Source organism: Ceratotherium simum, chromosome 1 (genome assembly GCF_057802395.1).
Source record: "Ceratotherium simum simum isolate JZ-2026a chromosome 1, ASM5780239v1, whole genome shotgun sequence".
NCBI classification, from domain to species: Eukaryota; Metazoa; Chordata; class Mammalia; order Perissodactyla; family Rhinocerotidae; genus Ceratotherium; species Ceratotherium simum.
The window spans coordinates 92119402-92191490 of NC_141900.1; positions in this window are offsets into that span (position 1 = coordinate 92119402).

Sequence of the window (72089 nt, forward strand, 5' to 3'; positions counted from 1 at the left end):
CTTGTGTTAGAATCCTTTCTACACAGGGTCTTTGAACTTGTATCTGAACTTGCTTTGAACTTGTCCAAGCTCCCATATAATCACTCAAGTGCAAGTGGCACCCAGAAGTGGATGATAAGTAGCCCCCGTTGCCCTGGTCACTAAGATAGTATTTCAGAAAAAAGGAAGAGATGAGCAACCGCAAAAGTAATTGTCGTCTCAAGGAATACTTTGGTTCAAGCAAGGTAGGGATGAAATCAATTAGAAGGTACTTGAGCAGGAGAAATAGGTTTCAATGGGATGAGTATTGATGACAGAGTTCAGCCAAGACAAGCAATCAGACACTACTATATTTAGGTCTAGCTCAGACTTCTTTTCTTCAGAATAACAATTTGTAAGACAGCCAGCAAAATTGAGCCTAAAAGTTGCTGAGGTGGTTATGGTTAGTGGACAGGAAAGGCTGGTGGCCATTTTATTAATATGATGCAGGCAGGAGCAGTAAAGATGTTTTCATCACCAGGTAGAAGTCTCAGCCAGACTAGGAGACTTTTAGCCTATGAGTTCCTCCACCAAATAATGTGTTCTTCTCTATTTTATGCATCTCTTCTTTGTTTTATTTATTTATCATTTTTATTAAAGAATTACATGAACTTCTTTGATGAGTAATTTACCATTAATTAAGTTAGGTAATTTTTTCTTCACAGGCTTCTCTGTAAATGATATTGTCTAGTCTTTCTAAGTATGACTTCAAATGAAAAATCCATAAACTAAAAGGGAGAGAGAGAGTAAGAGAGAGAAGGAGAGGGAGTAGGAGAAAGTTTGGTGGTTAAAACAAAAAAGAGCAAACAAAATCCTTTGGTAAGAGCGTTGCACATAAAATTAAAAGATAAATGGTGGAGACTATACATACATATATTCTTGCTAATAATCAAAGAGCCACACTGAAAACAGTGAGATACTATTTTTTATCTGTCAAATTGACAAAGAATAAAAAGAATGTTAATACCTAGTACTAGTAATGAGGTGGAAAAATGAGCACTCTCATGGTGAAATATAAGTGTCTGGTTGGCAATTTAGCAATATGACAAAGTGGAATAATATGCATAATCTCTGATCAAGCAGAAATGGGATTGTTAGAAATACATCCTAACGAGAGAAAGAGATAGATGCACAAAAATCCATGCATAAATATTTTTTAATTACATACTTGTTTTTAATAGCATAAAATTGAAAAAAATTGAGATGTCCACTAATATTGCTAAGTACACCATGGTGGTTCCATACAAAGAAATACTCTGTTACCATTATGGAAGATGTAATAGATATACAAATATACTTATTTAGAAGTAAAGATGTCCACACTGGTTTTAAGTAAAAATTCTGGTTCCAAACAGTATATGCAGTGGGATCCCTGAAAGGAGATGAATCAGTGTTAACAATGATTATTTCCCAGTAGTGATTGTTTCCCAATGGGTGATTGTTTTTGACTAATTTAATATTTCTTTTTTAAATTAAAAATAACACTTTAAAACATTTGCCTTTTTTATGTATAGTAATGGCAATCATTCTTAACTTCTAGTTTTCATCAAGTTTGGTGTAGTCCTTTCTAATTCCTCAAACAATTATGATTTTTCACCCATGTGTTGGTCCTTTAGATATTTGAAACGGTTGTTATGTAGTTAGAGACACTAATGTTTGCTATTCCCAATTCTCCCTCTTTTTTCATGCTAACAGTCTTGTTTTGTTTAGTTACCTAGTGTCACTTTTAGATCATCACACTGACGCCAATAAAGGCCTCTAACTCATTTATTGACGTGGAATAACTGTTCCCTCATCCTTTGTTTATTTAATCCTTTTGGGAAGTAGTAAGGAGGACCCAAAGTGTAGAACCTTATACATAATTTACTTCTACAGAAAGATAATTTTTCTATAGGTCTCTTTCAATTTAGTGATTAGACTAGACTTAGAGCATTTAAAATTAAGTTATAGGGTTATTTTCTATGCTAAACACTGTCTCTTTATTCCCAGAAATGTCTTCAAATTGGATTTTGTGTAATTACTCTGGAAGAGACTTGAAAGTGCAGTTGATGTGAAAAGTCAGATAAATTCAGAAATACAGAAGGCTTCCTATCTTTCAATTTCAAACCCTAGACCAAGTGAGTGGCATTAGGAAAGATTATACACCTCAAAGAATTATGACTTTAACATACTCTTCTAGGATGTTTTTTGCTTCTTCTATTCTGTTTTTTGCATAATAAAAGAAAAATGTTTTTTCTGTTCTTTCTTTTAAATTCTTACCATTTTAATAATGGAGAATGATTGAATCTTATATGTAATTAAGTGCTACTAAAAACATAACTTACACTAAGTAAATAGGAAATAAATATTGATCAAATTATTAAAATCACAAACTTCTGTTAAAAACTAAAATAGTTTACTAAATTGAAGTCTTTTTAGTTGTTGCAGCCTTCTTTTCTTTCAGTTAGTAAAAGATATTGGTACTTGAATTTCATAAGTGAGAGCCTTTCAAGCGTGATATATTTCCGAGAATGAATATTCTTTAAGTAAGGCTTGGGGAGTTACTTACCTTCATATATCACTACCTTTAACAAATAAGACTGTTCTTGAATTTGGTAATAGCTATCCATTGCTTATAGCCATGACATGTATTATAGTTGATATACACCATCATTGGTTGTATAACTCACCTGGCTAAGCATCCAGCAACCTAGGAAGGAGATGGTTGTCTTCAAAAGATGAATTGTTGACATCATTAAATATATTCAGTAAAAATAATACCAGGCAAAGATCATTTTCTATGCACTCCTTCTGGGGACAGAAAAGGGGATCTGTATGTTCTACATTACAAAAAATGATGTGTTTCTTTCTTTTTTAGATCTTGAATTACGCACAGTGTTTGAGAAGGTCAGAACTTCAAAAAGTAATTGGTAATGAGAAAAAGGGCAATTTAACATGTGATCAAGGAAAGGAATCTAACTCCATGTCTATTACTGATATAAAGATTTTAAAAATTGAATCACTTTTTAGGATACATATTCTCAGATACAGAAATACATGAGGACACATGTAAATTTGTGTTATCAGAAGTTTAATCACTTGAGAGTGGATAGGTAGCTATTTTGGTAGGTGTGGGAGACTAAATGAGTGGGCGAGAGAAGACGGAATGAAGGAGAGAGAAGTGAGATTTAGAAAAGGACAGACAACATGGTTAGGTAGCCCTATGGGTTATTTTTTATTGTTGACATGTGAGAAGGATGACCAACTGTAAATGATTCACAGGGGGCCAGATAGAGCCTATGGGGAGTGCAATGGAAAGATACTGTGTTGGAAGATGAAGTACTCCTTTTAGTACTTGAGCATTACTCTTAGCCTTAGGGGAAAAAAGCAGCAAACCAATAAAATAAGTAAATGTTACTTCTCTCTTCCTCATTAGTGTCTAGAAGTGCAACTCTGCTGTTTCCTTGAAGTAGCTAGGGTCTTCACCTCAAAGAATAATTCATGGGCTAGTTTGAAATGTAAGCAAGTCTTATGAGGGGGAGAAAAGAGAAGGTGAGAATATATAACAGAATTGGAGGCATATGGTTGCCCATGATTTAACAAAGCCTCTCATTTTATTTTATTTGTGTTCATCTAAACGCACCACCAAGTATATCTGAAAGGCACTCATCATTTTCCACTTATGGTATAGGTTCAAGTTTCTAATAGTATTCTCTACTGCATGCTCTATCTTGAATCTCAGTTCAAAAACATGCAGACATCAAAGACATTGCAAAAATTTAAATAGTGCAAAAGAACAAATAGTGAGTGGACAAATAAGCATAATTTATTAGGTGTCAGGCACTGTGATAGCTGTTATTTATATAATATCTAGTTTCACAACAACTTATGAGATTTAGTTACAACTTTTCCTTTTCTTATGAAAAAAATGATGAGATAGTTTAAGCAACTTCTCCAATATTACATAGTTTTTAAACAGGAGAACCAGATTTCAAATCAAGCTCTCAAATGTTTGTGTTCTTTCTAATAACCAAAAAACTTATGACCAAATTTACCTCATTTTTATCATCTTGAAAGCTTGTGTAAGTTTTCATTCTTCTGTCTCTTAACCACCACATTTGAGAACGAAGTCCTGTCTAATCCACCTCCTAGGTCCATCTGAATTATTTTTCCTCTTCTCCATTTTTACTAACCTTCTTTAGGCCTCTGATATTCCTTGCATATACTACTTCATTTGTCTTTTAATTGGTTTCCCTTCTTTTGGCTTATCCCTTTTCCAATAGACAATCAAATACTCCTCGTTGAAGTGCTTCCTACTTCCCTTCTCAATATCTTTTACAACTTAACCCTTTTACCCAATGCTGATTCCAATCTGACATACTCCCATGTAACATTTATCGACAAACATTTAGCAAGCATTTATCAACAAATATTTGTCAACTGCCTCTTACTTCCCACCTATAGAGGTGGGTTGGCACATAAGAGGATAAAAACTCAACTAAGCCACATGTCTGGCCTCAAAGCACTGAAGAGTGGAGGGGGAAAAATAAACAAGCAAATTGATGATTAGGGTAAAAAGTTCCCCATGCTTTGAAAGAAGCATGCACAGGGTACTAATAGAGTCTCTGAGATGTGGATGGCAGGGGAGAACACTGAGATAAGTCAAACTGGAAATCTGGGGGTTTAGGGATGACATCTAAGCAGTAATGATGGAGTGATTTTACTAGGAGCAGAGGTATAATTAAATCAGAAAATGTAATGTGTTGATTAGGGGTCATGAACTGGAAGAGGCCTATGGAATTACAGTTGGTGCAAGAGGCCTCGATACAAGCTTTTGTGTTTTTGGAAGTATGTCAGGCTCCCAGGTCTACGCATATTCCTGCTCCAGAAAGAGGGAGAAGAAAGGAGGAAGGACACATAATCCTACCCCCATGTGGAGTTATGGGGATTGAAGAGCCCAGTTCTAGTGGAAGTGGATCCAGGGGCATCCATCTCTATCTTCTGAACAAAGTGTTGGTAGGTTTTGAGCCAAGGGGGGTCTCCAGCTTAAAATGTAGTATAAAATTAACTAAATATGTGTTTTAATTTTTTCTCAGTTTCAACTTTGAATGCATTAAATATTAGTAGTTATAACCCACATAATCCAAAGCTCTTTGAAGTATTCCACAATTTTTTAGAGTGTGAGTGGTCCTGAGACCAAAAAGTTTGAGAACTGCTGAGCAGGTGAGATGGTTGGAGGCCAAAGCATGAATGGCTAGGTGTGTAAAGCTAAGAAGTTTTAATTTCATCTTAAAAATTACAGGGAGAAATTTAAAGATTTTAAATAGGGGAGTGACAAATCCAGTCTATTTCTTTTTCTTTTCTTTCTTTTTTTTTTTTGTGAGGAAGATTAGCCCTGAGCTCACATTTGTTGCCAATCCTCCTCTTTTTGATGAGGAAGATTGTCCCTGGGCTAACATCTGTGCCCATCTCCCTCTACTTTATATGTGGGACACAGCCACAGCATGGCTTGATAAGCAGTGCATAGGTCTGCACCCAGGATCTGAACCCGTGAACCCCGGGCCGCCAAAGTGGAGTGCACGAACTTAAGCACTATGCCACCAGGCCGGCCCCAAGTCTATTTCTTTATGAGTTTTAAAATATCTGTCTCTCTGTCCTTTGGAGACTAGTTTCATGGTTCAGTTTAGTGGAGGCTTTGAGAGGAGGCATGGTGATTAGGTAGGAGGCTGTCCTAGTTGTTCAAGCTAGAGGTGATGAGGGCTCAAAGTCCGAATTAATTTGAGAGGAATCCTGGATCTCTATAGGACTTAGTGACCGACACAATGCATAGGATGAATGAGAGTGAGGACTCCACAGGCTTTGGGCTGAGTATTTCAAAGGATGCTATCAACACTAACTGTCCTCACATCCTCACGGATCTCTGCGTCCCTCCCCAGACTTCTGTGTTCTTTTGCATCTCTGGAAGACAGCTCGACAGCTCCTGGAGCCACTTTGCTCACATGTGCAGAGAGCTGGAAGTGCCTGGGAATTTATGTTTCTCCAGCCCAACCCCAAGATGGCTTTTAGTCGAAGACTGACTGCATAGCAATATGAGAGCTCAGTTCCCTTGCCTTGAGGTGGCCCAAACTGAGAGATGTGATATACACTCGAGAGCTCCCCTGTGGCTCAGGCTGAGGCTAGAATTTTTGCTGAAATCACACTGTTGCTTGGTTTCCTCTTTTTCCCATTCTTCTTTCTCTTATTCCCTTAGAGCTTTCTCCTGGGAGTACTTCCCTGTCTCTACGACTGCATATGAATATTCATCTCACAGTCTGCTTCTGTGGAACCTGACCCAAGACTGGGATCATGTTGACCTAGCATTTCACTCACATAGATTATACCAAGTATGGAGCAGATTTTAGAGAAAGGATAGTAAGTGTAGTTTTGGACATGTTGATTTTAAGTGCACTTGGACAATTATGTGGAGATATCTAATAAGCAGTCAGAGCTGAGTTAAAAATATTGATTTGGGAGCCATCAGGATGTAGATGGTGGTTGACGCTGTGGGTATGAATGAGGTTTATTTAGGAGAGTGTATGGAGAGTCTAGAGGTGAGGACTGGGTCATGGGGAAATTTTGACAGATGCGTATTAACATGTTCTTCTTACAAACCCTTTTCACACAAGTAGCACTTTACATTTTCATATTCTGAAACATCATATCATTTGACCTTTATGATAACAAAAGAAGGTGGGAAGCTATGTATAATTGTTGTTATCATCTTTCAGATGATGAAATTGAGACTCTGAGAATTCATGTGAATTACTCAAAGTCATGAAAGTGACAGGACCAGCAAAAAAATCCAAGTCATTTAATTCCTAACACAAAGATTTTCCTGCCATCCAAACTGCCTTTGAAAAAAATGTCTTTTTTTCCCTACATATTCTTGCAACGCGTAGGCAATTGTCTTCTCTCTTGCAGACTCAGCGTCTTACAAACTCGTATTACATCTGCTCCAGCTTCTCTGGTGTCTTATCATGCTCTGCTGCAAGATAACTGTGTTCCCAGATCGCAGAAAGTCACTTCCTTCAGGAAGCCACCCTGAACCAACTGCAGCCCTTTGGTTGTTTCTTACTTAACATTTTTGAATTTATTTTATAGTCCATTCTTTTTCTCATGTTGAGATGTTAGTTTTGAATTTTTTTCTTGACTCATTTTGTGCATTTTTATTTTTCTCCCCCAGTCATATTGTAAGACCATCTTTAAGATATTATCTTTTGCACAGAATCAATAAATTCTCATTATAGATTTTTTTGGAAAATAAAGAAAAAGTTAACCTATAATTCTAGATTATAACAAAAATTAATAATAGTTAATTTTTTGTATATTTAATTTCAGTTTATTAATTTTTCCATATGCTTATGCATTTTGTTTTACATAGTGGCATTCTTGATGTTTGCAGTTATTCACCAGGTGTACAAATGTGCCTTGTAATGAATTTTCATTCTTCCTTAGTATATATATTGCAGTGCATTGAACAGGGATTCAGCATCTGCTTGGGAATTCATTAAGTGGGAGATAGATTTGCAAAAGATGACTCAGATATTTGAGTCAGGTTGTAGAAGCAAAGATGGTCGGAGAAGAGATTTACTGGGGAGAAATGACTTTTTGCTTACAGGGAGATTTTGACTTTAGTGGAATGAAATGCTTAACAGAACTAATTGGTCCGATTGTGTTCATTTGTTGGGATGACCCTGTTTGGTGAGCTGGCATTTTTACTTTCCCGTGCCTATTGGGGTTATTTAGACAGCTGAGAGAGTATTAGAGCTAGTAAACAATTTGGTTTTTTTGATTCTTATTCAGCTGTCAAAACATGATTGTGACCTCCTTTCAGAGTTTGGTGTAAAATGCTTTTCTGGACTTTGATTAGTTTTTTAAAGAGAGTCCTAATAGGTTATACATTCCACTCTTAGCCAAGAAACTCTCCAACCAAGTTTTCCATGCTATTCTGCAAGTTCATCTGGCTAGCATCCTTTCTTGGCATAATAGCATTGTTGTACATAACTACGGCTCACCATTAATCTGGGTGTATTAGACTTTCAAACATTTGTTCCTCCAAACTATATGCTGGATTTGCACTTTGCTAGATGACATTTAAGCAGTTTGACTGGACATAACATATTCCCAGCACAGCATGAAAATGAATTACTAAGGGCCTTGTGTCTGGGGTTTTAGATGAAAAAGGAGTAAACCTTCCTCTCTCTTGAGATGTTTAGATTAAGTTTAATTGATTTTTGAAATACATTAGCATGATCACAACACTTCAAAACAAATGAACTTTTTTTTTTCAATAAAGCAGGTTACTTTGGGGGTTTGACTTTAAAAGCTTTGAAACACTGAAATACCAAGGAGCTAAGGTTTTTTTTTTTTTTTTTTCAACTTAGAGAAAGAACGGCATATTTGAAAAATATTCATAATTTATGCTTACGCTTCCAAAGTTTGAATAGACATAAACTTGACTCTGGAAAGAAGACTTTTCATTTTGAGGGACTTGAAGTTACAAGCCTTTTCACAGGATAGTGTTGGAAACATACGTCCTTGTTGTCAGACTAATGCAACTTTATTGACTTAGATCTTAGAAAGAAATCAACATATTTTTGGAGCCACATGGAAGATGGTAGGGCTCCATTTATGAATACTTATGGTAGACACTTATTGCCCAGGCCATGTCTCTCAAGGCATGGTCCGTGGACCAGTTGCATTAGCGTTGCCACCTGCCAATGTGGTATTGAACATACGGCCCTCCTATAACAAATCATCCTACTTCCCTAGACTCTTGCTGGAGTGCTTGACCTCAAACCATCTGCCAACCAACTCCTGTTCAAAACCCTACTAGGTAAAATAGTCTAAGAAACATGGTATCCACTCACTTGTCTAGGTAACCCTCATCTCTATCCTTGAATCAGGGCAGAGCAGTAGAAAATTACATAACTGCTTCATATTAACTTATCCTCTGAACAACTACCTTCACTAAATTAAGTTTAAATATTATATCTTTGGTTTTGTTTGTATTTGGTACACAATTTTGGTCAAAGACACATTGCTTATTATTCTCTGCATACAGTCTCATTTGATAAGTCCATTTAGAATATATAACCAGGGAAGAAACGTATGTGTCCATTTTCTCTATATCTCTCTCCATGACTTTCTGTCTCAGACTCTTTCTCTCTTAAAATTGGTTTGCTTTTATCAAACAAGTGACTAGAAGTATTCAACATATTGGTTTTCTTGCCTCTGAGGAAACTCAGAGCAAAATTGAATAGGCAATCATAATAATTATTTGAAACCCCATGCTTGGCATTTTTGCTCTCTCCTTCTCCTTCTTACATCTTTGATATGTTATTTTTCTCCAGAACTTTGTTATATACATCCATTTTATTTTAAGCTGTCTCAAATCCCTTTTGAAAAGTAGAAAGTAGAAGCAAACTGTTAAGGGTAGGATAGGAAAGGGCTGTTCAGAGGGCCAGAGTATAATGATTCTTTAAACTATGGAAGCATCAAACAAAAGTGGTATTTTTGATGGTCATTTTACTGCCACAGTGACTTCAGCCAACAAATGGTCATTTATTCACTAGGGATACTTAACAAGTCATGGTCACACCATATACTTTCTTGTAGACTCTATTGATTGAAATAAATAATGCACATGGGCAATTATATGTGGATTAAAAAATCTTTATATAGGATTCTATTATAAAAGATTATAGAAGAATTAAGTAGGGCTAAATATTTCTACCAAAATGGAGATGCAATGAGGAATTTTTAAAAAATAGCTTTTCTAGTAAATTTCCAGTATTGGTTTTTATATGACTTAAATTTTTTTCAAACGATATAGAAACTTGGAATACTTTGGCCATCTAAAAAATATTAGACATGAAGCCAGATTAATTTTAATGGAAACTGAGGAAGAAATTATGATTTAATTAAAAAAGTGTTTCCATGCTACCTTTCAAAATTACATTTATTTCTTCTATAAAGTCCTATCTATATGCTTGAAATAATAGATACCAGTAAAAGATAAATTTAAAAATGAGAAACAGAACTGTAGGGTTGAAATTGGCTTGAAAAGTTATTTACTCCAACCTCTCATTTGAGTTTTAACCCTTAAACAATCATTGCTTTAAACAAGCAGAACCTATAGAAAGTAAACATAAAATGACTTTTTTTCTCTTTCTATTGAAATCGGTCTTTGGAGTTAGCTCTTCTCCTTCCTGGATGAAAAGTCTGGCAGGTTGTGGTCACTTTTATGGAATGCAGAGAGTTTTTCTGTCACTATCAATCACAAGATGTAGACTCAGTATTTAAATGTCCAGTCTCATATAATATTCAGAATTCCTTTTTGTCTTAATTGCTAAGGCTTCTTCTCTTTCTTCTCCTCATATAGTTTTTCTCCCTTATCTTGATGACTGCTTTCTACTTCTCAAAGATCAGAAAAGAAGAAGGAGAGGAGGAAAGGGGAGGACACTTTCTTCTGGTGCCGTTGTCATCTAGCTCCCGGGCTCTCTAGACATGGCAGGTGATGGAAGCTCACTTTTCCCCTTGTGGGATGCTTTTCTACGGGTTCTTCAGAGACTCTCTTCATCACTGGGGATCACATAGCTGAAGTTCTCTGGAAAAGGACAAATGCATCTCTATTTCTGTTGGTTACTTGATTCTTCCTTATACACTTTGCATCAAACAATACCTGATTCATTCTTTCTCTCTTTCTTTTCTATAGGATATTATAATTGTGTCTCAACAAACTCTGAGAATGCTAGCCAACACCAGCACCATCAACTCTCATTTGCTCCTCCACGAAAGCAGCCGGCAACCTCATCTTTCCCTCTTTAGAATTTCTAGGAAGAAGTCAGACAATAGCCCACCAGTTCTCCCTAAATACAGAGCACACATGTTAGCTAAGTGGTCCTGTTGAGATCACTTTCCGTAGTGAGAGAGGACTCACTACATCATTTTACTGAGCGAAAGCTATGGGTGAAACATTCCACTTGACTTTTTATCTGGGCAAGGGGAAGAACGCTTGGAACAGTCATAGTTACTGAGTCTTTTGGAAGCACACTATAAGCTAGTGAAAGTCTATGCATGTATGGCTGCAAAAAAAGAACACACATTTTATCAAACTAGGCAATGTAACATAATGTGCAGATGAAAGAAGTTGAGAAGTAGTGGCAGGGAAGATAGGTGATGAAATAGATAGGGACACTAAACCCTTTATTGTGTAAAGTAAGAAGTCCAGAGAAAATCTCTAGTTGTTAGAATGAGAAATAAACATTAAAATATATGATTCAAAGTTACAAAGGTAACAATGAGATGAATTGTAATAGTGGTTAAACTATAGTAGAAAGAATAGAGGTGGGATTTATAGAGCTATGTAGTTGAATCCTATCTTTTTAGTTGGAAGTAGAAAATGTTTGAAATATATAAATTTAAAAATATATTAGCATAAGTGTGTCATTTAGAGTCCTGGAGGTAATTACCAGATGAATTAAAAACAAAAAATGTTAGAAGAGTGAAACCTAATTTCTTGTGGTGACTGAGAACAGGGTTGGGAAGGGTGAATTAGGGGATAGTTGTGTATATTCCTTGTTTTCCTTTTTTTAAAAAAAGATATGCACCTGTATTCCTCTAATAAAAATTTTTACCTATATCACTAAAATATATTTTAAAATTATGTGCGAAAATATACAGATAAGAATATATTATTTAATGTGAAAAAGATTCACATAAGTTAATTTTCAAAATTTTTAGAAGTGAGTTAAATTTTTGCCGCAAGATATTAAATTAGTATAAAGCTATAACATATTACTCAATGTAATACAATCATAAGCATCTTCAGAAATATCAAAGAAACAGAATAATACCAAAAATGTCTTTAATACATATTTGAATTAAATATATAAAAATGATCTATTAAAAAATCTTTGGGGAAGGGAAGTTTTATTTAATAAGTGGGTTTAGTTTATTTATTTTTAAACAAAAATGTTGTCTTCAGCTCTTATCTCATATTAAAATAAATTCCAGGCCATTACTTACTTATGAATATTAAGCCATCAAATGCCTAGAAGGAAACTCCGAGAGTTTGTTTATCTGAGCTCTACACTGGGCAGGACCTTCTATATTTAAACCAAATGGAAGAATTTGCAAAAGAAAAGACAGAGATTCAACTACTTTAAAGAGTTTAAACTGTGCACATTAAATTAAAAGATGGCAAAGAAAAATCATTACAACAAATATGAAAATGCTTAATAATATTGATTTATAAAGAAATAATTCAATTAATTTTTCTTTGGTCCAATATGGTGCTAGCATTCTAGCACTCAGCAGAGCAAACATGGTCTTAAAAATCGACGAGAGAAACCCTGAGACTCCAATAAATGAATGCACAATGACCATGCATGCTTACTGTGGAGAGACAATACAAATAATTAGTAAACACTGGGAAAGTACTTGGCTTATTTCATAATCGAAGTTTACAAATAAAAATGAGATCTCAATTGTATTAGTTAAATATACAAGAATATTTTTAAAGGGAATACCCAAAGTTGGCAAGTGTCATGAAGTGGGCACTCCAGACACTGCTGAAAGTGCAAATGGTTTCAACCTTTCAAGGAGGTAATTTGGGAATATGAGCAAACAGTTTTAAAGACGTTCATATCCTAGGACCAGAAATTCAATTTTTGGTGTTTTTGTAAGATAATTTATAATAGCAAAAAAATTAAGACTTTCTAAATGCTCAACCATAAAGGACTGCAAAGTAAGAAATAGCATATCTGAAATAATGTGCAGACATTAAATACGACATTCATGGGTAATTGTTTAAGGATATGGAAAATGCTTATGATAAAATTTTAAAACAGAACACAAAATGGTATCAAGTAGGCCAAGCAATACATAGAAAAATCAAGAAATTATCATAACATTTTAACAATGTCTCTAGGAATTGGGGTTATGATTTTTAAATAGTTTGAATGTTTTCCCTACTTTATACTTACTCCAAAATGAACATGTATTATTTTCATATTGAGAACAAAACAGAGACAAACACTCAGCAGCTAGTCTGAGCTCCGTGATTTTTCAGTTGTGGGAACTTGGGCAAGTGACTCCTTTTCTAGGGCCAGCATCACAGTCCACACAGTTCTGTTGGCACTTTGTTAAACAGTAACGGGCCTGGCAAACGTAAATGGTTCTGAAAATGATGATTCTGGTTTTGGTAACTTCAGGTAACATGATCCAGTACACCTCCCCTTTTCTTGTCTTCATCTCAGCCTTTGGAGTGCATCAACTGCATTTTCTTTAATAGTTCCCTCGTTTTTGGAATAATTATGTCCAAAACAAGTGAAAAAGTTGATTACGTCCATCTGGATTTGTCCCCACCATCTCCAGACCTTGAGCTGTGAGCTGAGTTTACAAATTTGAATAGTTGTTTCTTATAGCCTTTACCCTTGGGTTGGTCCACATTCCTCACTTCTTCTTAAATGTGGCCTTTTGACTTCCACTGTGCACCAACAAACTTGAATCAGACAGAAAGGGGCACAATACCCCTTTATAAGAACCCCCAACCTTTCTATACTTGAAAAATAAACATTCTCTCCACCTGATTTCCTCTTTGGATGACCTTTGGCTTCCTTCTCTTGAAGGAACCCATGTTTGTACCAGGTGAGCTCCATACTATTGGTCATTCTTTGATACAGCACTCTTCAGAAACCTGGGGCCAAGAAAAAATGGAGGAATAAGGTTTAGGCTTGGGGTTGTAGAGGCTGTTGGGAAAAATGACATTAGCTTTTGAGTTTGAAGTTTGTTCTTGAGAGAATGTAGTTCAAACAGCTTGTTTTTCAACCTCAGGAACCCAATAAGTTTGTGACCATTTCCGGTTGGGAACATACTATAAGAGTGTTAGTCTGTTAAGTCAGAGCTCCAGCTTTTGCACAATTCATCTTGTAAACTTGAAAGAGGCTCACAACTGAGCTTTCACAAACAGTAGCTGTTTACTTTCTTTCCTCTAAAATAATCATCACCAATACCCCTGTGAGAACGTATATTTTCAGATGCCAGGTAATCAAAGCTTAGTTGTACTTAGAGGCTTTTTTTAGAACCAAATGGAAAATAATTGCTTTAAAGTACCCACTTGTGTGGATTTCTGCTCATCAGTATAATTGCCAGCAGCCACTGTCTACCACAATAAACTCACAATGATTCATTAGTTTCTATTGGAGGGACGAAATAGACCATCTTGTTAACATTAACTTTGATTTTTAAATGGTTTACTTGATTTCATGTTGGAATTACAGTCTGCACATAAGCTAAATAAATGCTCCCCACTCCACTTTAAAGAGCAGTGTAGGTAGCAGAAGAGAATAAGATTAGAACTTAGCCAGCCTTGCAGGATTTAGATATGAGTTCTCTAGGAGCATTTTTATTTCTTCCCTTTTGTCAAAGGAATTTAATTTCTTGACTGTAAGCCTTTGCACACAGAACTCAGCAGTTGGCAAATAATCCTTAGGATGTGGTCTCAAGTACCTTTGTCCAGACATCTCTCTGGTATCAAATGAACAGGATGATTGCTGCAAAAAACTGCTGGGTAAAAATGCTTGTCAAGAACTCCATAATCTTATTTAATAGATTCCCTAGGTTGATGGGATCGTAATTAATGTACCTCAGGACTACTCTGTATATGAGGATATTGGTCAAAGATGAGCACACCATTGTTGATTTGCTAGTTTTTAAACAGTTTAAGAAATATATCCTGTCTTATCTTTGCCGTAAAAGTAGTTTGGAATTATTGACTACTTGCATCAATTACCTTGTTGGGATTCCATCAATTCACTGAGGGGTCAACCCTAGCTTTCCAAAGTCAATACAAGTTGGCGTCGAATTCCCCTCCAAGTTGGTGCACGCCCTGAGTATGTGAATCACCAAGTGTGTGTCCAGTGACTGCCTCTCAGTCCACATTGCTGCCCTAATCTCAGCCCCCTTAGCCAATCAGAGATTCCATCCTCCAGTTTCTATGTCAACTACAGTTAAAATCAGAAGCCTAAAGAAATAAAAACCAGGGCTGGCCCTATAGCCTAGTGGTTAAGTTGAGCACACTCTTCTTTGGCAGCCAGGCTTCAGTTCTTGGGCAAGGACCTACACCACTCATTGGTGGCATGCTGTGGCAGTGACCTGCTTACAAAATAGAGGAAGATTGGCACAGATATTAGCTCAGGGCGACTCTTCCTCAGGGGCAAAAAAAAAAAAAAAGCAATAGAAACCAATGACTGCTCATGGGGTATTTTAAAATTTCAAATTTAAAGTGCAGCTAGAGCTTTACAAGATGGCTTCAAAGACAAATAAACAGACCAAGAGCCGATTTAAGTATTTTAGGTTGCCTCAATGTCACACAGCAAAACATAAAGGGCTTCAAGGAAACAAATGATTTTGCGAGAAGCTTAGTGGAGATGACTTCAAAGAGATAACCCAGGGTCTGAGAAGGGCCTATTTGTCAACCGCTAGTGAGCCAAGCAGGTAGTGAGTGGGAGAGTCTGGCCAGGACCAAAAAAAATAAAATGACATGAACATAGCCCTTAATAAGTTAACGTCAAGTGGCCAGAGTGCAGGAAAACAGAACAGACAAGTCTCAGGCTCTTAACTGGCGCTGTGAGCAAGGGGCTCACTTCACAGCAAACCCAGCACACCATATGCTGTGTCTAATCATTTGTTCAGTAGGCTATAGAGGTGGCCTACGTCCAGCACAGCACCAGGGACTTACACAACTACAGTGAAGGGAGGCAAGAAGCATTTCTTAAAAAAAAAAAAAAAAAAAATCAGTGGGTATTTCTGATTTGGAATTTGTGAAGCAATAACCTAGTTTCTGGGTTGGCAAAGGAAAAATAACAAAGTGCCTAATTTTTTCAATGCTGGGTCATTTCTAGAAGAAATAAATAAATAAAAAGATACCCATCAAAGTCTTTCAGAGTTAAATCAGGGCAATTTTCAGCTGTTCGGATGAATAACCTTAATTCTCGTTAATATAAGCTGCATTTCTCCTGTAGTGGAGGATCTTAAACGTATTGTGATGCAAATTTAATTTGGTGGAAAGCTTGCAGTGTCACTAAAATTCTCAAAATACTGATTTTAAAGAATTTTACAGCTAGAGCTGAATAAACATGAGTACACTGTGCATTCTGGTACAATGATTTGCCCTAAGAAATGTTTTGTTAATGTAGGTAAGGGATGGGAGAAAATATTTGATCATGTGCTATTTTAGCATTTTTACCCTTAAAACATTAAAAAATAAGATTTGGAAGAAAGAATAGTTATCCTGAAATTGTGGGGCAACCATCTGTGTCTTTGATGCAAGAAGGATGCGGGTCAAAATTGGAACAAGCACCAAAGCTTGCATTTTGCATTTATTAGAAGTTCTATAGATATTTGTTGTCTGATCGACCGGCTGAAGGAATAAATGAAGTAGACTTTGTCTTGCGTGCTGTCCAATTTCTCCCGTGTCTCCTTCCTCTGTGCCTACCACGGCGTTTGTTGTTCCCTGCACCTCCATTGAGCACCTCAGGCAAGTGCCTGATTCCTCGGGCGTCGGTGGGCTAAGATTAGATCACAATCCAAACTTATTCTGGCCATCTACTCACACTATCAAACTACACCCTCTTCTATACCTTACCACTTTCTGGAGAGAAATCTTAATACAGTTCTTCCTACCAGACTGTAAATTATCCACAGGTAGCTTAAGACTTACCCCAAATGAATGAATATCTTCTTAAAATTTCTGATGACAAACATGGGGATGGAAGCTTCCTGAGAAGAACTTAGAAAGAATTCGAGATGTCTGCAAGGAAACCAATATAGAAAAACACTGGGTTTCAATTCTTGGTTGAGGTGAAAATTGAGAAGAGAGAGTGTTCTCAATTTAGGAAATAAATTTCCAGCTCTGATAGTTCCGGGACCACATACTGTGTTTGATAGGTTCTAAGGTGCAAATTTTAATATCTCCATCTTAGGTTGTATTTTATAATCAATAGCATCAAGCAACTGATGGTAGCCAGGCCACAGTTGATGCATCTGTCATTGTTGAAGATGTTGTCTAGTGGTCAAGATTTGGTGCTTTCACTGCCACAGCCTGGATTCCTTTCCTGGTCAAGGAACCATGCCACCCATCTGTCAGTTGTCATACTGTGGCGGCTGTGTGTGGCTGTGATGCTGAAAGCTATGCCACCACTATTTCAAATACCAGCAGGGTCACCCATGATGGACAGGTTTTAGTGGAGCTTCCAGACTAAGATAGACTAGGAAGAAGGACCTGGCCACCCACTTCCAAAAAAATTGGCTCAGGAAACCCTATAAATAGCAGTAGAGCATTGTCTGCAACAGCACTGGAAGGTGAGAGGATGGCGCAAAAAGACCGGGCAGGGTTCCACTCTGCTGTACACAGGGTCACTAGAAGTTGGAATCCACATGATGACACTAACAACAACAAAACTATGAAAACAGCAAAAGCATCATCATCAAATGTTGCAGAATGACTGACAGCTGCTTAGAAGAAAATCCCAAATAAACAGTGGAGCACTCTTTTAACCCCTAGGAACCAAGCGGTTGCAGGGAAAGGGGGTCCTCTAGCTCTTTGTGGTTACTTAAGGTTCAGCACCAAAGGATTTTAGTTCTTTTGTAGATTCTTGCAAGAAATACTGTATCAGCAGCACTGTATGGAAATACATGGACATTAACAACTCTGAGTTCAAAAGTAATCACAAAAGAGTCAGACTCTGAACATGAAGAAGTTTTAGGAATATCCATTAATCAACGTATCTCATATATGCTTTATTCATATGTATGTACGACAGTAATATATGATAAAAATTTTTGTTAAATATCTAAAAGGGCTTCCTCATGATAAAATTCAGCGATTAGAACACATTTTGCCCCAGTTTAATCAGCAGGGTTTTTCTTTCTGGTTGCTACATAAAATAATGGTGCCTCTTAAAATAAATCTATGGTATCAGATTCAAGGACATCTGATATAGTCTTCTAAAAGTTCCATAAGAAATTGTGAAATCCTCTTTATTTTAAGGTTTACAAATTTTTCAAAGTAGAAAAATCAGTGGCTTCAAACACAAAGCCTAAAATCCACTCATAAAAAAATCACATTAAAACAAAATAATGCAGCTATCTTTCTATAGCTACTAATATCTTCGTGTCGGTAAATGGGTTGTATCAGAATTTTAGTTAACGGTTCTTTATTGCACCCACTCTGCATGCAGCACATACACTGGGCTGTTACGTTTTCCCTGAAAGTAATTTGAGATTTCTTCAGCTTTGGACAATCTGATGAGGGAAATTGGCCATTCCTCTGATTGTTTGCTAACCTCACAATCTTTTTTTTAAAGGAAGGACAAAGTTATTTATAGGCCCTATTAATTTAGCTTAAATGATTCTAGCTACTGGCTATGTGTAATCAGCTTTTTCCTCCTTTCTACTTAGACTTGGCTGGAAGTGCATTGGATAAAAGAATTAGAAAATGTTTTGTTTAAGAGCATCCGTAACTGCTTGCAATGTCATAATACAAGCGCAGTTTCCAGGCCACATGAAAAATAGGCAGATTCAGTCCTGTATGTAGGAGGCCTCTTGTTCGCTGGTGCTTATAAACACCTGGACCGAGAGAGGCTCTTAACTTGACAAGTACCCCCTAATGTCACATGGAATGGAATTTGAGTACATTCTTCTGTGTTTTTGAGCACACACAGATAATTCGCAGTAGGAAATTTTAAAAAAGATTTTGAGGGAGATTCCTGCTGGGAGATTAGAGAAGGGATTACTTGGTGGGCACCACTGGAGTGTTTTGTTTTCCCCTGGTAACTAGCCTTCTGGTTAATACAGTGTTCATCAATCAATTTAATGGGCCCAACCTGTGTTGTCATAATAGCAATGGCAGCCTGTTACCTATGAGGTCCTGGGAAGATGGGCAGACAGGGAGAGAATTTAGAGTCCTCTCTGATGTTGGGCCCAACTCTGAGTCACCATGCCATCAACTTGGTCAACCCACTGGGTGAGATGCTCAGGAAGTGCTTACCCTGGCTGACACTTACAAAGGACAGCAGCTTTCCCATTCATAGAGGGGCGCTCTACCCCATGAGGGAGGAGGTATGAGAGGGCTTGGACTGTTTTTGAAGTAATTTTAAATTTTGAGAAAAGTTGCCCAAATAGTACAAAAAATTTCTATTACTCTTTGGAAAATGTTAACATTTTCCCATATTTAATTAATTATTTCCCCTCTCAGACTCTATAATTATTTTTTTCCTGCCTATAACATAATCTATATCTATCTATAATATATATTTTTTTCTAAATGGTCTGAGGATTCTGACTTGGACCCCAAGACTGATCCCACCACTTCCAGTTCAGAGGCAAAATTCTCATCAGCCTGACCTGGCTCCAGGCTTGAGCATCCCTTCTCTCTTGCATAGCTAGAGCCCCTGTGAGCTCAGCCCTGCTCCTGGTTCCCATTGCACAGCCTCACCTGAATCCAGTTGGCTGCAGCACTACATCCTTCAGCTTAATTATCAGGCTATACCTGATTTCTCTCTCTTCCTGACATGCCACTCAAAATCGGGACTAGGCCTCCCATTGCTTTCCAGACTCATTGCCTGCTCATCCCTCCTGTCACCCATCCTTTGGCTCACATAATTAGGTCTGCCCTTGTAAGTGGTATGCACTGCTGCCTCTCCTGCTCCAGAGCCCTGCATCACTTTTTCCAGATGCTCTCCCAGAGCCTGTTCCTGAATCACAGACTGTGGACAGACTTCCCATCCCTACATGTTCTATCTCCCTGCACTGTAGACTGAGCATCACCCCCCATTTGGCCCGGTGTGGGGTTTTCATTACATGCTAAACACTTGACCATGAGCCTGTGTTTATTCATCCTTTCATTTAATGACTACATCATTTAAATTTACCTATCCAATTTGCTCGGATTTTGACCAATTATTTCTATACTATTTGGACACCGCTTGCATGTCCCCAAGGCAGCCGTTGTCAGCCCCAACATGTAGGCCTGTTTCCCTTATCCCTGCTCATCTTCCTGGTAGGTCTACACACTGGCCATGAATCTTTTCACCTTCTCTGATTCAAAAGTGCAAAAATGGTTATTATCCACCAAATCCTTCTTACCTCTGTACTTGGGACACATGTCACAGCAGGACTGACGTCTGGTTTGGATCTTTGTTCTGCTATTTTCTAGGTATGTGGCCTTGTATCTATTTCTTAACGCCTCTAACATTTGTTTTCCTCATTTGTAAAATGGGGATAATAATAACTACCTATATATTCTTATGCATGGACTAAATGAGATTATCTGAAGCCTTTAGCCAAGTGTCTCGCAAATAGTAAATGCCCAATTCGTGGTTGCTATTTTTATTATTCCAGTTCGCTGAAGTGATACACAACTATAAATACAATTAGAAATAACAATGGTATGTGGTAAATTTAGTACTAGAGATAGGTAAAATGTGTTTGGGAACAGAAGTCCCGGGTGATGAGGTGCTTAATTCTCTTCAGAGGTATGGAGGAGGGTAGTTCAGTTAAGCTCTAGATAAGAGGTAATAGCTGAGCTGGAGTATGAAGGATGGATAGAAGTTTGCCAGAAAGAGCGGAGGAGTCCATTCAGTTGGGCCAGGATTTCCAAAATCTGGCACTATTGACATATTGGCCTTGATAATTCTTTGCTGTGGGGCTGTCCTGTGCATTGTAGAATGCTTAGCAGCATCCTTGTCCTCTACCCACTAGATGCACCTCACCCCCCAGCCCCCAGTCATGACAATATCAAATGTCCCCTATGGCCTCATCCCCAGTTGAGAATTCTGACTTGGGCCATTGGGAGATTTAAAAACCCTAGGGTTACTTTCAATCCTTTCCCATTTTCACTGCTGGTCTATCAGCTTCCACTTTCAAGCAAATGAGACCTTATTCTGGTTTTTCAACTCTAAGTGACCCTATTTCTCATCAGTCATCCAAATGATCACATACTCATCCTGCTAGTACGCATTTCACCAAGATTATTGGATAGTTAGTATGTGTCAGAGGCTGTGCCAGGCACTAAGGACACAAAATCTTTCCTCGGTCATAGCTGTGGCTCAGAGCTTGAAATTTACTCCCTCTTTTTAGTTTTATACATGCCAGTTATTCTTTCAGAATTGTTTCAATTTTTGTATGATTTATTTATCACCATAAATCATTCTTGAACTTGTTACTACTAATCATTAACTCATAAAGATTATAATTGCTAGTATAATTATTAAACATAAAATATTAATTGCCTATACCTCCATTGATTTAATAACTATCATTAACTTTATGCCTTCTCACTTTGGCTGCTTTAGGCTCTGTCTCTTCATATTCAGACTTTCTGGACTCTCTGGTCTATGAGTCTAGGACAGGGTAAATAAACTGCAGTCCCAGGATTGTGCATCAAATCTTGATTAACCCAGAGCCCTCCTGCTTTCTTTTGCTCAACATCCACATTGTGTTTATACCCTACTGATTGATGTGTTTTCTTTAGTTAATACCTGGCTCTTTAGAGCGTTAACGTTCACAGTTCTCCCCTCATTAAACATGCATAGGATTAATATTTGTAGTTACAACAACAGTAACAAAATTGGAAGGTGCACACATTCTTAGACATTAGGGTAGGGCCAGTCATGACAAAGTGATGTCTGAAATGTGGGCCTGGGGACAATGCATATATATACTTTCAGCCATAATGATTGTAAATGGTTCAAGAGCATTTCCATTCTCTAAATGATATCAATTGAGAACTATGAAATGCCACCCACTCTGAACGTTAGGTATTTTACAAAAGGCAGAGAACATTTAGTCCTCTACAATTGCAAGGTAGAGAAGCCTAGATCACAAAGGGTGTGCATGCTGTGTGCACATGCGTGTAAATATACTTTGATCAGTTGTGATTCCTCAGAGGGCTGTGTATGCAAATCTTTATCTCATATCAACGTAGTGATGGGACCTGTGGCCTCAATGATAATGACATTATACGAAAGAACATCTCAGATTCGGACACTCACCAAGTTGGAAACCAACCTGTGCTTATGCAAAACAATAACTGCTACATTTATTAGCATAAATCCCACTTTAAATTCTTTCTGTAACTTAGAAATTTGTATCATGTCTAGACGGCAAAATTTAATTTATTTACAATGATTCCCTTTACTTCCCTTTTAGTACAGTTTTGCCATTTTTCCACACTGGAAATTGATATGGAACATAAAAATGTTTAGAGTTAGTTGTCTGACAACTCCCCAGGAAACTTGTAAAAGCCATTAATTTAGAATCAATTTTGCTTCTATATTTCATTTCTCAATTGTTTATGATGGAAGTAATTGTCATACCCAAAGGGAGAATCGTGACTTCAGGCAATACAGAAACAGCTAAATTCTTTGGAAACAAAGTCTTGTTTTCATGTAAATGCCCCCAGTTATAAAGAAAAATAGAGTTAAATCTGGGATGCATAATACCATGACAGAACTCTTTCTCATAATAATCAAAGTTGTCAGGTCTGTGAATCATACACTCTAATAAGAAAAAAGGACTTATTTTATGCATCAAGTCTTTATTGCTCCAAATGTTTGATTAAGTGAGGCTGCCCCTGTACACTATCCTCTCATTCTTTAAACACTCAACAAATAAATTCTTGATATTACCAAGCACCTGGGATTTCAGAGTCAAAAAAAATGTTACTTAACCTCTCTGAATTTTAATTTGTTATTTCAAGAATAAAGACAAAAGTACCTCCCTTGTAGAATTGTTGAGAGGCGTAGAAAATAACATATGTAAATCAGCTAGTGTATGCTTTGTGGATGCTTAATCAATGATAACTATTTCTGCCTATTTGTAAATATTGTCTGCATGTATTTATGTTGCAAATCATCAGAAGAAAAATAAATTGTTTTTGAATTTGAGTGACAAAATGTGGCTTCATAGTTAATGGTCTTACAACATCTTTTTTTCATTTTGTAATACATCACAAAAGTCTGTTTACAATAGTACTTACTAAAAATCTGACCATGTTACATAAATCTCACTTACATAACTCAACTAGTTGTTTTAGCTATGTCATGCTCAAGAAACAATATAGTATATTGGTGTATTAAACTAATTGATGAGTTATTTAAAAAAAGTGAAATTGTTCTGGTCTACACACCTAGCTTCCAGTTGTCTGTGCTGCTATAATCTTTCTATTTAGAAAAGAATAATTCAGCAAACAGTCATTGAACATCTACCATAAGCAAGGCAATGTGAGAGATAAAATACGAATGTCATATATCTGTATAGAAATTAATTGCAATTCAGTTTCCCTTAGGAAAGTAAGTCTTCTCTAAATTGCTTTATAAGAAGAACTCAGTCAAAAACCTAGGAGTTAGCTAAATCCATGACCTTCCAGCTGGAAACTTATTTTCCGGCCTTCCTTGCCAAGAGTTTGGCTGAATTCGGGCCAATGAGATGTGAAAAGTGATATATGTAACTTAGAGGTAATATTCTTAAGTATGGACTGCTCTTCCTCGAATTCCTTTTTCATCTTCTTGTGCACAAGTCCGAGATCCTGACCTTTGAGCTGGAGGCAGGAACAGAACGGATCTTTGGGGTATAAATTTTCGGGAGCAGAGTTGAGTATTCTATGTGCGGGGAGTCACCTAGATACTTGAGTATCCAAAAAGTATCTCCCAGGGCAGGTACTTCTTTTGGTAGTCCAGCATGTATTTTCCCTTTTGTCTTTTGATAATAGAATCCTTGAATTGTAGCTGGACACATGAATGACCATATGGAGACCACATTTCCCAGCCTCCCCTGAAGCTATAGGCGGCAATAATGTATCCAAGTGTAAGCCAATGGATATCTGAGGGGTCGATCATCTCCCTTGTCCTGAATTTCCTCTTCCCCTTCCAGTGGGCCTGGAATAGGGTCATGGTGGTGAACTGTTTTTATGGGCATGGTGGTGAACTGTATTTATGGGCATGGTGGTAAACTGTTTTTAACCACGTAGATGAGGACAACACTGCAGAAGATGGTGGAGAAACAAATTCAAAGACTCTCGGATTCTTGAATGATATCATGGAACACAGTTGCCCTGCTAGTTCTAGGCGCTCTCTACTTTTGGGTATCTTTCTTACATAACAGTCTATTCCATGATTAACACAAATCCCTATGTGTATATATTGTTTTACTGTTTCTAAACACTTTTAAATATATTACTTTCTCCCACTGATTTTTTTTTAATTGAATGCCTACCATGGGGTGAGCCTTTACCCTAGGCTCTGAGGGTAAAGTGATGAATCACACATTCATCAAGATAGGGGGTAACTGGGAAGGGGAAAAGGAATTTTTTTAGGATGATAGAAATTTGGGAAGACAGGGCAGGGTGGGACTTGAAGCACAGATGCTGGGGTTTGCCTTATACAGAAAGAGGTCTATCGCTTTTCCTTTAATTCAGTAGTTCTCAGCCTTAAGTCTTTGGACCAGCAGCATCAGCTGCATCTGGAAACTTCTTAGAAATGCAAATTCTTGGCCTCTCCACCCAGACCTACTAAATCAGAAACTCTGTGGCCCAGCCATCTGTGTTTTAACAAGTCCTCCGGGTGATTCTGATGCATGCTAAAACTTGAGAATCACAGCTTTAATCCTTATAGCAGCTCTGGAAGCTAGTCAAGGAAGTCCATAGCATACCTATTTTATCTAGGAACGAACTGAAGCTTAAGGGGTTAGGCAATTTGCCAGTAGTAAAGCAGAGGGTTAGTGGCAGACCGTGGGTTAGAATCCATGTTCTGACCTAATTCCCATGTATTAGACCAACTTCACTCTCCCAACTCTCTATTTAAAGGATGGGGATTGGTTCTACATACAGTATCTCTACACAGTGGCAGCAGGAAAGTGGATTTTAGACTACAGACAGAAGTCCCAATTGCTGTTGGCTTTTGGAGATAGAGAGAAAAAACAGGATTTTCCATAATTATTTCCCTTTGGGAATCTGCTGCTCTTTCCTCTCTTGCTTAGGTGTGTTTCATATTGACCCCACAGCAGGCAAAAGTGGGCTCAGGGGCCTTTCTATACAAATCTGTTTTCCAGTGCTAAGAGGGTCTTGGCGGTGTAAAATGCCCAAAAGGACCTTTCTGCAGAGGTTTATTTGGCCATGGCGATTTAGAGATTGCCTTTTATATACTCCTAATTGGTAGCTGTCCAAGCGGTATCAATTCAGAAACAGTATATTGAAACACTACCATGGCTGTTCGGAAGGTACCCCAAGCAGAGGTTAAAAAAAAATATTCTCCGTGTCCTCTTGCTGAAACAGGTGTGACAGGCACCTCCTACAATCTGATCTTTTGTCATGGACAAAGTTGACCTGCATATATATAAAAAACTATGACACTCAGCGTTTCTTGTAGTTTTAAACTGGATGACAGTTTCAAGGTTGTCTTATCATCCATTGTAAAACCTATGATGAATTAATACTAAAATCATCAGTTTTTAATTTCTAATATTCTCTTGTCTTTTTAACAGGGGGATAGGGCAGGATGTGATTGCCTCAGTCAAAATGGTGAATAAGATTTTCAATTGTTATGCTTCTTTCTGACTCCATTTCTGTGGTTTGTGTTGATATAAAACAATGCTGCCAAGTTGTCAGAAGTGAAGCAGATCTCAGCTATGTTAAGGGGAGTGTTGTGGAAATAGACTTTTCTATATAAAGAGAGAGATGACAGGTCCCCAGAGGTGTATACAACCTTATTATGCAATAGCCACTGCTTCTGAGAAAAAAACAAGTGCGTGGAGCACAAGGTCGGGACAAGCAATACCAGGCTATTAGCTGGGGCTCTGGGCCCAAACCGCATTATGCATAGTGATCTTGGCTGGATTACAGGCAGGGCGGCTTTAATCCAGGCTAGAAATAGATCTATGTTCTTTAAACATTGCCCTTTCCCTCCTAAGTACACCCAGGAATCTCATCCCTCTGTGGGAAAGCAAATGAGCCAGTGAGTAGTAAGAACAAGGAAGCAATGACCTCAAAATCTAGAGTTCTGCTGGTCTAGGCAGGCTGCCCTCAAGTGGAACCATCTACCAAGTCTGGCATCGAAGAAAGCTTGCCAAGAAGAAAGAACACATTTAGCCAGGCTCACTGCAGGGAGAGCTGTACACTCAGGCATGGCCGACCAATAGAATGTTCTTTCCCTTGACCCTAATCCATTCTGGAAGGAGTTGAGGATAGCTTGTAGGGCGAAAACTCCACCCACGCCTGCTCATTAGTGAAATAGCTGGTCTGTTCAAAAAACTCAATGGAGAAAGTATCAAACCAATTAGTGGTGCCTTGCAGACAAGTGACCTAATCAATGGAATTTTTTATGTCTTTTGTGAGGAAGATCAGCCCTGAACTAACATCTGCCAATCCTCCTCTTTTTTTTGCTGAGGAAAACTGGCCGTGGGCTAACATCCATGCCCATCTTCCTCCACTTTATATGGGACGCCGCCACAGGATGGCTTGACAAGCAGTGCGTGGGTGCACGCCCGGGATCCGAACCGGCGAACCCAGGGCCACCACAGCAGAGCGTGCGCAATTAACTGCTTGTGCCACTGGGCTGGCCCTGGAATTTTTTACTCTTATACTTGTCTTAGGACCTAGAAAATACTAATTTATTCATACAACAAATCTCTGTATTTGAGCACTACATACCAGAATAGCATTGTGGTTGCAAAGATCACTCAGAAATGGTCTTGACAATGAAAAGCTCCTTTTACGTTGAAAGACACAATATCTGAGGAGGAAATCAAACCAAGTGACTATTGACCAAAATGATGGAAGAAAGAGAGAATGCCAGCTCAGCCTTAGCGCAGGATGGGTGTTCTCATTTTCTTGGAATACTAACACTTAAGAACGTCAAGCTTCATGCTTTGAAGGAATGCATTGAATGAACTCCACTGACTGCAGTGTTTCCAAGATGCTTGATGTGTTTCGCCTTTGATCTTTGTTTTCTAGAGCTGACCTTTTCTTAATGATATGTTACTGTAACGGAGGTTCATGTCCCATCAAATGGTATCTTTAAAAAAAATCCCATAAGACTTTGCTGGTAATTTTACAGCAGTTTATTAGAATTTTAAATACTTCAGAAAATGGACTTTAAAAATCTACTTGAAAGAATTTGAAAGAGAAAAAAATATTGACCTTTATAATAAATTGATACTGTTATAAAAATAGACCTTACAGAACACTGAAAATGGTCATTTAGAGTTGGACACTAGCAGAATAAGCTCTTTAATGTATCTCATAAATATATTTTGTATGCCTTTCAAATGGTGTGAGAATAGTGCCGGGCATTTTTCACCCATAATTATTTTCTTCTCATCACAGGTATTTGTCCGGTATAATTTGTACATGACATTTAGGTAGGAGTGGACCATTTCCATTTCCTCTTTCTAAACAGGGCATTAACAGTGTCAACTAGATCCTTTGTATTATAATGATGTTGATTCTAGTCATGGTTACACAGAGATAAGAATTGGGTGTTGCTCTGAAGTTCTATCTTTGGAAAAGTGGTGATTGTGATTACAGTTTTAACACAGAATTAATGCATTGTCTTTTCAAATATATAAGGAAGGTCCTGGTTTGAGATTAAACAGAGTTTGCTTGGGCACGTTAAGGTGTGGAGGAAGATCCCCTCTCCCTAAAAATGCTCTCTGCCTCTGCGTGCAATGCCTCAGGGGATCTCCTGGTCTTCCTCTTTTTTACCCCTCTGAGTCCCTTGGTTTCATCAAGGGAGGTCAAATTCATACTCTGAGTACAGAAGGCTCAAGAAATAAGGGGAGATCCAAAGGATCAACCAGAAAATAGGAATGGGATCTTAAGTAAAGAACAGGCAAACCAGGGAAATGGATTCATTAGGCAGAGACTGGCAAGATCTTCTGATGCAAAAGTCAGTTTGTAAGTCAGGATAAGGCTGTAAAAAAGGAGTCCTCAAATCTTAATGACTTAACACAGCAAAGGTTTGTGTTTTATTCCCTTAAAGTCCAACAGTGGTTGGTGGAGGCCTGGCCCCACATAGTCCCTGTTCTATCCAGACACAAGGAAGCAGGAACAGTGTGCACCCTCTGCAGTCCTCGTGGCACAGCTGGAGGGCTGCTCATCAGCTCTTCAATACTCGGGCTGAGATGGGACACAAGTCATTTCCGTCTTGTCCATTGGACAAAATTAGTTAAATGGCCCCCATCTGGAGGGGAATGTGCATGGATATTTAGTGAGCAGCACATGTCCCTGCCATAGAGTCTGAAGGACAATTCCTACGATAGAGGTCGTATGGCTGAGCCGGCAGCTCAAAGGAGCACCTAGGGCCTGGAAAAGGTTATCCCACTGGCTGGTTACAGAACTGCTGCTTTGGCCTTGGTTTAGCCTGTGCTTACACCCTTGGAACTGATGCGTTGGAGTGTCCCCTTGGTTCCCAATTCTGCCTTTGTTTGGGAAGCTGCTGTCTTCTCTTAACACAGTTCCCCACAGATTGTTGGGAAGAGACCACACACCAACACGCTGTAAGTTCCTGATTTATTTTGCCAATGATGTGGATGGAAGCAAGAGTCAAGGCAGTACATCCGTGTATGGTGTTTCCTTTGTCTACAGTCTCCCCTGGGGTACATAGCTGCCTATGGCACTTTCAGTACAGGAAGCATACGCCAGAATTCATAAGGAAGCCAAATGCTTCTGCACTTGCCTATGTTTCCATTCCAAAAAATTTGCACTGACAATCATGAGGGAGAGCTTACTGTGATTTGGCTCTGCTGGTTCAGTGTCTACATGGCCACCTCCTCATACTGGGGAGGAAAAAGATTCAATGCCAGGGAACCCTGAATGATATCTCTGTCTCTAGCACTCCAGCAGCACAGAAAACCTAGCCCATCCCCATCTTGAGGCCAAATCAGAAACTTGAGCCCCTGTTTGCACTGGTTGGGCAAATTGCCACCTAAGGGCCATCAAAAGGGCACAGCCAGGTTCATTGGTCGTACGGGTGACTGTGGAAAACATGGTTTCTTCCACTTAGGCCCCTTCTGGCTAGCCCCATGGACTTGTGACATACAGGGAAAAGGCAGCAATGGAAGACCAAGAAAATATTAATGGGGTTGACCACTGAGAACACAAAGCATCAGCAGCATTCATGCCAAAAAATTTCACAGCAACAAAAACAAAGCCAGTAGCTTTTGTTAGGATAGGAGACAGGGAATTCAGCACAGATAACAAGACTCATGACATCAGACACAGTTGCCCTCTGCTCAAATGTCAGTCCTTGACATGGGGCACTGGCAGCCTGGTGGGGAGGTTGGCAGGCGCTGGCACTCTCTGCAGCGCCTTGGGAGGACAGGTGTGGAGGTTGTGATTTGGAAGGTGCCAGCAGCAGATTTCCTGCTTTGGGTCTTGGCAGAGACGGGGAAGTGGATCCATAGACAGCAGAGCCAAGGGAGGAATAAAATGGCCTCTACTGTGTGGCAGGCAAGAGGACTGATTCACATAGCACACTGGAAACTCTGTTCACAACTTCCAGAATCACCAGAGGAGGAGCGGGATTTCCACCAAGGAGCTGAGTATGTAAAAATACATTTTGGCCTATGAACGTGACCTAGGACTCCAGAGACATAGGCGCCTCTGGGTGGTTCTTCTTTACTTTTGTTTCTTAGCTATTTGTTCAGTAATTAGTGGGGGCAAGTAAAAGTTGTAAACCCTCTTTATTTCAAAATAAGAGATTTAATTTAATTTAATTATGTTATAATTTTCATTTCATTTATCATATGCATTTACTATATGCACTTGTTTTGAGCCTAACAAATTTTGGGGAAGCATTTGGTGCCACATCAATTTGTGGGATAAAACAAATAATTTATTCCTGTTTGTGGCCCTGTGCTGTACGCTACCTGGTCTCGAAATTCCAGCTGGTTTAGTGACATCAGATGGTAGTTTGAAATCAGCTGTGGTGGAAGTATTTACACTACGGAAATCAGCGAATGTAAAGATTAGGGCTTTCTTTTTTAAGACCCAGTTTACAGCTACTGTCCCCATCTACACTACTGTCCACAACTAATATTATGAAGTACAAAGAGTTGAATCGAGTTGAATTTTTCCTGTAGACAACCGAGAGCTTTTGAAATGAGGAATGATGTTTTCAAGGACAGTTTTAGGAATATTAATCTGGCCTTGATATATAAGAAATGCAAGAGCTGAGGATTTACGTAGCCAGCAGATGGTTATGAGCCTCTTACAATAATCCAGGAACCAGGAATTAAGTACTTGGACTTGACTGGTGGTGGTATAAATAAAAAGGAAGAAATGAGTCAAAGAAACTTTTAGTGAAGACCTTGGTTTTGGCAAAGAAGGTCAAGGTGATTGGTCCTTAGCAGATGCTCTTTAAATATGTGTTGAGTTGAATTGAATTTGAGTGAAACTTTTGTTCAAGAATTTAATTCTCTGTTCTTTTTCTTTTCCCCTGTTCTCTCTTGATCTTTCTTTGTTTTCTTTGACCATTCTTTGCATATACCTATTTCTGTTTCTTATGTTGCTTTTTTCCCCCATCATTCTATTTTTCCTTACTTAAGTCCTAGAGTAATTAGTAACCAATCTAACTAGCTGCTCAGAAATCTAGATAACAAAATCTCTTGGCAGATAGGTGACAGATCACTCCCTCCTAGAGACCAGGCAGTTGGTTATCCCCAACACAGGCTATTTCTGAACGGAAAATACTTCATATTCTCAGCATGCTTATTTATCTCATTTCAGTAACATTTTATAGATGGAAAAAACAGAATAAATGAAATATAAATCACCTTCAAAACGTGCAGTGTGCCTATCAAATTAATTGCACAACCTAAACACCAATTCCATTCCTTTAATTGAATGTCTTATAGGTGCTACCCTTCAGCATGTGCTATAGTTAATGATCAATTGTTGCCATAAATGATTTAACATTTGTATTCACATGAGATGACATGCCACAATTCATGGAAATGTCAATGCTGTGAAATAACCACAAACACTGATAAATGTGCTGTCAATTTCTGTATAACTACGCCAGATCTATCATCCTACTTTGGTATCTTGAAATGCATTAGTGCATAACAGATATGCATCATCCCAGTGATCAATAACCTATTTCAAATGAAAGTGTGTTACTGTGTAATTGTCATGTTATTCTTTCTGATGATTTTTCTGTCCAGCTTTGCTGTATTTCAATTTAAAAGTAAAATCACAGATTGTCTACCTAGATTAGAATGACTACACTGATCATAATTAGCCCATGGTGGATATGGGCAATTTTAATTTAGACGTCAGTTATGGCTTGTGACTTCACTTACATATCAGATGATTTAATTTGTCCACTTGATACAGTCTCTTCTGGCTAGCTATATTGTGCCCCAAATAAATCTTACTCTCTGAGCTCTTGATCTAAAAACTTTTTTTTTTTTTAGCAAGTTACTTTGGTCTTCTCTTTCTTCTCTTTTACTTTGCTTTCTTTTTCTTGATTCTGTTTATTTCATTTTGCTGAGGCAGCATTTTCTAGGTTAAAGATTGAGGTCAGTTTGGTAGGACCAGTAATGGGCAATTTAAAACTACCTCTCTGACAGGCAAAAAAGACAATTTTTGTACATTTGTATACTTGAAGAATTTTATGATAGTTTCTAGAAAGAGTAGAGGGAGCATAAACATCTCAGTTTTGCAGGCATCCCTACCCTAGTCAGCTCCTTGTAAAGGGACAGCAAGGTACACTCTTGGTGTTGCTCAGCACCCTAAAGATGCGTGGCAGGGAGTCACCAGTAATTTGGCTGAAACCTGAGTCTGGCCTGCCCCTGCTCTAAGACTGTCGCTCAGCTAGTGAGAACACTGGCTGACCGCTCAGCAGATACCTCTCATGGCTGCTCTGTTGTTCTCTTCTTGCAAAAGTAATCATCTTTATTTATTTATTATTTTTTTAATTGGATAAATTTGATGTGTAACATTGTGTAAAAACAAGGTGTATATCATGTTACTTTGATACATTTATATATTGTAATATGGTTGCTGTTGTAATGATGTTTATCACATTACATACTTATAGTACAATATTATTATGTTCAACAAAGTGCACACTAAATCTCAATGGCTATTTTAATATAATCATCCCTCCTATCTGTGGGAGATTGGTTCCAGGAAGGACCCGCGCAGATACCAAAATTAGGGGACCCTCAAGTCCTTTATATAAAATGGCATAGTATTTGCCTATAACCTATGCACATCCTCCCATATACTTTAAATCATCTGTAGATTATTTATAATACTTAATACAATGTAAGTGCTATGTAAATAGTTGTTATACTGTATTGTTAAGGGAATAATGACAAGAAAAAAAGTCTGTACATGTTCTGTATAGACGCAAGCATCCTCTGCCTTTTGATCCCTTGTTGGTTAAATCCACCGGTGCAGAACGGCAGATACAGAAGGCCGACTGTACTCTTTACAAGTTTGTACACTTAAACACTGTCATTTTTATTCCCCAACCTCCAATCCCCTGGTAACCACCCTTTTAGTCACTGTTTCTTTTTTTACATGTTTAATTTTTTTAGATTCTACATATAGGTGATATTGTACAGTACTTGCCTTTCTCTGTCTGGCTTATCTCACTTAGCATAGTGTGCTCAAGGTCCAACCATGTTGCCACAAATGGCAAGATATCCTTCTTTCTCATGGCTGAATAATATTCCCTTGTGTATATATACCACATCTTTTTTATCCATTCATCAGTTGATGGGCATTTGGGTTGTTTCCGTATCTTGGCTATTGTGAATAATGCTGTGATAAACATGGGGGTGCCTATATCTCATCATATCCCTATTTCCATTTCTTTTGCTGGATCATATGGTAGTTCTATTTTTAATTTTTTGAGGAAACTCTATGTTGTTTTCCATAGTGTTTGGACTAATGTACATTTCCACCAACAGTGTATAAGTGTTTCCTTTTTTCCACCTCCTCACCAGCATATGTTGTCTCTTATCTTCTTGATGATAGCCATTCTAACTGATGTGGGGTGATATCTCATTGTGGTTTTTATTTGCATTTCTCTGATAATTAGTGACGTTGAGCATCTTCTCATCGGCCTGTTGGCCATTTTGATCTCCTCTTTGGAAAAATGTCTATTCAGTTCTTCTGCCCATTTTTAAATTGGTTTATTGGGGTTTTTTTTTGTTATTAAGTTGTGTTAGTTCTTTATATATTTTGGATATTAACCCCTTATCTGATATATGGTCTGCAAAAATTTTCTTCTATTCTGTAGGCTGGCTTTTCACTTTGTTAATTGTTTCTTTTGCTGGGCGGAAGCTTTTGAGCTTGATGTAGGTTGATTTTTGCTTTTGTGGTTTGTGAAACGCAATCATTTTTAGAAGTTATGTAATCTTAGTTTCTGTCTGAAAAAAATCACCATTCACTAAGAGACAATATTCTAGTAAAATGTTTAAAAAAATGAGTTAACTTGCAGTCTGAACATCTAAGCAGGAAAAACATGATGCTGGAAAGAAACACAGTTCTGGAGGAAGTGAGACACCTGAGAAACCTGTAGGACTTCTTCCAAATTTGTGGACTCAGGGATTAGGGACGGTCCTAGATGTAGTGTGTGTGTACTTGTCAAGGTCTCCGGCAAAACAGTTGTAGCAGCCGCGGGGTTTCTCGGCAGTTCTCTGACCTCTCTGTGACTCTACTACACTCTGTCTTGCCAAGCAAATCCTATATTCATCGACAATACAAACTAGGACAGAAAACACAGGCAACCCCCCAGGATAACTCTCCTTTTCAGCAGCGTCTCTGGGGGCTTCCTTACCTGCAGGACTGTCTCCAGCTGGCCTTCCACACTTGCAAGCTCAGTTGCTTATCTTTGGCTTGTGATTTCTCTGGCTATCAGCCTCAATTTCCCTTTAACTTCGGTACTTTTCAAACCTCTCATGACCAGCTGAATTCATGATCTGAATTCTTCCTTCCCGTTCCTACCACTTCCCAGTATGAATTGTAAAATAGACCCTTACTGACCTCTTAACCTGATTCTGGCTCCTCATCAAAGCTTTCTTTGTTTCAAACCTACTGACCGTCCTTCTGTCCTGCGTCCCGGCCGTGCTCCATCCTTGGGTTTTTGCCTGAGACTAAACAATTCTTCTCTCCAGTTTTTCCTTTGTTAATTCCTATTCATCTGTCAGATAAACCTTGGTTCCAGTGTCCCTTTCCAAGAGAAGCTCTTCTGATCTCCCCGGCTGGGTGAAATCTTCTTATTGTGTCATCGCTGCATTGTGATTTTACATGTGTTTGATTACCATGTTATGTCTTCCTTCTCCGCTAGATTGTAAGCTGCTTAAGGGCAGGGATCATGTCTATTTTTGTTCATAATACTAGTTAATACTTTATTCCTCCCCCACTGTGTATGTGTGTGTATAGGGGTGTGTGTGTTTAATGAATTGATGGATGAATGAATAAATGAATGAATAGATGAAAATTCATTACAGAAACTTGCAATTACACTGGGAAGTTATCTAGTCTGCGTATACAAGGAGAACAACAAATGGCAAATATGGACATTAGCAACACAAATAATGACTTTACAAGATAATGTCAAAACTTCTCCTCTAAAATAAAATATTCTTAAAGCTATATAATAATGCATTTTTAAAAACAGAATGTACAGAAGACTTTCCTATACGTTATCTCATTTAATTCTCAGAACAACCGCATCTCCTTTTCAGAGACAAGAAAGGTGAGATCAGACAAGACAAGAAACTCTTTCCGGGGGCTGGTCCCATGGCGCAAGGGGTTAAGTGCTTGCACTCTGCTGTGGCAGCCCGGGGTTCGCCGGTTTGGATCCCAGGCACGGACCGATGCATTGCTTGGCAAGCCATGCTGTGGTGGCTTCCCATATAAAGTGGAGGAACATGGGCATGGATGTTAGCCCAGGGCCAGTCTTCCTCAGCAAAAAAGAGGAGGATTGGCAGATGTTAGCTCAGGGCTGATCTTTCTCACAAAAAAAAAAAAAAAAAAGAAACTCTTTCAAGTTCAAAATTTGAACCCAGAGTGTCTGATTCCAGGGACAAATCTCTTTCCACAACACAACACTGTTACCATTTCTAGAATAAAACAACGTGATATTCTCAGTTTAACATTTGACTCAATGTTGCGAAATGGTGAATTTTGATTTTAATGATTTTTTTGTAGTTAATTTCTTTTGTGGGAAGATATTGATAGAGATTGTAGGAGTTCCGAACAAGCCACCCCAAAATATTACATTCTGGCATATTATTTTGAATTAAAAACATTTGAAAAACAGTAGATACAAGAAGGGCACTCTGGCCTTCCTTTTTCTTCCCAAAAGCAGGAGAGAAAACTCCCTGTAAAGGTGCCCAACCTGTACCAAGAGGAAGAAAAACATTCTTCTTACCAGAGACAGGGAGTGGAGGCCGAGAAATCTATAGAAACAGAGATTGTTAAACTAACCCCTATCTTCCTAGTTACTTTTCCACCATTAACTGCCCTCGCCCAAACCCTTTTGTCTCATCACGTTTTCACAATTTACGACACATTTTCACAATTTACTACTCTTTGTCAAATCTAGTATGTAAGCATTTGGCTCTAACTGCCTCTTTGGGTCTTCATTTTTCTTGTGAAGGCTCCCATGGACATGTAAAAATTACTAGATAAAACTTGTATGCTTTTCTCCTGTTAATCTGTTTTATGTCAGTTTAATTCTTAGGCCCAAAGAGGGTAAAGGAAACATTTTCCCTTAGAAGGTCAATAAAAAGATGGGAATGTTTACCTGAAACATCAATTTATGTAACATTTTCCCACAACACTGCTATAAACTAACAAACTACAGCTGTTTCTCCATGACATAAAATGAAACATTTTGCTTTTGCTTTTCATCTAGAGATTTTCAAACATCCATATGTTGAGCATCTTAGCCCTGGCAGGCAGATTATGCTATTCATGAAGACAGAAGGTCTAAGACAGAGCCAGACATTTCTAAGATGAATTTCATCAAATAGACACAAAGCTGTGAGTAATATTTGTCCTTGTTCACTCTTTGTTATCAAAGGAAACTCACAAATCGAGAAGAATGTTGTGATGGTTAATTTTGTGTGTTAACCTGACTGGGCTATGGGAGGCCCAGTCATTTGGCCACACATTATTCTGAGTGTGTTTGTGAGGGTGTTAACATTTGAATTGGTAGACTGGGGAAAGCAGATTGCCTGCCCTAATGTGGCTGGGCCTCAATGGATCGGTTGAGTACCTGAATAGCACAAAAAGCCTGAATAAATGGCTGCCTGACTATTTGAGCAGGGACATTGGTCTTTTCCTGCCTTTAGACTCAAACTGAAAAACTGACTCTTCTTGGCTCTCAAGGCTGACAGTTTTTGGACTGGACACCACTGGCTCTCCTGGTTCTCAGGCCTTTAGACTTGGACTCTTACTCGGACTGTAACTACACCATCAGCTCTCCTGGGTCTCCAGCTTGCTGACGATACATATATCCTATTGGTTCTTTTTCTCTGGGGACCTCGACTAATACAGATTTTTGGTATAGGGAGCCATTGGGTGACACTGCCACCCCAGTGGGCCTGGAAGGTGGGACATGGAACCAAAGAGGATTATTCTCAAACCTTAAGATCTAGTGGAATCTGTCTTGCTAAGCTTTGAACTTGCTTGGGACCCATTACCTCTTTCTTCTGATTTCTCCCTTTTTGAATGGCAATGTCTATCCTACGCCTGTCCCACCATCATATTTTGGAAGCACATAACTTGTCTGCTTTTGGAAGTTCACAGCTGGAGATGAATTTTGCCTCAGGATCAATTGTACCTTTAGTCTCACCCATATTTGATTTAAATGATGTTTAGATGAAACATCTAAGCATCATAAGCATTAAACGTTAGAGCTGATGCTGGAAGGAGTTGAGACTTCTGGGCTGTGAGGATGGAATGAATGTATTTTGCGTGTGAGAAGGACATGAAGTGTGGGGGCCAGGAGCCGAATGCTATGGACTGAATTGTGTGTCCTGCCCCTCTAATGTGTATGATGGTTTTCGGAGATGGGGCCTTTGGGAGATAATTAGGTTTAGATGAGGTCATGAGGTAAGGTCCTCATGATGGGATTAGTGCCTTCACAAGAACAGACACCAGAAAGCTTGCTCTCTCTATCTCTTCACCATATGAGGACAAAAAGTGAAGATGGCTGCCTACAAGCCGGGAAGATAATCCTCACCAGAAACTGATCATACTGGCACCTTGATCTTAGACTTCCAGCCTCCAGAATTATGAGAAATTTTTGTTGTTTAAGCCAGATGGTCTGTGGTATTTTGTTATGGTAGATTGAGCTAAGACCAAATTGAATTGTTATTTCATAAACATTGAAACTACCTAAGACACCCTTTTGAAATCATCTAATTGTACTCAAACCAGCCATGTTCTACCTTTTCCCCCCTGGAAACTGAAGTAATAAAAATACTGCATAGGAAGAAAAATCACTAGTTTTTTGTAGGTTTTTTTTTTTTTTTTTTGGTGAGGAAAATTAGCCCTGAGCTAACATCTGTTGCCAATCTTCCTCTTTTTGCTGAGGAAGATTGTCCCTGGGCTAACATCCATGCCCATCTCCCTCTACTTTATATGTGGGACGCCTGCCACAGCATGGCTTGATAAGCAGTGTGTCGGTCCACGCCTGGGATCTGAACCTGCGAACCCTGGGCCGCCAATATAGAGTGTGTGAACTTATCCACTACACTACCAGGCTGGCCCTAGTTTGCTGTGTTTTGCTGAAGGCAATCACTCTTCCTATTAGTGCCTGCCTATCCTCTGCCCATGAGGCGTGTGGATGCGTTCTGTCGAAACAGTATACCAAGGCCAGCCATAACTTTTAACTTTTAAACAGAGAACTCTTCATTTCTTCATCAGCTTTCTTATAGTCATTGAAAACCAGGACCAAGTATTTTAACACTAAGAAAAAAACCCCAGCAGATTTGTATGTCTTTCAAAGATTTTTGTATTCATATCTGCTGGTTTCTTGTTATCCACTCTTTTTAAAAAAGAAAAAGAGTGGGATAACTTGAGAACTCTTGTCCATGATGTGTGAAGTTAATTATTTACTCTAAAAGTATTTTGTTAAAATTTTTTCAAAGATGTGATAAGATAAAAGACAAAAGTGAGTACAAAGTTAAATTGTTCAGAACTACCTTTTATTCGTTTTTAATATAGAGATGTCACAAAAGTATTAAGGTGCTAAATAGCTTATTGGGACCACAGTCAATTTCTCAAAATAATAATTTAGAGCAAATTTAGGTTGAAAAAAGAGAGAACCATAACAATCTAAAAATACTGTCTTGTGCTAGAACTGAGTAAGCACTAAGCTTTAAATGCATATTTTTAAAATGATATGGTAAATCTCTCTTGGGGAAATACAAGTGTTCTTGGAAATGTGTCTGCTTACATATACATAAAAATAAAACCCAATTTTACAGAATTCTATGGAAAACTTGCTCTTAAAAATCTAAACTAATAAAACACTTGAATTCTCATTAAAATCAGGAATAAGACAATGATGCTCACTAGCACCAGTAATATTTAATGTTTTATGGAAATTCCAAAAAAAAGTGATTGAAATGAAAAATACAAACTTTGCAATAGAAGAAGCAACTTTATTGTTATTGGCAGATGATATGATAATTTGTATGGAAAACTAGAGAGATTGTAGTGGAAGACTACTTCAAACAATGAGAGAATTAATTAAGGTGAATCATAAAAAATTAATATTAAAAATTAATACATTCTAATATACAAATAGCAATTGGAAAACATAATAGAATCAAATATCTCATTGACAATAGAAAAAATGCATACAAAAATTATCAAGAAATTTATAGAACTTGTATAAAGAAAACTACTCAGGGACAAAAAAGAATACTTGAATAAAAAGACATTTTCTCAGAAGAGAAAGTTAAGTATTTTAAAGATTTTAAGTCCTTCTACATTGACATATAAATTCAATGTGATGATACTGAATATCAAAATTTGGGGAGGGGTGGGGTGGGGTGTTGGAGGGAACTTGATAGTTTGTTTTCAAGTTCATTGAAAAAATAATCCTGAGCAAATAGTCAGAAAAATTCTTTTAAAATAAAAGTAATGTGGTGATAATAAAGCAAGAGTAACTGAACATATTTGGTCTCAGAACATTAATAGACAAATGTATGGGTTAAACTCTCATGTCAAGCAAACTGGATTCACTCTCTGGTTTCATCACTCATAATTATGTGACCTTGGGCAAATTACTGCCTTATTTTCCTCATCTGTAAAATGGGTATAATAGTAGGTAAAATAAAATGAAACCGTAAATCTACTTTAAAAAAGAAGAGAATTAAGGAATAATATTGTTATAAGTACAGCATTCCTGAATCAATGACAAAACTCAGAAAGTTTAAATTAATTGATAACTAAATTTTAATTAAAAATTTGAAAATTCACTCTAAAAACGTGAAAAAAAATCTAAATTAAAAAATATGTTATATTTAGTAACAGGTAAAACTTTATGTTCTTACTAATAAATAAAAACTAGATAAACTACTCAATAGAAATGCCGGCAAAGCACATGATGAAGATTTGTGGAAAAAGAAGTAAGATTCCTTATACTCTTTTAAAAAAGGCTCAAAATCACTCTTAACTAAAGAAATGCAAATTAAAATAAGTAGATATAATGTTTGTAATATACACTATTGTGGAGAATATGGAGCGAGAGGATCTTTCCTACACTGTTTTGTGGGGTCCAAAATTGGCATAGCCTCTTTGGAGGGTAGATTGATAAAGTATTTCAAAATTCACAAAAAAGTACCTATCCTTTCACTCAACAAGTCTATACTTAAAATTTATGGGTTTCTCACATATGTGCACAAAAATGAAAAATAAACAATACAAATATCAATTAATAGATATTGGTTTAATAAATTATGAAAAAATTGCCAAGGCATATTGCAAAATGAGAAAATTAAAATGAGAACATTGTGCATGCAATATTCCCAAAATGTATATGTGTGTGTGTGTGTGTGTGTATAGACATACATGCATTATGTAGAATATTTGTGGTAATATATTTAAAACCATGTAATGGTAGTCACACCTGTAAGGTGAGATTGAGAAAAAAGAAAATGTTTGTTTTTTGTACTGTTTGCATTTTTCAAATAAACTCATGTATTACTTTCACGGTAAAAGACTACTTAAACTTAAAAATAAAATACCCTGAGGGCTGGCCCTGTGGAGTAGTGGTTAAGTTCCCGCATTCTGCTTCGGTGGCCCAGGGTTCACGGGTTCGGATCGCGGGCGCAGACCTACACACCATTTATCAGGCCCTGCTCTGGCAGGCATCCCACATGCAAAAAGTAGAGGAAGATGGGCACCAATGTTAGCCCAGGGCCAGTCTTCTTCAGCAAAAAGAGGAGGATTGACAATAGATGTTAGCTCAAGGGCTAATCTTCCTCACCAAAAAATTAATTAGTTAATTAATTAAATTAAATACGCTGAAGAGCCCTGGAGCAAGTATGCCTACTTTTCCCCATATTTTTAAGAAAAAATTAACAGATATTAGCAATATCAAGTAAAAAATCCTGCAATACTTGCTAAGAAGCATAAGAGAGGATTCCCAAACAGAGAAAAATTGTAATTCGCAAATTAATTTATATTTCTGAATTTTCTTAGAACTTGAAAATGTAAAACAATGTAAATGAACATTTTCCATAAGATGTGAACAGATAAGAACATTTGAAAATGAAAGTATTGAACAGGGAATAGATTCTTCAGATATTAAATTCTTTGAAATGCTATAATAATTTAAACTATAAACATGGCATTAAGCTAAACAAAAAATGACAAAATAAATGGAACAGAAAGAGATTCTTTTGTATAAAGGATGATTATATGATGATTAAACATCACAAATCAGTGAAAGAGATGTGGATCATTGAATAAATCATACTAAGACTGTTGATTAATGAATATCAATTATTAAATAATTAATCAATGCAAGTTTTTTTCCAATAGCACTAAATATATTCAATGAAAATTTTAAAGTAATAGCTTTAATAAAACCTCAAGCCATAAAAGACCAGAAAAACATAAATAAATATTTATCAAACCTCTGCCTGGGCATCTTCTATTTTGAAAAGCAGTGAAAGAAATTATCTTGGCAATGATAGTAGATTTCACCACAATTAAATGTGTTTTTAAAAATCTGTTGCTCAAAATTAAAAGACCAATTTATTAAGCAGTCTACAAATTTGGAGAATATTTACAATACATATTACAGAGAAAGGGCTAAAACATGTAGTATACAGAACTTTACAGGATACACTTGTATAAGTTGCACACAGATTAAGACACACTAAGATTCCAAAATGTAAGTGGTCAACAAACAATTCATAATAGTGGAAATACAAATGTCAAAACAGCTGAAAACGTATGGGAAAATGTTAAGTCACAAGTAATAAAATGTCCATTAAAATATGAAAATAATATACTTGACTATGAACTTATCTAAATTTTAAAAATATGAATGACTTAATGCTGGAAAGAGTATTTTCTCATACACTGCTGTGGGAATGTAAATCACACAGCCCTTTGGAAAGCAATTTTCCAAAGTGTATTGAGAACCTAAAAAATATTAGTACTTTTCCATTCATCAATAGAAATTTATCTAAGGAAATAGGTGAAACACCTCATGCATAAAAATTATCCTGGAAACACACATGCAGATACACATGGAAAAGGCTTAAATGATTAACAGTAAGGAGATGGTTAAATGAATTGAGATGAATGATTAAGGAGACATTTAAAATGATGTTTACAAAGAGCACATGATATAATTTAAATGAAAAAGAAACAGATAATAACATATGCATATAGTTTGATCTCAACGAGGCAAACACAACACATATACAAGATAGATTAGAAGAATGAATAAACAATAGTAATGGTAGACCAATCAGTAGCCTTGTTTCAAAATAAATACAGTAGCAGGATCATGTTGTTGTTATTAAAATTTAATAGGTTTGTTTTAGGGGAGCAGGTGTTAGAGCCCATCCATGATGATAAGAATTTGATTGAACAATAATGTCTTTTCTGCCGTTCGTCAACTAACTGTCTTTGGAAGGCAGCTGCTCAACCTCTTTCAACCTCAGGTTCTTTAGCTCTCCTATGCTATACAGTACCTCACTTTCAGGGTCATTTGAAAGATAGAATAAGGTATGAATGTGAAAGTATGCTGTAAATGGCATGTAAATGTTATATATTTTCACTAAATAGTTGATAATATCAAGTATCCTAAAGTCCTGCCTGGGTCTATGGCTGAATTTTACTGACACAAACTCAATCACAGAGGTGACTTCATGGCTATCTTTGAGTAATGTTCCTGTAAAGAAGAACATTTGGAAATCCACCAATGGCACAGATTTGTTCATCAACATCAAATCAAAGTTATATTCATGTCAGCAAGATATTACATGCAGAAAGAGCTGTCAGGGTGTTAATATAAAAAGCACTGACTAATTTACAAAAGTATTCAGTTGAAAGATAATGGAAAAGCAAGCTGCCAATATTAAGAGCAATGTGAAAATGAAAATTGGAGCATGAGACTTCGAAGTTTTTATCAGGGAAAAACTTTGAAGACTTTGGAATAAAGGACAAAAATGATAGACACAAGCTGAAGGGTGACAGACCATTGAGCAGGAGATTTTGACTGAATAATTATTTTCAGTCATCTTTAAAGGGAATGATTTTCATTATAGGTGCAACCTGTTATAAAGTGAATAAAATCTTGAGAGGACAAAAGAAAAAGGAATGGACTCAAATGCAATGTGAGAGGGGAGAATGGGCTAAAACATTGTGCCACTCCTCTACCTGGAATTCCAAAGCTAGCACAACAGTAACCATGGATGGGGTGAATCACCTTCTGTAGGTAACTCTTGAGATGTGTCTTTCCAACATTATCATTTCCCTTACCATGATTAATTGTCCCTCAGAGATAAATATGAGTAGGAAAAAGGCCAGAAATATGAAGCTTAACGTTAAATAATTATACAGTGTAGGGAAAAGAAGAAGAAGGAGAATAAGTAGAGGTATGTTCGTGCATTTGGGGAAGAGAAGTGTAGAAAAAACACTTGACATCACTGTGCCTCCATATGACCAGATGGACGCAACCAGCACTCACTGTAACTGTTGCTCTGGTTTCTGGTGTGAAAGAATCACCTCCTCTATAGCCTAGTTCTCCAGTTCAGTATATCAAAGGCCAAAATATCTGGTTAGTATAACTAATTCTATGGCAGCTCTTGCCAACTAATTTTGAAAAAAAATCAGTCCAACTAATTAACTGACTGAATATACCATTTGTCAAACAACTGGTTGTAGTTCTTTGGCTTGAATCTAAGCTCAATGTGACTTCAGAGTTTGGAGTAGAGTCCATGCTGGGCCTCCACGTTGGTAACAAGTTCCTTGCCATTCAATAAATTTTGCTGTTTATTTTCTATTATGAAAGCAATACATTCTCATTAAAGAAAAGTTTTAAAACACAGAAAAGTAGAAAGAAAGATTAAACACCATATTTGTTTTTTAAAGCAATTATTCATATTATTTGATTCTTCATAAATTGTTTTTCTGTGCATACTTTATAAAAGTATGTATTTTTGCATATTTATGCTTAACAATATAGTTTATATTTTAATTTATAATGTTATTACATATTTCTTAAATGTATGTCTTAATGACCATCATAGTCCTTCTAGTTGGTGGCATCACTAAGCATTGGTTCCCTGAATCACATCTCTAGTTATGCCACTAGGTTGTCCTACTGGAATTTACACAGTGCTAAAAATCTTTGTATGTGATTTTTTTGTACAGTTGAGATTATTTTTTAAGGGTTTATTTCAAGAAATGGATCATTTTCCAATTATTTTTCCTAATAGTTGCTATGAATGATTCTTAAACACACTATAGTCCTACACCTTAGGAACTACTGGCTTACAAGGTATGAAAGGTTTTTAAAGCTTTTAAGATGACAAAATATATCCTTCTCTTCCCAAAGCCAACAAGTTCTTAATTGAGAAACATTAGAAGCATTTTCATTAAAGTCAACAATAAAGCAAATATGTCCACTAACATCACTGTTATTTAAGAATGTTCTGGGGATAGTAGCTTACACAATGGACTGGGGAAATAACATTGGACTTGAGATTAAAAAAAATGGAAAGAAGATGTAAAATTATTCTCTGATGATACAACCATATGCTTACAAAATCCATACTGAAAAACTACTCATACAATAAGAGAATTTAGTAGTATAGATAGGCACAAATTAACGTTCAGAAATCAATGAAAAGATAAAATTCTTAGAAATGTACCTTACAGTAAAAGTGCAAAATAAAAGTAAAAAAAAAAAAAAATTACAAAAACAAATCTACAAAAAGACCAGCAAACAAACTTCAAAGAAAATGAACCACTATCTGTGGTGAAATAAATTCTGACACATTCTTGAGAAAAAGGTAAATTGTTAGAATTCTTTTGGAAAGCTATTTGATGAACCAGTAATGTGGTAGATTGATGGGTCCTAACTGTTCCCCTCTGTCTCTATGCACATGACTTGCAATCAGACTTTGCAGTTCTCATCAGTAAATAAAGTCACTTCTCCACCACAGAATCTGGCTGACCTTATGATTGTCTTGGGCCAACAGAAGGCTTTGTGATTCAGTATAAACATCTTTTCACTCTGTCAAGTTCAGTTCATTGTCATGACAAATATATTTGGTCTTAGTTTTGTCTTATTAAGTTATACTTTCTGTTTTAAAAACGTGTTCACTGGATGGCCTGTTTCTTTGGCCTTGTTCTGTGTATGTGTATTTTTTGTTTGTTCGAGAAATTATCATTACAATTGTAACTTCACAAAAGAGCTTTTATGCTTGGTGTTAGATGGTCTCCATTGACTCCTTACTGGAAGCAATGATAAAATTAGGCTATTTCCTCTTTTTCCCTCCTTCCTCTCCATCTTCTCTTCCCATCTTTCAGTTGATTGAATCATCTTTCTTAGTGTTTACTTTTGTGCTGTTGAAAAAGCCTATGCTTCCTTGACATGCTTAATGAAGAGAGTTAATGAAGGGGCTGTAACAGTCAGGGTTAAGAGATTCAACAAGGAAGGAGGAAGCATCTAGGACTAGCAAAAGTCAGAAGCTCCCTTACCTCCCTTAGGCTTCAAGGGGCAACTGGAAGGAACGGTCACCAAAACATGGGGGGCTGTTTGGTCAAAGGAGAGGGGCTGCATGACAGGAGCTGTGGCCATAGGTAGAGGAATACAGCCATGGCCAAGTCACAGCAATCCTTTCTTTATCATTATCACTAAAATAGGTAAATAATAACTATCTAATAGTGTGGTTTCAATTAATACATGGAAATGAGGTAAATAACTATCTTAGCTTAGTAACAATCAAATCACAATTACCACTGGGTGATTAGATGTGCAGATTGTGGATGAGGGGAAGTATGCACATATAGGTGTCCATAGTGAGGAAAGAGAGAGAGAGAAAATAGGCGTGTCCATGAAGCCACTACAGGATGGTGTTATTCCTTACAATGATGAAGTTTGACTTGGTTCTAAGGTGAGTTCCTGTGCTTTCTGTTGACTTTAGTGAACAGCAATCAATATTTCCTTTCTGTAGTCATTCAACTCCCTCTAATCCTCTCTTATCCCAAACTTATGTCATTACACGTTTCTGTGTGTATGTAGATGTTTCTGTGCATGTGAGCACATGAGAGAGTTCTTTTTATAATTTACATAGAAATGTGCAAGGTACAGTTCCACTTGTATAACCACACAGTGATGTTTCATTGCTGGGGAAAGAAAATAAAGAAATCAGTGTAGCAAATCTGATTCAGTTAGACAATATTGTTGTACATGTCACTTTTAGGTAGACATGTTTAAATATGATTCAAATAGCAGTCAATGCACTGGAGCATTCCATGCCATACCACAATGTGAAGACTGAAAAGATAAATAATTTTCGTTAGTAAAGAACTTTTTCGTTCAGACACTAAACTATGACAGTACAGATGGAGTGATTGCTATTCAGCAAGAGTTAGACAATAGAAAGAATTTAAATGATCTGGAAAAATTAGAATTGGTGGAATGAGTACACAGTACACAACAGGCTGTGCTGTTGAAACAAATATCAAATTCTTAAATCAGACTTACAATAGAACCTACAAATGACATTCACGTGTGTGTGTGTGTGTGTGTGTGTGAGAGAGAGAGAGAGAGAGAGATGGAAAGAGTGAGAGGCAAGGAGAGATACAAATAGAGACAGACACTGTGAAAGAGATTAAGACAGTGTGAGCAGAGAGAGACAAGGAGACAGAGAGAGTCAGCGAGAAGAATGAAGGAGAGAGTATGTGGGTATGGACAGACACAGGAAAGAGGAAGAATGAGATAATGAGAGTGTCTAAATATCTGATGTCTAAAATGCAATTTAAGAAAAAAAATGATGGGGTTGGTTCTTTGAGGAAGATACCAGATTATGGCCTGATACTGATCTCCTCACACTGCCGGAGCTATTGTTTCTTAAATTTGGGATTCAAAATTCTAAACATGCAGGGTCTGTGGGTCTGAAGGAGGTTTGTGAACACCCTGAAATTGTATATCACATTTTTGTGTGTGAATGCGCCAAACTACAGATGTCTTATAAGGACAGAATCCACAGCCTTCATCAGATTCTCGAAGGATCGATCATCTCTAATAGGTTAAACTATGAGCAAGAGGTTTAACCTAGCATCACTATGTCTCCATTTGGATGAATGGGAATCTTGGCAATGCACCCAGATCTAGTCTTATGTGCCCATGAATAACTCCAGCCATGCTGTGCTGTGTGATAAAGTCAATGCAAGAGCGTGTGTGTATGTATATATGTGTAAATATATGTGTGTGTATGTGTGTATATATGTGTATGTGTATATATATATATATCCACCCAATACTGGGTGGACTGTGACAGTTTGGAGAGCTGTGTATGGGGGGAGGTTAAGGAGTGGGAGCGGTACTTTCGCTTTCATGACACTAAAGTGTGGAGGGGGCCCTGTACTACATGGGTTGGGACTGTTCAAAGGGGTCATTTGCAGAGACATCAGAATGGCATTTCACTTTTGTTTACACATTGAGATTCTTCAATTTAGGAAGGGTAACAAATGCTTATTTTTGAAGGCTGAAATAAAACCAATGCATTTTTGAATTTGGGGATTCATTTGCCTTCTGTTTATAAGGCCTGGGAGGACACAGAGAGAAATAGCTTCCAGCAGTTCAATAATCATTGTTCAGCCTGAAGATGTGCGTGACATCAAGAGTCACAGAGTGTAAATTCTCCAACATTCAGAGGCCAATTGTCCATTTGTTAGATTACTTATCCTTTGGCTTTTTCTCTCTATTGCCTGATGTACGGCAATAGCCATGCTCCCTTAAGTGAAGGGAAAGGGAAAAGATAACTAAACTTTTTCAGTCTTGCTTCTTTTTAGCAGTTCTGAGAAAATTAGAAAGAGGACGTTGAAGCTGCTACTTAAAAAGAGGTTCCCGAATTGTTCATGTATAGATAAAATCCTATTAGTGACATAATGAGACAGGCTGAAATCTTGCTCAATGTCTCATTCTATGGTGGATTTTATAGCTATAAAAATCTCCTTCTTTATTTAAAGCCCTTTACCAAGCAAGTGTGTTACAGGATTTCAGGAAAAGATGTGACATGCAGAATTTCAGAAGCTACTTTCCTCTCTTTCAGGAAGTGAAATTTCTTTAAAACTGTAGCAAAAACAGGACAACCTCAAAATGAGGCATTTGGAATTGGGTATGACAAAGTAGACAGAGGCGGCACCAGGGCCTTAAATTTCATTGGAAGCCAATGAACTTGTATTTTATTTTTGCTTATAAAATATATGTAGAATATTAAAAAATACAGATAATAAAAAAGAATAATATAAAAATTATACATTTTCCTATCACTTGGAGATAGACTTTTTTTTTAAAACTTTGATAATTTGCATACACATAACAGTTATTTTGTGACTATTTTAAGTACAAATTATGACTTTTCCAGATTAAACCTTAAGGAAGTTTTAGAAAGGCACTTTGGGGAGGTGAGATAGAGAATGAACCTAGAGAATCACATGGATGACTTCTTACCTAGTCAGAGAAAAATGAAACATGGAGGAGAAAATTTGGGGTCTGGGATATAGCAATGAAGGGATTTTAGGTAAAGTCAGGGGAGGCATGATTGATATGACTTCGAAAGCTCCTGGGTTCGGGTATAGAAAAGGTAAAAATGTAAGAATTAAGAGTGAAGATAAAGATTTATATCAGACATTTTCAATTTATTTTCCTAAGTTTGAATTGCTATAGAATTTGTGAAAATCGTTTGTATAGGTGATAAGGCATTAGCTCTATAGCTACCACAATTAAAGCTAGCTGGCGAATGTGGAGACACTGTGGTTTATGAATGGGTGCTCTGGCAAAGATGGTTAGCTGTCCCACAAAAATCTATGCTCCTGCACCAACAGAGTAGTTGTCACTGGGAAAGTTCTACCCAGGCAAAAACTACCCTTCCCAGCATTCCTTGAGTCTAGATGTAGCCATGTGACTGAGTTTAAGCCAATGAAATGTGAGCAGAGGTAACATGTGCCTCCAAGTTTGTTTCCCTAAATATAAGTGGACTTTTTTTTTTCCATACTCTTTTATCTTCAGACTGGCTAGACTAGAGATGCCTCAGGGACAAACTGGGATGCCACCTATTGAAGTTGGCAAAGCCTCTACCAGTTTGAGTTCCCGAATGACTGGATAAAAGGGGCTGCAAACCTGTCCATCTACCCAGTACTGTATGCGAGCAAAAATATGCTTTCACTGTGTCAGAACCATTATGCTATTTGGGGACCATTTGTTACAACAGTCAGTCAACACTAACTAATACAAGTATACAGCATAATTCCATTTTAAGGAAACATATGGACTTTTAAAAATATAAAATATTGAAGGATAATTTATTCATTTATTCAACAGATGCTTATTGAGTGCCTATTAAATGCCAGCATTGTTCTAAGTGCTGGGGATACAGGAGTGAATAAGATAATTGTTTTCCTTAATTCATAGTATAATGGGATTAACAGACAAGAAACATGCAAGCAGATACGTAAGTAATGTTATTCCAAATGGTGCTAAGTTTTAGGAAGAAATATGAAAGTGTGATAATTTATGAAATGTTGAGGAAAAGGGTATGGGGGTCAGAGAAGGCCTCTTTTTTTTTTCCACTTTTATTTTTTTATTTATTTTTTATTTTTTTTTTATTGATGTTTTAATGGTTTCTAACATTGTGAAATTTTGGGTTGTACATTTTTGTTTGTCCATCACCACATATATGACTCCCTTCACCCCTTGTGCCCACCCCCCACCCCCACTGCCCTGGTAACCACAGTCCAGTTTTCTCTGTCCATGTGTTGGTTTATATTCCACATATGAGTGAGATCATGCAGTGTTTGTCTTTCTCTTTCTGGCTTATTTCACTTAACATAATACGCTCCAGGCCCATCCATGTTGTTGCAAATGGGACGATTTTGTCTTTTTTTATGGCTGAGTAGTATTCCATTGTATATATATACCACATTTTCTTAATCCAATCGTCAGTCGAGGGACACTTAGGTTGCTTCCACTTCTTGGCTATGGTGAATAATGCTGCAATGAACATAGGGGTGCATAAGCCTCTTTGGATTGTTGATTTCAGGTGCGTTGGATAGATTCCCAGTAGTGGGATGGCTGGATCATAGGGCATCTCTATTTTTAATTCTTTGAGTAATCTCCATACCGTTTTCCATAGAGGCTGCACCAATTTGCATTCCCACCAGCTGTGTATGAGGGTTCCTGTTTCTCCACATCCTCTCCAACATTTGTTGTTTTTTGTCTTGGTGATTATAGCCATTCTAACAGGCATGAGGTGGTATCTTAGTGTTGTTTTGATTTGCATTTCCCTGATGATTAGTGATGTTGAGCATCTTTTCATGTGCCTATTGGCCATCTGTATATCGAGAAGGCCTCTTTAAGGAGGTGATATTTGAAGTGAGACATAAATGTTGAGCAAGAAGCAGCCATATGATGATCTGTACGCTAGGCATTCCAGGCAGAGGGTGTGGTAAATGCAGACACCCTGAGACAGGATAAGCTGAGTGTGTTCAAGACACAGAAAGAATGCTTGGAGCAGTGAGAATGAGAGGAAGAGTGACTGGGGATGAAGTCAGTGAAGGGGCAGATCATGGAGGGCCTTAGAGGTCATGGTAAGGAGTCTGAGAAGCCAGGGAAGGTTTTAAGCAGGACATTGACCTGATCTGATTTCTTCATTGAGAGGATCTCTCTGGCTGCTGTGCAGAGAATGAATTGCAACAGGGCAAAAACGTGAGGCATATTGTAGTCATCTAAGCAAGAGATGTTGGGGGCTTGCACTGGAGTGGAAGCGGTGAAGATGATGAAAAGAGACTGGATTCAGGATGTAAAAATAGACAGTAGTAGATCTCATTATTAGTCACTATTCCCATTAGGCTACAGGAAAATGAGAATGAAGAAAATGTGAAGCAGATGAATATGACTTACCATCTCTGTATTATTATCTGGTTATATTAAGATCCTTATTTTAATGTCTGATTAGACTAAAGAGCCGGAATCAGCAAGCTATAGCCTGTGGGTCAAATGCTGCCTGTTGCCTGTTTTGCAAATCAAGTTTTTTGAAACAGCCAGTTCCATTCATTTCTGTATTCCACGTGGCTGCTTTTGCATAACAACAGCAGAGTTGAGAAGCTGCAACAAAGACCTTATGGGCAGCAAAGCCTAAAATATTTTCTATCTGGCCCTTGACTGAAAAAGTTTTGAGATCCCTGCTAAAGAGAATTATCTTTTACATTTTATTATTTGGCTTGTTGTAAGGAGAATCTAGCATTGAAACAATGGAATTAGCGAATTCTCAGGCAGCTTGTGGGATCTCTCAGGATTCTACCACGACACCATTTTTTTTTCACCCGTCAGTAGCGTATGTTTGCTTTACGGCAGTCACCAAAATCAAACGTAATCCAAGTCAACCATCACAAAGGTTGCGTCTTAGATTATAAGGAAACCTTAGTGATCATCTGGTCTAACTCTTCTATTTTAGAGGAGGAAACAGAACTGCAAGGTCCTATGTCACTAGCTCAAGGCCACAAAGTCAGTTAGTGACAAAAAAAGCCTCATACACCTGCTTCTGTTCTCCCAGTCCAATGCTTTTTCCACTACACCACACTGAGTTCCTTAAAAATAGACATAGAAAGCCTTGATCATCACAAATGTGAATTGATGGAGATTTTCTTTAAAAGTTCTTGTTCTTTACATCAAATTTAAAGTGTCCAACATTTATTTCTTTTGAACTAGGTTGTTTTTCATTGTATAAAATGATTCAGTTTACTCTATTTTTAAAAGTTATGCTATGGAAATCTTCAAACATGTATAAAATCAAAGATAATAGCAAAATGAACCCCTGTGTACCTGTCACTCAGCTTCAACAGTTAACATGTGGCCCCTCTCATTTCATCTGCTCCCTCACCCTATCTCTCACCCCCAACACCTGATTATTTTGAAGCAAATCCCAGACATTCCATCATTTAATTTGTAAACATTTTAGGATTTATCTCTAAAAAATAAGAACATTTTAAGAATTATACACTAAAAACTAATAATTCTTTAATATCATCGAATCCAGTTAGTGTTCAAATATTCCCAATTGTCTCATAAATTTTTAAAGATAATATGTAGAGGCCCCTTTTGTTGTTGTTGTTAAGGAAACTTGGACATTTGTCCTTGAAGTGTGCCATTCTCTAATTTTATATCTCCATAGTGAAATAATTTAATTTAAATGCTATCCTTTAATTAATGCAAAACAATATTTGATTTTAAACAATGCAACTTAAGGGGCCGGCTCCGTGGCCTAGTGGTTAAGTTTGGTACACTCCACTTTGGCAGCCCAGGTTCGGTTCCCAGGCATGGACCTACACCACTTGTTGGCGGCCGTGCTGTGGCCGTGACCCACATACAAAATAGAGGAAGATTGGCACAGATGTTAGTTCAGGGCGAATCTTCCTCAGCAAAAATAACCAAAAAGAAATGCAACTTAAGAGTTTTTTGAGTAACACGTTTATTGCTTAGAATGTCTTCTGTAGGGCCCGCACAGTGGAGCAAGCAGTTAAGTGTGCGTGCTCTGCTTTGGCAGCCTGGGGTTCACAGGTTTGGATCCCAGGTGCACACCGATGCACTGCTTGTCAATCCATGCTGTGGTGGCGTCCCATATAAAGTAGAGGAAGATTGGCACAGATGTTAGCTCACGGCCAATCTTCCTCAGCAAAAAAAAAAAAAAAAAATGTCCTCTGTAGCATGTATAGACACAACCTATGCACACTCTTTATAACTCATCAGATCATGTCACTCCTTTGCTGGAAACTCTTCAATGGTTTCCCATTTTATTCAGAGTAAAAGCTACCACCTGCCTCTGGTCTACAAAACCCTACGTGATCTACCCTTAAACTAGCCCTCTAGCCTTCTTCTATTATTTCATCTTCATTCATTGGGCTCCAGCCAACTGCTTCACATCCTTGTTCCTCTAAAACTCTAGTCCCTCTACTTTCTCAGGAACTTGACCCTGGTTGTTCTCTTTTCCTGGAAAGTTCATCTCCCAGATACCCCTGTGGCTCATTCCCTCCTTTCCCAGATATTCCCATGATTCATTCCCTTATCTTCTTCAGGTTTTAATCAAATGTCATCATCTCAGTGAGGCCTTCCATAATCAACCTATTTTAAATGTCCATCTCTGCCCTACACTCTCCATCCCCTTTCTCTGCATTGTTTTCTCCATAGCATTTATCTCATCTAGCACATTATAAATTTTACTTATTTGGTTGATTGCCAGGCTCCTGGCATTAGAATATACGCTCAATGAAGACAGGGCTTTTGTGTATTTTGCCCATTTCTGTATTCCCAGTGCCTAGAACAGTGCCTGGTTCATGATAGGCATTCAATAAATATTTGTTGAAGGCATAAATGACTATATGTATTTCTCTAGTAGAATTTTGTTAAAATGAAAAATATTTATTCTAGCTCAGAATGCCTCTCCTGAATTTTTGGCTATTTTCCTATCCAGGTTAATTAGGCAGGCCAACCTAGAAGAAAATCTGCAAGTGACCCTAATTTTACCCTTTGAGCCTGGGACCTAGAAGAATGTAGAGTAAGTCCTAGTACATTGTCACTTGGTCCTTTTCTTTTTTTTGGACTCCAATCTGGACCAATCTGTGTTCTTCATAAACCAAAGGCACCCTCTGAAAAAAAAGAATGAGAGTGAGCATTAGAAAGCCAAAGCCCCCTCTCCCATGAATCTTCATGGTCATATGATAACTTCACTTCGTAGCAGTGGAGAAGGAAGAGAGTATATATCACTTTGCTTCCTTTTGGAGCATGATTCAAATATATCTCATCCTAGCTACTTTTCCTATTTATAATAGACACTTTATTAATATCCTGGTAACATCAAATGTGACATTTCTTCTCTTTTTGCCCATCTCTCTATCTCTTCTTCTCCTGTAACGTCTCCTGTATGTGATGCTTTTCAGGGTGTCCTAGTTGGGCCCTCATGGTGAGCTGGGAGGGTGTGAAGTCAACAGCAGGGTAAAGAATTATCTTTTTAATTTCTAGATAATAAAAACTGAGATTCGGAGGGGTATGAATTCAAGCTTTCAGATCTCTTACTCCAATACCCTAACTTTGTTGTTCACTGTCAATCTTTGTAATGTTATTTGTTGAAATTAGATCTCCCTGGATATTTCACTTACTTGTACTAGCTCTGATTCCTTCAATAGGAATAAATTCTCTTCAAACTTGAGAGTGTGGCTGATAATCACAGAGGATATTAACTTGATTGGTAAGAACATCTTTCATCGGCTGGTTCTTCATAGTTTGGGACCCCCAAAGACCCTAGTACATGTACTATGTGGCATTGAATAAATATTGATTAGAGTGATGAAAAGAAATATTTTATGAATATAAAATATTCAAAAGGAATCAAACTAGTAGCTTCATTTCAGACAGAGAACAGGGTATTCAACTTATGATTAAATTTTAAAAGAAGCTTTAGGCAGAAAAATATAGAGGGAAAAAGACTCCCAAACTAATTCTATTGAAGTGTATTGAATGTTCATTAATTTATTTACTCATTTATTCCACAAACACTTGCCAAGAGCCTACCATGTCCCAAGCATTATTTTTGGTGCTAAGTATACAAGATGAGTTAAGCATATTTCCTATTCTTAAGGAATTCTGCCTAGTAAGGGAAGCAGACAAATAAATTAACAATTACAATGTAGTGTGATAAATACTATAATAAAGATAACAGGATTTTATTGTAGCATGGATAAGTAGCACCAACTCAGTTTAAAATAGGGTAGTCAGGGAGGTGATTCTTAAGCTGAATGTTAAACATTGAGTAGGAGTTAGATAGAATGATGGGTAGGGGAAAGGAGAGGATGCAAAATTGTTCTTTAGGCATAGGAAGCAGTAGATACAAAGCACAGATGTGCCATCTGGGAGCGGTAAGTACTTTGGCTGGAGCTTAGAGTAGTTACTAAATCATGTTTTGAGATGAGGCTAGAAAAAGAGAGAACGCACTATGAAGGCTTTGCACATCATTGAAAGGAGTTTAGTTTCATCATCAAGCTGTGGGCCACCTTTAAAGATTTTAATGGTGGGGATAAAGGCAGAGAGATGACATCATAAGAGAGATTGGGTCATATGAGAATAGAAGCTGAGAGTAAGCCTGAATAAAGGTGGCAGTGAATCTAGGAAAAAGATTTTAGAGGTACACTTGACAGGACTGAGGGTTAATTAAATGTTGGGGTGGGTGAGCAAAGAGAGAAGGAGAATGAGATGAGGCAAATGATGTATAAAGATCCAGGGAAGGATGGAAGTTAAAAGGAAGGGGCAGTTTTAAGAAGGAGATGATTAACTGTGATGAAAATCACAACAGGTCAAACAGACTAAGAATTACCTGTGGATTTATCAATTAGGAATTAAATTGTGATCTTTGTCACAGTAGTTTCAAAGGAATGGTTCAATTAGAAGCTGGTTTTCAATGTGCTGAGGCAGGAATAGATCCAAATTATAGGTGGCCTTCAGCTGTACAATTTGTAGCCTCCTTTATAAGAAAAAGAATACACAAATATGAATTCAAAACCATGTATAAGGTCTTGGAAGGGGTTCATGCAGTGAGGGACCCTGACATACAGCTTCATTTGCTTTGGGCTGAAGAATGAATGGGTGATGATGAAATAGCAAGCGTTGGTTCCTCCTTCAAGAACATTGGCTTTGAAGGGAAGAAAAAATATTGAAAAACCGCTGTGTCTGGAGGTAGAGAAGAGGGGGAATAGGAGAAGTGTGTGCATATGTGAGAGTGTGTGTGTGTGTGTGTGTGTGTGTTAACTTATATGGAATGACATGAGCATGCTGGTGACAAGACTTGAGGTGATGAAGATGGAGATGTGGAAGATACACATGAGAGAGCATAAAAGATACAACAAAGTACCTGAGGGTATGGGAGAGGATGGAATCAAGAGGAAAAAGAACAAAGGGAAGAACATTCAGGGAGGGACCCAAATAAGAGGATGCGTGGAAGGAGACTGAATGTGCTCCCATAGACATGGAGAATATGTCAAGAAGATGGTGTCACAGAATCTCAGAAAGGAAATCCATGCAAGTCTTGGGACTACAGCGCTGAAAAGTGTTAAGTGTAGCTGGGAGGTCCAAGATGAAGATTCATCATAGCTGACAGTATTTGACAGAACCGGAAGGCCATTGCTGACTCTTATCAAAGAAGTTTTAGTGGAGTGATGGAGATAGAAACCCAATGATGCTGGGTTGAAAAGTGAAGGTGTAGAAGTACAGCCATGAGAGGTGGCCTCAAAATTGGACTTATTTGTGAGGGGAAGGAAGGAGACAGGACAAAAGCCAGGGGACCATGCGAGGTCAAGCCAGGATTTTATTATTTACTTATTTAGAGTGTGGGGTAAGATAGAGCATGCTTATGTGCTGGGGGACTCAAATCAGAGGAGAGGGCAAGAGGGCCAATGGAAATGTATGAGGCAAAAGAAAAGACTTGGTTAAAAAAAATTTTGCCCCTTTTGTAATTTGAAAAGCAATATGCACAGGCAAAGCATTCAAATAATATCGAAATAATATAGTATGTGAAAATCTCCTATAATTATACTTTCTAAAAGTAAATATTGGTAAAATTTTTGTTTGGTTTTATACTTCCAGACACTTTTATAAATACAAATATGCATCCGTACATACAGATATACATGTAGAAAGATACTTTTTTTTATAAGAATTAAACAGAACATTTAGTGTATTAACTTAATAATTTTGTTTAACATTGTGGAGTGATGTTCACATAAGTACTTAGGGATCTAGCTCATTCTTTTTGGTGGGAAATCATTCTTTTTAAAATCAATCCTCTATTGATGGGTATAATTTTTTTTAGTTTACTACTGTTTCAAGCAAGACTTCAATCAACTTCTTTGCATATTTGTGTGAATACTGGTATAGAATTTATTGCCTTAAGCAGAGTGCCAGGTCAAAATGTAAGTGAATTTATATTGTTACCAGATATTTCCAAATTTTCTCTTCATAATGTCGTCGGTCGTCATTCTAATTTATACTCCTGCCCAAAATTGAGTGCCTGGGAAATCTTGCTTTGATATTAAACTTAACTCAATAAAAAATTGGAGTGAGCACACTCTGAAGTCCTCTGAATTACCCAGAAATCCTTTGCAGAAGTGCCTCAAGTATCTTAACTATTGACTTTTCTTCTTCCCATTGAAACTTTTAGTGAAGAAGCTGAATTCAACAGTGAATAGTAAACTATTTCATATTGAATTTTGTTATCATTTGATTTGCTGATTTTTATTTTTGTTACGTATATGTGAGTATTTTGGCTGTATTATAGGTTAAATATACGGATTGCTAGAAATTTAGAGGGGGAAGGGATTAGAGAACTTTTAGATCAGCCTTCTCATTGCATAGCTGAAGAAAGAAAACTGATGGCCACAGAGGCTGGGTTTCCCCATATCCTCCCAGGAATCTTGGGCACAACCACTTCTGATGTAGGTTTACCTGGGATGCCTTCCTTTGCTGCTTAGCTTGTCTCCCTTGTTCTATGAGACTTAGCCTCACACTACGTGATTCCCTGGTATCGACCAGAGTCTGCCTGGCATTAGAAAAGCTTGTTTCTGTGCCTGTTTCTTGTTTTCCACATCTTAAGCTATAAGATTTTTCTGAGCAAAACCATGTCTCATTCATCTTTGAGTCCTCAGTTCCTATTTCTAGTATATACATTGTGACTTGCCTACATCTACTTGAATTTCCCCCAACGAATTAAAGAATTAGGCAATTATTATAATGAATTCTAACATCACAGAATAGAGACATTCAGCCATTAAGTACCTTCTAAGGAAGGTACCCACACCACGTTCAAGGTATTCTTGCAAAAAAAAAAAAAAAAAAGGAACCTGAATCTAATTAAGCCCATGGCTAGACTATCAATATACCTAGGACAGCGGACCATGCTAATTGAGCACAGGGGTGAAATCAGCAAACTCTAGACTGGGCCAAACGCACAGGACAGATGGTATCATTTCTTCAACAAATAAATTATAATGAAAAAAAGATGGAGAGAAGAACTTATAGACTCAAGAAGACTTGAGAGATGGAGATGTATCAACCAAGTGCAATACATTTTGGTCCTGATTTGAGGAATTACCTTACAAAAAATTATGAGACAATTGGGGAAATTTGAAGACTATTTGGATATTTGATATTAATAAGAAATTATTGCTATTTTTTGGGTAATGTTAATGTAGTTACGTTTTCAAAAAAGATTCAGGATGTCATGATGTTTTTAGAGGTCCATACTGACATATTTATGGGTGAAATGATATGATAATTGGGATTTGCTTCAAAACAATTTGAGCTTGATAATTTTTGAAGCTGGGTGATGGGTATGTAGGAATTATTATACTATTTTCTCAACTTTTGTATATGCTCATAATTGTCTATGATAAAAAATAATAATGTTTTTGGATGTGTATAAATGAATATTATAATTTACTTTTTAACTTATGCTGGCATGATTTTCCTCATTCCTACCTCTACCTCTGTTCTCTTCCAGAAGCCTGTCTATAATAGAAGTGTTTTTTAAATGAGCTTTAAGCTGGAAAGGATACTGACACTCTTTTAATATGATAAAATATATAATACATATACTTATATACGTATAATATATGTAAAATATAATATATGGAGATATGTTAGTGGTAGATTCACCTTTACAGTACAGAAATTCTTATTGGTTTTCAGATATCCAACTTGAAGCCCAGACAACTGTGAGGCTTTCTTCTATGCCCTCCCTACCCTAAATCTAAAACTCTCCCTCCTCCTCTGCTGTGTGGAATCAAATAGTGACACAAACGGCTGATACCCTACACTGGAGGCTGGACTTCAAAGGAGCTAGGAATTTGGTATCTGAGGAAGGAAAGGGGAGTGAAGGCCCATGGGGTGGAGAGGGCACTGAGTCTTTGTTAATGGAGAATAACTGTTTCCCTGGCTCCATCTTTCTCAGGATGATTGGTCTTTTAGGAGGCTTTTCTAAAACCTTCAGCATATAAGCATATCTGACCCCTGGACAATCTCGGGCGTTTCTGAATACCAGGTTACCTGCGAGGAGGGACCACCGCTACACTAATATACTGCCTTTGCACCAAATTTTCCTGTGTTGTTGGCATTGTACATTCCTCAACTGAAAGTTCCTTCTATGAATTCAGGGAACCATTGATTAGAGTTTGCTGTGTTACTTAGTTCTGCATCAGTAAGAAGACTTATTTAAAAACAAATGGAAGAGTAGGTCTTGAGAGAATACCTCTCAAATACCAAGTATATTTATGTGACACACGGTTTCCTTGGTAACTCACGGAATAGGGAGCAGGAAGGGCTTGTGAGCTTGCTCCCACAGAGATGGAGGGTGGTAGTTGTGGGACTTTATGGTTTCTTCTCCACATGGTTGGAATTCACAGAAGGGTTGCTACCAGCCTGCTTTTGTACCTGTGGGATAGAAAGGGAATCATTAGGCGATAAGAAAGATTCTTTTGACTGCACGTTTCTACATTCAAATGTTCGGGAGAATAAGGTACCTGACTTGCATTAATATTCACTAGTCAGAGATTTGTTAGAGTCTTATTTTGGGTTCCATTAGCTTAAATATATGTAAACATTTTTAAGATTCTCTAAGAGACCAACAAAACTATTTAGTTAGAAAATAATGTTGAACATGAAAAGGGTATTGGGATGGCGATTATTTAACCCACAAATATGGATGCAGATTTTCTCAATGTCTGAAGACAGATTTGGTAGTTTCTAGTTATTTGACAGGATTGAAATGTTATAGACATTTAAATGTTAAGTTGGGGTCACACAGCGTATATATTTAAACGATGGGGAAAGAATATTGCTAATAAAGGCAAAAAGATGAGGATTCTTGAAGACCTGAAGAACTATAGAAAACTTAACATACTGATAAATTAAGAATAAGGAGAGGTCAGAATTGGTACCTTGAAAATTTTCTTTTAAATCTCTAGTTTTCTTTATGACCTAAGTGAAGGACTTTTAGCCTCATCCCTTACCTGATGGAGTTACCATCTCAATTCTGGCTTATAATGGTCCTGCAGATTTTGGATTATGTAAGAATCCCTCTGTTAGGTTTGTTTCATGTGGGAGGAAAGATTGAGTGAATCTTTTGTTCAGGAAATTGACTGGAACTAGCTTGGAAGCCAGTTCTTGCTTGCCAATCATGTTCTTGTCTTTTCAGGGTAATGCATCTGTTTTTTTCCTTCTTAGCCCCTGGCTAAAAAGTGATCCTAAAATTGAAAAACAAGAAAAATTATGTGTAGCAGCAAGCTTAGTGATATTAAGCATATATTGAGCTGAAATATTCCAACTTGTAAGGACTAGGTATTAGGTCTTTATGTGGCAGTTTGAAGATACAGATTATTCTGAAGGAATTGAGGCCAACCAAGAAAAAAAAGTAAATGGCCAGAAAAGGGTTTCCTAGTATTTTCTTACTAAAAAGTGCATCTCTTCTATAGAAGGAGAGGGCTAATATTATTTTCAATAATTTGAGAACTAGAGAAAAAAGAAAACTCTAATCCAAAGAATCCCATGAGGTGGTAGATACATGAGGTTCTTTTGCACCCAAAGTTACCTTATGAATCACTGTTCAACCATATCGTGCTAGCCTCAACGGACCAGTAGCTGCAGCCTATCAAAACCTAAGTGGTGTTTGCTATAAAATGCCCGTTTATCAAGCATAATGCTGCCTCCTGTATTGATGCTTTCTAGGTTGTGTAGCACCTGAGAATTAAGTTTATGCACATCTCAGCTTTTGTTCATCCTCTCTCCTGCCTGCCTGCCTCCCCCTTCTCTCTGAATTAAATTCCTTCTTTGGTTAGTCAAGTAGGTATATTAAAATGTAGGAAGAAGAAATATGAACTATAGAGCAAGAATATTTCATGAGAACAGTGTCTGATTTAAGATGTCCATAAATGAAAATTATTTTCACAACTGAGGGTCATAATCAAATGATGTGATGGATCTGAAGACTCCTGAAGCAATTTATTTGGGAGTACTGAAGCAGGAACCCTGGTAACAGCTATATAAATGCTGCTTAACTTACCATGTTACTCAACTGAGCACAGCAGAAACCTTTCTCCCAGTGACATTAACCCTCCCTCATTACAAGGTGGTTTTACATGTGGATTCAATGGAGACTTCTATTAGAGGCTGAAAAATAGTGGGGGAAATGAAACTGGAATCTGATATCATAGATGGAATGACTATTAAATATTTCTTTTTAAAAATGAGGCTCTGACAGGATAATGAAATCTGTCATCTTGATTTTCGGAGAACCAGTATAAAACCATTACAAAGATATGGACATTTTTAAGGAAAATTTTCTACCCTCGTTATTTATTTGGCATCTTTTTGGTGGGGAAAAAAGTTTCACTAGGGGTGTTTGCAATGTAGGAGGTTTTTTGTTTGTTTGTTTGTTTTGCAGAGGAAGAGTCACCCTGAGCTAACATCTGCTGCGAATCTTCCTCTTTTTCTTTTTTTTTTGTGAGGAAGATTAGCTCTGAGCTAACATGTGTCACCAATTCTCCTCTTTTTGCTGAGGAAGACTGGCCCTGGGCTAACATCCGTGCCCATCTTCCTCACTTTATGTGGGATGCCACCACAGCATGGCTTGATAAGTGGTGCGTTGGTGCATGACCGGAACCCGAACCCAGGGCCGTGTGCACTTAACCGCTACGCCACCGGGCCAGCCCCTGCAATGTAGGAGTTTTAAATTACTGCCAGCATGTGCTAATGGTAGCATGTAAAGGAGAAACCACGATTTTCACCCAAAATCTCTAGAATATCACAATAATAGATATTTGGGTGCTTGGGTTGAAAATTGAGAACCACAAATAAAGGAATAGAAGAATATGTTTTCAGAATTCTGGAGAAGTTAGATTAACTATTCCTTTATTTAGGAGAGCTAAGCAAAGGGTGGCAGCCATTTGGGGCCAGATAGAAAACTGGAAGAAAGTGTTTTGGCCTCTTTGATGGAGAGGAGGGCTCAGAAAAATTTTGCCTAAAATGAAGATGAGAAGTGGGTAGAACTAGCAAGATAATGTTCACTTTCATAGGGAAAGAACTGCTTGATCAGGAATGGAATGAATTTAGGGAAGTAGAGAAAGATAAGCGGAGTTTAAAGACTGTTAAGTGCTATGGTTTGGAGATTGTTAACCGCTGTGGTAAATTCTACATCTACGTTAAACCCTCATAGCTGACTCAGCTTATTTCATAATATCATGAAAAAATGTTATTACCTAAACAGCTGGCATTAAAATTGCTCCTATAGAGGAAACTGTTTGGCTGGAATTTTGTTTAAATGTTTGCAGAGGGCATACTCATGCCAAGGTATCAGAGAAGAGGGCAGATAAGCTAGCGCAAAAGATGTTTTGCTCTTCATAAAGTGAAGAGAGAGCTGAGGGAGCAGAGAAGAGAGAAAGGTAGAAGAGAAAGAAGTCACAAGATGAAGTATACTGGATACCATGTCAGGAAAGGTCTAGGGGACACATTTGATAGCAGGCTGACCAGAAGGTTCTTCTGTGTAAAGAAATTTCTTAGATTTAAATGTCTTCCTGATGCCTCAAATTAAAACACAATCTAAGCCAAAAGAGTGAGCTTGTATGCAAAAACATCTTCCAAACATGTCCCCTACATACCTCTCCATTCAACCTGATTGCTACTCATAATCTCCTTCTATGTAGAAGTTTGGAGCTGCCAACTCCAGCTTTTCCACAAAATCTGCTATACACCCAAATTCTTTGCAGGGGTTTGGTTTGGGGGTGAGTGATGTTGGGGCTAAGTTCCATGTTCAATTTGATGCTGTGCAGAAAAGAGTCACTCATTAAGTCACTAACTCCACTGGAGCTCTTTTTCTTTAAGTGGTACTGAAGCATCTTTTTTTTAAAGAGATACCAGAAACATTATTATATCAGGCCCAATCTACTACTGGCTGTCTAACGCAGCTCCTAAATGAGATGTAGCCTAATTGTTTTTGACTAGTTTGAAATTATCAAACAAAAACCAAGTTGAATGTGGGTTAAACATACTCCTCCCATCCCAATGGGTTGGTAACCTTGGTCAGAGAAAATCTGATATTCTCTGGAATCTACATATGAATGTCTTTCTGAATATATAAAATGTATTATTTGTCGTAATTCTCTTTCCCAATTTAGAAAAAATTTTATGGGGGCAAAATTGTTATAAATTGGTAGAAAGAGCCAGGACATCTGGGTTCTAATCCTAGATTTACCAATAGCTTCCTTTGTGACATTGGTAAATCAGCCTTCCTTTTCGGATCTTAGTTGCCAGATTTACAAAATATGAGGACTGGATTTGACTCTCTCTAAAGACTTCTCTAAATATCTATAAATGTTGAAGCTACGACTGAATCAAACGACTGTTGTGAGGTCTCATAAAAATACCCTAAGGCTGTAGTTAACCCCAAAAAGAGCTGATGCCATTATTCAGGCACTTCAAATCGTTCAGTTTATTTAATTTAACCCCTAGATAATTCAAGCACATGATTTAGAAACAATATATAAATTTGAGCACTAAGGCAAGAACGATTGGATCTAATCACCTCTGAAAATAATCACTTCCTCGAGTTCATCCTAAAATATTATATGAAAACAGATAGTTAATAATTACAATAACCACAATCTGGCCTAAGTTTGAAAACTAAGGTGCATTTTGAAAGGAGAATGAGTTAGTCAGAATAACTTAGTCAGTTCTTCTAAGAACACAGATAAAATATTCAATCTCATTAGCCATAGAAACATCAGTTAAAACAAGAAATTTTTTGCCTATCAGATTTGAAAAGCCTAAATAGAACAATAATAACTAACACTGCTGAAGGTGTAGTGAGGTAGGGAAATACAAATTAGAGCAACCAGATGCAGAATTATTTGAAAGCAAAGAAAAATAAATTATGGCTCAAATATCACCACCTTCATTAACCTCAATAGCATTCAGTGTAGCTTTAATATAAATCAGCAAAAGAGGTGGTGCATTTCACACATATATGTATATTATATATGTGTGTGTAATATATATTGTGTGTATATATAATGTGTATATATATAGTATATTACATATATTATACACACACACATATATCTACCCATAGAGAGAGAGAAATCGTATAGTTTTCCAAGAAACAAAGAAGGCATTCCCCTACCAGTGGCATGCCTTTACATTTTTAGGTAAGAATCTAAACAAAATGGTACTGAGATTCAGAATCTTGAAAGATACAGAAAGAATAGATGATCAATCAGTATGAATACTGTAGGATTTAAGAAGAAAGACAAAATTCTGATCCTTGGTCATTGAGTGAAATTCTAAGGGAAAATTTAAAGTTGAAGAATCCATTGGGAGATAGCAATGTCAGCTTAGGGGTCACTTTGAACCTTTGACTGTGAGGGCTGAGGGAGGAGAGAAGGAATGGTGGAGACCAGGCCCTGGTGGAGGATCAAGGCACAGAGCTTCAAGAATTGTCTGTGATGTTCATACAAATTCTATTTCACCAGAGAGAAGGTTGTGTATGTCTCTATCAAAATAGGTGGCATCAGTAGATGTTTAAAACCTGAGGACTAGTTTTCCATATTTAAATTTTGAATTTTGCCATGAGGAAAGAATGTTTTAGGGCTAGATGTGTAAGAGATATAAAGTCTCGCTGGGGAAAATTGTTCTTCAAGGGATAGAATCCTTCTTGAATATAAATCTGTAGATCAGAATTTTTAATAAATTATGGTAGATCTTTCTCCCAATTTAGCTTAAGGAAAAGTTGGAAAATCTCAAACAAGACTTCTATTTCCAGCAGGATAATGGGCTACATAGTCTGAGGAATCTTTTTGCTAAAATATAATTAGATCCTTGACAAATTACTGGAAATATAATATCTGAAGCATTAGTGGATTTTCTATAAAGTAAGATAAATATCTAAGGGCAAAAATAAACTAACAAAAATAAAACCCAGTGAACTGAAAACAGAAGCAAGTTGTATAAAAGAAAGCAAACCAGGGAATCGTAAGGTATGCTTACATGAAGGAACACAACCATTTAGGCAGTGGATCTAGAGATTTCAGCCCCTGGCAAAGTGAGGAAGCTAAATCTGAAGAATCCTGCAGTAAGCTCCAGCAAGGAGATTTTAAACTGTTTTTTTCTCTATGGATATCTACTGAAGCCTATAGTGTCCTTCACATAATAGTAATCCCTAATGCATAATATAAAATATGTAAAGGAATAAGAAAACTAATTATACAGAAATAGAGTTATCAAAGTATTTTTAAAATTTGTGACTTATAGTACATGTATTTCTTTATTAATTTATTAAATAATAAGATCTAGTAGTGGCTCTAATAACTATAATTTTAAAGTAGTTATAAACGTCAATGATATTTTCAGATTTCTGCAACTATAGAAATATTTTATGGAAATATCTGTAACTGTTATTAGTCATAAATTCTAGTTTGGCTTCTTTTACTACTGTGAAAGAACTTAAAGCTAATTATTCATCTTAAGAAGAGAGTAAAAGAACAGCAGAATATACCCAAGAGAATATAGAAGAAAGACTATAATTACATTAGGAACATAAGTTAATTAAAAAAGAAATCAAAGATAAAGACTGGGAATGACAAAACCGAAAGTTGTTTTTTGGAAAGATTAATAAAATAGATATCTGATGAGATCAACCAAAATTAAAGGAGAAGGCAAAGATATCCAATATTAGATATAGAAAATGGTTATAATTACAGATATCGGAGAGATTCAAAAGGTAATAAAAAAGTACTATGGACAAATTTATGTCAATAGATATGAAAACTTTAATGAAATATACAAATTCTTAGAAACACATAATTCACTTAAACCGACTCCTAAAGAAACAGAAAGCATGAAAATTTCTGTAACCATTAAATAAACCGAGTAATCTAAATGCTTCCCCCACAGACACACACACACACAAAACTAGTTGCAGAGTGCGTTGCAAAAGAAATCTATGAAACTTTCAGGGGATAATTGTAATATTATACATCTTCGAAAGAATAGAAAAATAAAAGAATATTCCCTCAACACGTTTTAGGTACCTAGAATAATCTTATTTCCAAAACCACACAAAAGCACCCTGAGAAAAGAAAATAATAGACCATCTTACTCAGGATTATGGATGTAGAGATCCTGAGCAAAATATTGGCAAACTAAGTCTAGCAATGCATAGAAATATCATATATCCTTAATAAATAGTGGAGTTTTTTTTCCAGAAATTCAAGAGTATTTTGTTTCTTAAGCAGGCTATAAATTAAATTCACTACATGAACAGATCAAAAGAGAAACAAACATAATTTTCTCAAAAGTTGGAAAAAATTTAATAAAATTCAATACCTACTTATTATAAATATCTTTCAATCTAGTAATGGAAGGAAACTTCCTCAACCTGAAAAAAGCTATCTACTAAAATGTTTTTTAAAACGTCACTGTTAGTGAAAAATAGACGTTTTCTGTGTAAAATTAGGAACAAGACCAGAATGACCAATAAAACTGCTCTATTGAACGTTATTTTCTATGTTTTAGTGTGTTAAGTGTAGCCACGATAGTAAAAAAAAAAAATAATAAAAGATATAAAGAAGGAAGAGGTAGTTTCATTATTTGCAGAAAATGATTGCCCAAATTAAAAAATCTAAAATGTCTTCAGACTTATTATTAGAATTAATAAGACATTTTTAACAATGTGGCTAGCTATAAGAATAAAAAATTAATTGAATTTTTATACACCCTCAAACAGAAATGTAATTTAAAAATGATATTCTTTATAATAGCAGTAAAGTATAAGGGTACATAGGAATAAATCTAACAAAAATGCATGTGTCTTGTATAGAGAAAGTTATAAAACTTTTTGAAAGACATTAAGGAAGAATTGAATAAATGAAAAGATGTAATATACTAGTGAATTAGAAAATTTAGTATCGTAAGATGCGTATTCTCTACAAATTAAGCTGGAGATTCAATGCAATTTTAATAAAAATACCGGTAGACACTTTTGAGAAATGTGACAAGCTGATTCTAAAAACTTGAGGGGAAGAAAAATGGCCAAAACTTTCCTAAAGAAAAATCTGGTGTGAGAACCTGTTCTGTTTACAGTATTTAATGCAGTGATATTTATGCTTTGTAGACAAACTGGGTCATGAATAAGGATCAAGATCCCAGAAACAGAACCTACATTTATGACATCTTGATAAGCAACAGAAGGGGCATTATAGATCAGGGGGAAAATAAGTGCTAACAACTTATCATGTTGGGAAAAAATGAAATTCGATTCTTACCTCATACCATACACATAAAACAATTTTGGCTTACTTCTGAAAGGCAAAACTATAAACCTTTTAGGAGAAAATATAGAAGACTATTTTAAACCTTATGATGGGAAATATTTCTTAAACAAAATACATAAGAAGCCAAATGCACAAGACAAGATTAATAAAACTGACTGAATCAAAGTAAGTACTTCTTTCCATGTAAATTTATCAAAAAGAAAATGAAAAGACAAAACATTAATTGGAAGATATTTTAATAATACGTAACTTACCAAAGATTAATAGCTGTGTCATGGGCACAAACAGGGAAAATGAAGACAGCTAGCTTCTAGAACATTATTTTACAAGCTCTAGAAGCCACAGGCACCCTTACTATTGGACACCTGACACCACATTAAATCAAATATTTAAACATGCACCTATATTCTGCAGCAAATACATTTTTCTGTAAAAAATTGAAATAATTTATTATTTTGATTTTGAAATTATTTGTCCATAATTAATTCTTTTGATTTAGGATGGTAATGTATCTTTGTCACAGATTCAAGCAATTCAGACCAATTCTATCAAGCCAGTGATTCGTTCTTCCTTAAGAGGGCGGAAAGACCAACAAGCTAGGAAGGTTATTTGCCTGACTTTTTGAGGTTTCTGCTCTTTGTTTTGGCCAAGGCAGCCCCACAAATTCTGGGATTTCAGTTAAACCATGTGGTTTTGAGTGTTGACGTGGGCACTATTTTTGACTTGGCCTGCCAGTGGGCAGGACCCACCAACTGCTCATACACTAGCTAACTGCAGCAGCTGCCTCTCAGGAGAGGTGCCAACTGTGGTATTTCACTGCTTTAAATAATCAAATACTTGTGAGTCACGAACGGTGCTTGGGACGCCAGCCTGTTGGGTGTGTGTTGGTGCTGAGGATTACTAAGAAGAGAGCAGACATGATAGGTGAGAGTTAATTGCAGGGATCTCTCACTTTATTATAAGTGTGGACTTAAGATGGGGGGAGGGAAGAATTCGAAGTTGCATATTTACCATTCTCCATACCAGCCAAAATTCGTGGATGTTACGGAACCAAGTGGATTCACCTCCTGGCGAGTTAAATAAGACTCTCCACCAGTGGTGGTTGTCTCACAAAGTAAAGTATATTTGCAGCAAATAGGAGGCCATATGGAATCATTTCCAAAGTCGTGGCATCCAGAACAAAGGGAAGCAAAAACCTTTTATTTTGGATGAGGAATGAATATTCAGAGGGGAGAGGCGGGTATTTGCTTGTGCAGGCTCAGTAGGAAAACATGCTTGCACATACACTGTGGTGATAAGGCCTAAGCTCCTCCTGGAGAGATCTTAGCATTAAAAATAAGGCAAAGGTCACGGGCGTAGCTCTTGTGACGAGGCTTGGTCTGGTTCAGGGTGGCTGGTGGTTGCATCTCCTCAACCCAACAAAAGGGGGGAAAAAAACAATTTGGAAAAACAGTTAAATGCTTCCAAACCCATCCTTGAGTTCCTCGGGGCACCTAGTCAGTGACGTGGAGACTAGTTATTCAAGCGGAGAGTAACCGGTCATTGCTGTGAGTTCTAGAGCATGAATTCCCCACTGAATGAGAGATTTGACCAGGATGACCTCCAATGTGTTTTCCAACTACAAATTCCCTCATTCTACAAAAATCGTATTCATGGAAATGGGGTGGTGAGAGGCAGGGTGATTTCTCATATACAAAAAAATAAGTTCTCTCAGATTAAAAACAGCTATTGACTTTGAAAAGGGAGAGAAATACATTTAATCTTCTACTGGGAGTTACAAAATATCAACTCCAATCTGTGCTCTCAAAACTTACTAGCGTGACCTTGCGAGTCATGTCTTGTATCTATACAGCACCAAAATATCTGGTCATCTCAGTGGGAAGATTAATCACCTGATTATTGGGAGGATGGGTCTTCCCTTTTCTTTTATTTTCAGAGGGCTGCATCAGCGTCTTTGAACACATCAAAAGCCCAGTCTGTGTGCCATTTTCATTAGCAAGATGAGAAAAATTGAATTGCATCACTATGAACCAGTTTGAAATTTGGCAAGTTACAGTTCTACTTCAGCTTTGCAGTTTTTATAAAGTAAAAGAGATTTGAAGTGTATTTTGAGCTCACATCATTAACTTAGGAGGTGGCAGCGCTTGTGAAATTCAAGGTAAATAAGAACTATATATTACTCTTAAAAAAGTAGATTCTTTTCCTTGAAAAGTTCATTGTTCTTGAGCATCTCGCATTCCTCTCGGGACGAGGGGATGGTAAGGCCCAGTAGGAGTAAACAGCTTCCTCAGGTTCAGTAGCCTGAGGATAATTATAGAGATAACAAACTGGGGGCCTGTGGACATGTTTTGATTGGCCTATACAGAATTTAAGAAAATTTTTTAAATTTTGTTGCTAACACAACAGTCTGATTTTTTCACGCAAAAATTTTCTAGCTTTTCTTGAAAACTCAGACAATATGGCCATACTGGGCCCAAATTCCTTGGTTGCAATCACTAGCTAAGTCAGAGTAGCCACTGTCTCTCTAGGTGGGAGGATGCTCTTTAGTGCCTCATCTTACCCATCACTCCCTATTGTCTGGTTGGCTTCAGCCATTGACATTTTATATCCGGTCCTATAAGATATTTGAGTTTACTGGTTATGGCACTGGTTATCTCTAGAATCCCCAGCTGCCAGAATTATCCTCTTCATCTAATGGAGCTCTACTCACAGCCTATTTTCTTATAGTGTCTGTCTTCTCCTTCCCTCCCACCTCTTATCTTTTTAATTTTACATGTTGTAAAGCTCAGATGGAATCTATAGCACAGTTGCTTTCTTATCTTAATATTCTATGTGATGGCTCCTCAGGTTGTCTTCTGGGATCCTGGGTATCAATAGTTTTTCTTGGCCAAGGATCTCTGCTCTGTTGAATCTGTCTTTGGTAAATAGTAGCTGTTTTAGCTTTACACCAGCTGTCCTCACTGGCACTAGTTGATGTGTTCGTAGTCTGTCACTGGGTATGCAGCTCTCAAGGTACGTATGAGGTCCATTATTTGCTTCCCTGGTCAGAATCAAAACATTGACTAGTTATTTCTATTTCCTCCAGGGCTTCCTGTACAAGTGGCTTTCTGTGGGATCCTCCAGTGTTAATTCCTCTATGCCATATATATATGGCCATATACATATAGTTTTTTGGGAGATACATCTATAATGAAAATTATTTAAGGTCTTTATGATTGTCTAGAGGAAGAAACAATCCCAGCTCCCTTTCCTTCTTGAATTTTTACTCTTGACTCAGTCAGCTAACTTTATCCCTATTGGTGGCTTCTGAGTGAGAATAGTGTAGAACACATTACTTTTCTCAGCAATATCAAACTTTAGGTTTCTAAGGAATGTGGCAATAGTTTCAGAGTTTTCTATATTTGTACTAGGTGCAAAGGTGCATGTATAAAATAGAAAAAGACTTATCCTTAAAACCCAACGTAAATACTCAAATTACACTTCAGTAACTAATTAAATTGAAGTTCAGAAAAGTATATTTATATGCAACCATTTGTGTATGTATATGGACATGTACATAATAAAATAAAACAGTCCAAAAAGGGGACAGATATAAAAGCAAGATTTCTGTGAAAATATCTTGTTAAATAATGCTGGCTTCTGAAACTTATAAATGGTTTATATTTTCAAAATTAAATTGAATCAAAAAGATACAATAGAGCAACGCTTACGAATTAAAAAAACAAAATGAATCAACTTAGCTATATATCAAGCTGATGGTATTAACCACAGAGAGAGTGAATTATTTCCAGTGGCTTTAGGAACAGTCTTTTGACTACATATATTTAGTGTAATATATTCTAAGGACAAATAGAGTTGCAAACACATTTTCAAGTTTATTCAGTCTTCTCGTTGTTAGTAATAAAATTAGTACTATTATGTTGAACTCTTTTACGTCTATTGTAGGATAACGTTAATATGTAGGTATTTTAATGTTGTCAATAACCACAATTTTCCGTGTCGTAGAAAAGAGAAACACATTCTCTAAGGCAGGTGAACTCACTTCCACAACAGCTTCATGTCTTCTCAACATCTGACTTTCACTCAAGCAGCTTCTCTCTCCTGTGTACACATATTTGGCCTTCCAGGTTGACCTTGGTTCCCAAATTGCTGCCTTTGGGTTTTCTCCCCATCTGTTTTCTGTGCATAAGCTGTAGCCTTCCCTGCCCTGTAAATGTGGCTGCTACCTGCCCCGCCCCACCTCACGTACAACACTTCTCCAAGCTGCAGGCCTCCCTTCCTCTGTTTGTTTTTCTAAGCAAGCACTCCTCCCATTATTGCGACTCTCTGGGCTTGGAACATATTCTCTCTCTCTCTCTTTTTTTTTTTTTTGGTGAGGAAGATTGGTCCTGAGCTAACATCTGTGCCCATCTTCCTCTACTTTGTATGTGGGATGCTGCCACAGCATGGCCTGATGAGTGGTGTAGGTCCACGCCTGAGATTTGAACCTGCAAACCCCAGGCCACCAAAGTGGAGTGTGCCTAACTTAACCACTGTGCCACCAGGCCAGCCCCCATGGAACATATTCTGCAACTATTTTCAAATAAATGAATCAAGGAACATATGAGGTAAAAACGGAATTTTTAAAATATTACTCACAACATTTCAGATCCAATGTGAAAATCATTGGTTAAGCTTGTTCTAGTTCTATCAACTGCCTTTCCCTTATACAAACCCAGTAAAACATAATAGAATTATAAAATAGACAAAGTACAGAATAATTCCTTTCAAGAGGGGCCTAATGTTTCAGAAATAAGTGGTTGACATAAATAACCAATAACCATTCTATGGATAAAAGAAATAAAGTGAGTTTACTTGAGCCAGAGTGAGGATTATAGCCTGGGAAGGTCTTAGAAAGCAT